The sequence below is a fragment of the Triticum aestivum genome, chromosome 6B, assembly GCF_018294505.1.
Source record: "Triticum aestivum cultivar Chinese Spring chromosome 6B, IWGSC CS RefSeq v2.1, whole genome shotgun sequence".
Taxonomy (NCBI): Eukaryota; Viridiplantae; Streptophyta; class Magnoliopsida; order Poales; family Poaceae; genus Triticum; species Triticum aestivum.
In genome coordinates, this window is record NC_057810.1 from 379,067,837 (window position 1) to 379,139,925 (window position 72,089).

Below are 72,089 nucleotides of genomic sequence, written 5' to 3' on the forward strand. Positions count from 1 at the left end.
ACGGCCATTTTGAAGGGGAACATCTAGTACAAGTTATCCTGACTAAAGTTGGTCTTCGGCTGCCAAAGGCACTGGCGATGACGCCGTCTTGGGCTCCACAGTGACCTCCATCCTGACGCTCTACTGGTCTTGGTCTCGTTGCACTGAAATGGTAACCTTTGCCTGATGCCTCGGTACTCCACGCCTGTGCTTGCCCCCTTTGCACCAAAGAGGAAACAACGACACTACGCGGGCTGGGGCCCGCCTGGTCTCGATCGTCACAGCTTGCGTCACGAGCACCTCGCGAGGTACCCCTGCCTTGATCTCTCCGCCTCCTCGCGAGCCTGCCCTGCGAGGCCGCTCCTGAGGAAGCCTCATTTCGTTCGCCCCGCGAGGCTTGGCCCCTCGCGCGGGTCTTGAGTCTTGCGCTAATGAAGATGGGCCGTACTGGGCCACCACTCGAGCCACGCCGCAGGCCGCACGCAAGCAAGTCTGGGGACCCCCGTTCCCAGAATGCCGACACAGCTTGCTTGGGAAGTTGGTCGAGGGTTGGACATCACTTAATGGTTCTGATAGTGATGCAGTGGCGAGAAACTTCACATCATTTATTGGAGAACGGACACATCATCCAACTGGTTGCCGTGGCCGGTATGACTACAATGTGTCTCAGAAGCTTCCTAACACACAAGATGAGCTAGATGGGGATGGTTTTGGTGGCGTTGATGCTGGTCTCGACAAGGATGGCGATGATGACATGGAGAATGTGCCGCATGACAGTGACCACGATGAACATCATGAAGATCATGTGAGGGGCAAGAGCGATAAGGCTGCACCAAAAGTTCCTCTACTGGAGGGAGGCATTGATTCAAATGTTGCAAGAGACACAGGGGTTTCGCTCTCAAAGAGGGGCAGGGCTCCAGAGGATGCTGGCCAAGGCAATGTTGGAAGAGGTGTAGGGCTGATCCCGTAGCTGCTAGGAGGAGGTTCGATGTTTACTTAGTGTTTTATTTGTTCTTCCTTTTTAACAGCCCTTCTTTTCGTCGTTCCTATGCGCGCCTTTATTTTTGTGTCTCACACTTGTTTATATTTTGCATTTTTTTTGCTCACTCTTTTTCCATTTGTTTTGTACGTGCAGTGAGGTGATAGCTGGTGGACGATCAGTTAAGCAGAAACAAGCTCCTACGCTAACCCGTGTTTCTGCCCGGTTGAACAAGGGGGCTCCCGCTGCCGGTGCCACCACCTCCACTAGGTTGTCTCCTCGCACATTGACATCCAACACCGGGGATCTTGTCGTGCTGGAAGACTTGAGGAAGACAACCAAGAAGTGGGTTCTCCCTATCTGTTTTTTATCTACCTTTTTTTGTGATTGAGCTATCTTCATTACGTCGTGATATGGAAATGCATCCTCTTTGAGCTCTTTTCATGGCAATTGCATGCGATGAGCTTGCCAAGTCATTTATTGGCTTGATGCTAATTTTGTTCGATGCATTCTAAATCATATACAACCTTTTAATTGTCCCATTTTTTGGTGGCAACTACTGTCTGCCTCTCATGGCAACTGTCTAACTTGACACATGGCTAATGATGCCTGTCCCACATGGCAACTGTTGTTTTATGATCTAAATTTGTTTCATGGCAACTCCTGCTTCTTCTGCATGGCAACTGCTTACTAGACGACATGGCAAATCTTATCCACTCATATGGCAACTGGTAGCTTCCACTTACTTCAACCGCTTTTTTTGCACTTCATTTGTGTTCATCCTTACCTTGTTTTCAAATGGCAGCTTTGGCATATCACTCATATTTCATTTTTATGATGACTACCATGGCAATTCATTTTTGTTCCTAGCGCTCACCTTTTTTGTTCTCTTCATGCGTTTTCTTGAATGGCCGTTTATCATTAGACACATTCCTTTTTTTGCAGGGTGAAGAAGACTACTACACGCTTGACCAGTCGTACTACCAGAGACCCACTTGAATGCATTCACTCCAAGTTGTCGACATCAGATGTTGCAGACATTCATGAGCCGCCAGTGGACCAATCTGCTATTGCACCGTCCACTGTTTCTGCTAGCTCTGATGCAAGGGGTCACGGAGATGTGCAGACTACAATGGCAGGCATCCGTACATATGAGAGTGATGAGTCTGTATTTGCCAGGATTGCTGAGATATTGCCTACCCTAGTGGCAATGAGAGATGTTGTTGTCACCCATGCCACCCGATCAGCAAGTGTTGAAGTGGACGCTCCTGAGGTCAACCTAAACAGGGAAGATTCCCGCTCATCTGATACGAATTCCAAGCGTGTGGCTGGTGGCATTTATGTGTCCACGAAACAAGGGGATGTGGCCACATTTCAGAATTAAATGCCATCCATAGTTGACTCTCATATCACAATGGCTCCAGCGGATGCTGGCCCAGAGGCTGCTACTATTACCGTTGTGCGACCTGGCCTGCCACCTAGGCGGCGTAGCCCCCGCAAGATTCCTGCACAGGTATCCAATGCACCACAGGTACTTAAGAGCAGCAGAGATGACTCTGGTTACGTGCCTGCTTCCACACTATTCCCACCGTCTGCCAAAAGCAATGTACTCGATAAGATGGAAGTCGGCAGTACAACAGATGCAGCTGGTAAGCCATGCGCTACTGAAGGAGGTGGACATTCAGAGCATACTTTGTCTTTTACCGCCATGGAGAACACCAACTTAAATCTGCGCACTTCCAAGCTCCCTATCAATGTTGGTGTCCCCTACAACCCAAACAGGAAGATAGGCAAGAAAGTTGTGGTAGAGATCGCTGATAGCACGCCCCGACCTACTAAAAAGCCTGGTGATCCTGCAGCAGACGAGGGAGACATGTTTTTAAATCTATCACCACTAGACTTTGTCAATCAATTTGTCTGCAATCTGGCTCGTAGACAGGAGAGGCACCCCATGGCTTTCACCCCACCGAGCTTTAGTCTAGGAATCGACATCACTCTGGATGTACAAGTGCACGATCCTATGCATGTTGCCTTTTCTTTCCGCCAGGCACGGTCCCAATGATGGCGCAGCCACTGACTGATGGCAAGAAGGCTGTCAAGTTTGCAGATCCCATAGTGCAAGGTAAATTTTTGGGGGGTTCTCAAATGTGATGGCAAATCTCATGGGATGCACATATATTTGTCATTGTTTGTTTCTGTAGAGGTTGATGCATGGCTACTATAGTTGATGACACATGGCAATTGCAGCTGTTGCCATATGGCAACTGCAGTGCACTGCACTTGGCAATTACAGTTGTTGCCATGTGGCAAGTGCAGTGCACTGCACATGGCAAATGCAGTTGTTGCCATGTGGCAAGTGCAGTGCACTGCACATGGCAAATGCATTTGTTTCCATGTGGCAAGTGCAGTGCATTGCACATGGCAACCATAATTTGTTGCCATGTGGCAAGTGTAGTGCACTGCACATGGCAACTGCAGATTGTTGTCTTGTGGTAGGTGAAGTGCCATGCACATGGCAACCGTGTTTTTACTTTCCACATGCCAAACTTTGTTTACGAACTACCAGATGACATTGATACTTTCTTACCAGTACTTTTCACTTCACATTTTGAACTTCATGCACAACATTTTGCTATCTCCAAGTCTCTTATGCCACTGTTTTATTCTACTAGCCACCCCTAAGGAGATTTCGTCGTCCCCTGAAGAAGCTTACCGTAGGGTTGAGAAGGATGCATTGAACAACAGGTCCTCACGGAATCGGGGCCAACCAAATTCTGATGTGCCTACTGAGGTAGTATCCGAGGATACCATCAGAAGTGCAACACATGGATCTGTGAGGCATGCCAGGGTAGTTCATGCACCACCAGTGGATAACTTTGAGCCCGATGTTAAGGCTACAAAGGAGCAGACCCAACTATGCGACATTCTCAAGCGATTTGGAAATGCAAGGTCGAACAGCAAGCACATGAAGGAGCTGAAAGCATAATGTCCACACCCACTACCGCTTACTTGCTTTTTGTGCTTTTGGCCATGCATTGTTTACTTTTTCAATTTTTATTTTTTAGTAGACATGATTCTTTCATGTTATATCATTTTCATACAGCTCATGTTTGGACAGAACCAAGATCATACAATGCGACGCGACATACGTTGACCTGGGCAATCTTGCTGAGTCTGTGAGGCCTACTGGTAAAATGTCGAAGAATGTAATTGCCTGTGGGATTGACTTCATCAACAACCATGTGGACATTTGTCCCAACAAGACGATCATGCATTGCAGCGTGACCTGCAAAATATGGGATGGTGACTTCCACCATAAAATCCTGAGGAAGCATTTTGCCACGCATGGTGATTTTAAGCTCATAATGAAGAAATATGTGAGTGTTTCTTCTTGTTGTACATCTTTTTTTCCATGCTATGTTTTTGTTGGCAATTATACTTCATATGTGGGTTACATACTCTTCATGATAGATGTTTCATGCGGCAACATCTGCCATGTACAATTAGCGTCAAAATTTTATTTCAACTTATGTGGCAATCTCACTATAAATATTGGGCAACTGTGTTTGGCCATGGATGGCAACTTCTTATATTTATACATGGCAAATGAACCTTTTTCCATGCGTGCACCTGGCCACCTTGATGGTTGCCTTTCTTATGTATCTCTTACTGCATGTGGCAATATTTATAAATATCATTTTTCCAACTACATCACTCTGTTTTGGATGTGAACACTATTTTCTACTGCCCTTTTTTTACTTTGCGGGTCATGATCCCCATGTTCCAGGAGCTTGCACTAGAAGACCCAGATGACAAGTGTGGTCACCACTACGCCATTTGCCTTGACCTGAAGAACCAACGTTTCGAGGTGCTTGATTCAATCCGTTCAGGAGCTGATGAAGACCTTACTACTCATGCTAAATTCTTTATCAACAACGTGAAGGAGACCTGGATCCGTCATTACGAAAACTCAAAGGTCCAGATCAGTCACTTTCCAATTGAGTACGTGACAACTAAGAAGCAAGGAAACGGGTAATTACAAACTTTTTTCGTGTGTTTCACCATCTTTTTCATGTCTTTTATCAATGTTTTATTATGTTTCTGTTTGCATGTGTTCACATGTTTTGCTTCGTTCTAGGCAAGATTGCGGGTTTTAAATGTTGGAATACCTTGCAAAGTGGGAAGGTCAACGGATCCCAGTGATCACAGCTGCAATGGTTGTGGAGCTCCGTAAAATATACACATGGAACTGGTTGATGGATGAAGATTTCAACAGGCGGGCCTCAGCATGAGAATTTATAGAGTCAGCTGTCAAATCCATGAACAAGAAGTACAAGTGATCGCGTGATTCTTCACACACATGCCTACCTTACATTCTGTGGCTGAGGAATGTAAGGTATCACTTTGTTCTTTGAAACTATGCCAATGTGCTATGTTATGACTGCATCATATTTGCTGTAGTATATAGTGGTGGCGTGTATGTTGTGTTGAATATTTGTAATATAAGTGTGGTCCTGAACCAGTTTAGGTGTGACAAGAACTACTATATGTTAACTATTAGTATGTGGTTGTGATTGTGAGTACCAATTTGAGAGTTTGAGTGTGTTTATGATGGCTGAAACACGACAAATATAGTTGATCACGCACGGTTGGTGCAAGTAATCACTTCATTTGTTTTTGGGTTTTTGCATTTGATAACTGTTTTGGTAAGCACGGTTGTTTCAGTAGCAGCTGTTATCTCTCGTGTTTTTTCACGTTGTCATTTCAACTAGTTCGTACAGGGTATGTATACAATTGAATATGTGTGAAACAAAAAATGCGTGGGATGAAAAATGGTAAACTACGCGAAGGCAGTTTTAGTAGCAACTACATGGTCGAGTCAGTACAGGCTGCATAGAAGATTTAGTAGCAACTACACGGCAATTTTAGTTGTGCATACATGGCATTTTTTCCAGTTTATATTGTCCACCGACATTCACTCTCGCATATTTTAAACCATGTTCATCTATGTTACAAAATTGTCATCAACACCCAAGTTACAATTCTCCACAGTTGCTTTATGGATTGCCCGCCCCTTTCTTTGCCTTCTTGTGCTTTGCTTGAATTTCCAACCCCGATTTGTATCTTATCTCTTTTGGACGCCCTTTTGTGATGGAGCGGGGTGGGTTCCTGACCTGAGTCTATGTGCTTGCTGTTCCAGAACCTACCTCCGAGTTTTCACAGGATGGACCCGTGGACGAAGGCACACTCAAGGTGTGGAGGAACCGATGCAAGGCTTCTTCAGCCTTCCTCTTCTTGATCTCATCAAGCTCTCTTTTCAGGGCCTTCATGTGCTTTTCTGCCACCCTGGTTGTCTCATCACTTTTGCATGCTTCATCTATTAGCTCAACATAGTTCTTTGACAATACATGTGCCTAACGGACTCCAAGGTTGCCTCTGGTCTGTCATCATGTACAACCAAAACTCCAGTTGATGTTTGTGGCCCCAATGCATCATCAGCGTCCTAAGTCCACCGCCATCGTATGAAATGGCGGGGAAATCGCATGACCGCATGCATGTCCATTACTTTGAGTATGTGGCGGCACACAATCCCATCTCGTTCGTATTTGCAGCATTGACAGTAGTATTCAGCTTCGGTTATTGAGGCCTTGACAAAGTAATTTCGTCCCTTGTCCGGGTCTTCAGGTTCTGAATCGGACATGCCCATGAGAGTACACACCTTGAAGGTTTGTTTGTCAACCTGGTAAGCTGTGTACATGCTGGCCCGCTTTATTTCTTTTTGGAATCTGCATGTTTTGTGCTTGTTAAATTATTATATCCTTTTTTAGCACCTTTTGTTGATGTATGTCACAACATAGCAAACGTATTGAAATCAAAGATGGCAAAGAAAGCTTTTATTTTCCCCATATTTTTTTGTGATGATTGTTTACCATATGGCAACTACGGAGTACTAACATGGCAAATGCATTGTATTTTCACATGGCAACTGCAGTTTATTTCACATGGCAACTGCATTGCATTTTCACATGGCAACTGCAGTTTAGTTCACATGGCAACTAGTGTCTTTCACAAAATCAGAATGTCAAAAGATGGCAACAACTTTCATGGTACTGCAACTGAATCGTGATGTTCTCAATGCATTTGCCATGTGAAAATAAAGCTTGCATTATCCATGGCAATTAAACTACATCCCACATGGCACCCATAGCACATTCAAAGTGGCAGTTATACTTTGTTTCACAACAAGCAGCAGCTAATATTTGTTTTTGCAACTACATAGTTTTTTCATTTTTGTTTTGCATTCAGGTGTTGACTACAGATGTCAGCTTCAAATCAGCAGATATGGCGAACGTATTTATTCACCTTTTTTATCATTTTTCAATGTTGAATGTAGATGGCAAATAAGATCGTAAGATCAATTGCTTACTTGTTAAATATCTTGTTGGTGTATATCTTGCTCATATGCCTCTCCATCAGTAAGTATGTTAGCAATTTAGGCTGCTTGAGTGCGGTGTTTGCTTCTTGCTATAGCTAAGATCCCAGTATTTTCTGTTGCAAAGCTGAATATTGCTTGGCAAACAGCAGGAATGAGTTGCCAGGGCTCACGTAATGCTTCAAAATAGCATTGAACACTTTGCTGCGTTGTGTAGTCTGCAGAAATGGAAAGAAGCACTGCATGAAGTAGGCCGGCACCCAGTACATTTGCTTCTCCCACAAGCTATTTAGTGTCTCATTGTCTTGGACTTGGTATGTTACAATCATAGTCGTCCAGCTCCGTTCAAACTCCTCCACCGTCAAGTTGTGGTCCACACACAACTCGAATGCCTTATGTAGCTCTGGATGGTCATTGAAGAATGGTCCTAGCGTCTCTTCAGACTTCTTAAGAATATGCCACCTAAAGTGCATGTGCACTGCCAACGGAAAGACCTCCTCTATGCCTGCATGCATGCTAAAATCCTGGTCCATTATTATGTTCATCAGAGCTAGTCCATCCATGCACTCCAAGAAGGTTTTGAACGGCCAAGTGTAACCATCGGTATCTTCATTCCGAACGAGACCACAACCAAACTGAAAGGACTGATTGTGGTTGTTTATTCCTATGAATGGAGCACAAGGCATCTTGTACATATTCGTGAGATATGTTGCGTCGAACGAAATGCAATCACGGAAATGTTTGTAGGCTCTTCTTACAGCACCATCTACCCAATACATGTTTCTGACACGGTCCTCATCGCCCAACCTTATTCTGTAGAAGAAATCACTATCTGCTTTTGCTTTCTCTTTGAAGTAGGCTATCATGTCTTCTATGTCAGCCAACCTGCTCTCTCTACGGTACTTTGCCTTTAGGTTTTTTATGTCTGCTGGTATGTAGGGCATGCTACTTAGGCTCCCATCTCTGATGTGGATCAGTGACAATATTTGGACCATTCTTGATGGACCAACATTACAATCATGTAGCAACCTTATGAATTTCTTCTCAATGGGACTGAATCCTCTATGGGCGCTCAAAAATTTTACTAGGTCAAACTTCTTTACGAGGTCATGGTTGTGTTCTTCGACATATTCGGTGACCATCCACCATGCTCCATTTGTGTTTACATTCAACCGGATAGGGCATCCCATTTTGAGAATGATGCCTCTCTTTCGTTCTGGCACGACAGGCACAACACCTTTTCCTTTCTTATTCTTCCGTGCCTTGTAGCACCTTATCTCACCTTTGTTGTACTCGTTAGCTTTTTTAATTTTCCTATGGTATTCTGTGTTCACCGCAAATCCATGGAACATCACATATCTCTGGTAGTACTCTTTGGCATCTTCAAAAGTACCAAATCTCTGTCCAAGATATGGTGGTTGAGGTATCATGATTTCTGATTGTCCATATTCTTCTTCCCCTTGCACTTCGTCATCAGTTCCATCATTTACTTCAGTATTGGTGGTTGTTTCATCTGCTTGAGTGTTGTTTGTGCTGGTGTGCACAGGTGTGCTTGTCGGCATTACTCCAATGATTGTCATTTCTGACACTGTTTCCGCATTGTTTGTGGCAGCATTGGTGACTTGCTCCTGGAATGCTCCTTCAGTGTGCTTTGAGGTTCCCGCAGCAGATGTTCCTTCTCCGTTGTTGATTGTAGTTGAAGCTCCTGCAAAAAATCAGGTACGTCTGTAAGCAATATTGCTCGAATGGCATATTCGTCGTAATGAAATGATAGCAGCTGCATCCGATTTGTTCATGGCAACTACATCTGAAACATTGTACACAACTACAGTTGTATAATTTTACATGTATAAAGTGCTAGAATGTGCATCTTTGAAATCATGGCAACTGTAACCTATCATTTTTTTGGCATGATATCATTCATATATGCAAGTCTTGAGCATCTGCATTTTGCCATGCATGGCAACTGCAGTTCTCTAGCCATGGCAGTTGTAGTTTACCTAATATGGCAGTTGTAGTTGCCAGGTCATGGCAACCAACATCTTAACATAAAAACTTTGATTCTAGATATGAGCCTACATGGCAAATGCAGATAATCACAAATGGAAAATACACACAGACCAGATGATCATAGATTGCTAATGGTCATATTCACTTGGTGGCATTTGCTACCCCCATTGTGACAAATGCACCGTTCCCGATGCTTTTGCACAAAGCAAATGCATGATGTTTTCTTGGTTCAGATATTTACCTTGTTGTGCCACATGTGCTAATTGAAGTTGGTGTGCCACTTCAATTTGGTGTGCTATATCTGCATTACCGACGGCCTGCAATGGTGAAGCTTGCCACGAGACATTTGCTGGTGTGGTTGCATCATAATAACTTGCGATCACGTGGAAGTTAACTTTGAAATCATGTCAAACATAGTCCACCTAGGAAGGCAACTATAGTTGACAAGCATTGACCAACTGTATTGGGTCAGGCATGGCAACTGTAGCTGTTAAAACATGGCATATGTAGTTATTCAATCATGGCAACTGTAATTGTTTAGTCATGGAAACTGCAGTTGTGGATACATGGCAACTGCAGTTGTTGAGACATGGCAACTACAGTTGTTGAGACATGACAATTGTATTTGTTGAGACATGGTAACTTCCCACACATTTGTCTACATGTGCCAAATACAGCCATGTAGGCTTGCCATTTGCACTTTCCATCATTTTTTTCATTTCTATCAACTACAAATTTAAGTTGCCATCTTTGTATTCATTTTCTCGTCGCACCATGCAAGCACCAATGTTATCTAGTTTCCTTTCCTGATACACTATCCGCAAAGTCATTTTCATATGTCTCACCTACGTACGACGTTGATGGCGGGTATCCGGTTGCCATCTGTCTCCATGTTCTGCATGATGGTCCTGTGTTTTTGCAAAATACTCATAAGTCTTGCCATCCTTGCAAGTTACATTCGCCAAATCGACATGATATTTTTCTTTATTTTCATTACCTTGATTTGCCACATTTGCTACTTGAAGTTGGTTTTGTTGCAGATATGCCCTAGAGGCAATCATGTATGATGATATTTCCTATGTGTTTATGAATAAAGATAATCCTTGGACATTATCAATGATGTGTATCAACAAGTACATGACTTGTTTGTGGGACTATGCATTGTATGATGACTGTCCTAAAAGGTCCTTAGTCGAAAGGGTTGTGTGGACGCGCAGCCGACTAGACTAGCATATGACACGGTCGATGGCTTGGTCTCACTAGCCATGGAGCATTGGATGCTAACCAAATAATATGGACTTGGAAAGGTCTGGTCGGATTCAACATAGTCGGATCCGAGTTGAGATAAGGTCCGAGTCAGACAGACCCAACTATGAGACGTAGCGATATGTCATTTGTGAGTCTCTAGTACAACATATGTTCTATGTCCTAAGACCTGAGCTGGCGCATGTACTCGGGATGGTGATAGACCTGCTTTGGGCCGACCAAACGCTACTCCATAACTGGGTAGTTACAAAGGTAGGTTTTAGGCTTGTCCAGACCCATGCTGCGACACATGGTCGAGCAAGATGGGATTTGCCCCTTCGATCAGGAGAGATATACTCTGAGCCCTCTCGTGTGATCCGACCAGGATAAGCATGGCCATGCGACAAGGATTATGAGATAATCCGGATAGTGGTCGGTATCACTGGAACGAGAAAGAGGTCGGGCTAGCACAAGGATGACAGACTCGCCTTGAGCCCGACAACATATATCGTGTGGCAAAGGGAACAGAAGTGTGACACGTTGTATAGGTTCGCCTAACCAGCTTCATAGTCTGCGTGGTGGTTAGCACGCCTTGCTAGAGGCCGCTACCAACCGTGCAGGTCGGAGGTGATCCGAACTGTGACCAAGCCGACATGAACCTAAGGGGTCGCGCGCTTAAGGGAAGGAACCTACGAGGTCGGTTCGTAGGACACTGGTCGAATGTGATCCGAACTAGACTAGGAACGTGACCGAGTAGACTTGTGGGCTTTAGGGTCCGTACGAGGCCCAAGTGTCCTGGACGGACGCCTATATAAAGTGGAGGTGAGGCACACTCAAGAGGTTGATTGCTTCGGTGCTGCGACTAGGGTTTGCATGTGTTGCGAATAGCCACCTCCAATCGCCACCGGTTGTGTGATCGGACCTAGCAGTCCGCCGCACGACGTTCCTCCTGCATGCGCGGATACCATTAGAGGCGGTGCACTTGCGCCGCTCCAGCGAACTTGTACATGGGATTGGACGACCGGCTGTTCGAGGGAGATCGGACGAGGAGGAGATGATCCATGCGGACGCGCTGCCCCAACTCTTCTTCCGCTGCATGGCACTGCGCGTCTAGTGGTAATGATCCATGATCCATCTCCTGTAGCATGTTCCTATTGTTCTGCGCGTAGGAAAATTTTAATTTGCAGTCGACGCACCCTACCGTAGAACCCAATAGGTTTCCTGTATATCTATCACCGATAGCCCCTCATGTTCCAACTTGCCATGGTACCCCCGCCTGTGTATTCGTGTCATAAGAACCTGCAAACAATGTCATTGTAATACATAAGTAGAATACCATTTTGAAGTCCACAAACATGTCAACTGTCCTTTTTTGATTATGCATCGTACCTAAGCTCGCGTACTGCTCTATTAGTGGCAGCAATGCTGTAGAAATGAGTTGATTGTACTCGGTTGCATCCCAAAATGGTGCTTGCGGCCTTCCAAAAAACCATGGATCAGCCATGTCTCATGTTGTTCTGCGCGTAGGAAAATTTTAATTTGCAGTCGACGCACCCTACCGTAGAACCCAACAGTGGTATCAGAGCCTCTGCTATAGGATTTGGATTCAGATGTATGCATATTAGATATGTGGAGGCGGCAGATGAGATCTGTTGTTGTTTATGAGATCGGCTATGTGCACGGTTGATGTGATCAACTGCACATGGGGATCGTTGATGCTATGTTTTCTGTCAATCGGAGTCGATGAGGTCATGACACAACCTACCCCTACCGGTCGGTATCCGCCATCGGGGTTAACAGTGAAACGTAAACCCGAATCGGACTCGCGATGAGCGATAAGATCAGTCAGATCAGAAAATTCGGCGTGATTGGAGTTCAGATGTGATCTGTGATTTCCAAAAACACCGTGTATTTCGTACCCGACACACAAACCGGTAGAATGCGATTCTATGCATAACTTTGTTTTGCAGGTTTGATGTGAATAGTATGGCTCATATGTATGTGATGCATGTGTGTAAATTATGCATGGCCTGTGTGTCATGTTTGTCAGCCGGCAGGAGCCAAAGTGATGTCATTATATTGTATAACGACATGTGTGTCGACTTGTGACTCTATGTAAAATTCATTACTAGTTGTAGTAGTTGGATAATAGATATTAGGTTGGTGGCTTGGCGTCCTGGCATGACAAACAAGATGGAGTTTGTACATGGTCATCGGAGTCGGAGCTGACCTGGAAGAACGTCCATGAAGGAGCCATACTATTTCACAATATATGTTTATTTGTGATTGTTATGCTTCTTTGTTTCTATGCATGTTAGAATGGTAGAAAGATCCCTCATGAATATCAAGTAAATTGCCGTCCCCGATGTTGCACCTTCGCACGTCAAGTACGTCTAGTAGTGGGCTCATAAAATTGGGGTGCTGCTGGGTGTCCTTGAACTGAAGGGTTCGTGTCGGACACGGACATGCACTACATCAGGTTAACTTGAAAAGGCTATCAAAACGGTTTTGGGCCTTGTGGCAAAGAAGGTTGGGAGCCGGGGTATGAGATACCTTCCCGACCAACAGGAGTCGTATAGAGATACGATTAGCAAGGAGTTGCTTACCGGATAGGTGTGTTGGCTAGCAGTGATGCTAAAGCTCACTAGTCGCATGCGCTAGTCGGATCCTGAATCACTAAGAGTTTGCCGAGGGATGTTGACTTCAGTTGGAGTATTTCTGTTTAGGCTTGAATTACTCTACATAAACACATTGCTTAGTGATTGCATATTTGCTGTTGTAGATCAATGGCACCACCTGCTCAACCCAACTTTGCATTGAAATCAATTCTGGAAAAGGATAAACTGAATGGAACAAACTTTACCACCTGGTATAGAAATCTGAGAATTGTTCTCAAGCATGATAAAAAGGAACATGTTCTAGAGGATCCACTTCCAAAGGAATCTGCCGATAATGCTAATGCCACAACTAAGAATGCCTACCATAAAATCATTGATGAATCAACGGAGATTAGCTGTCTGATGCTGGCTTGTATGGAGCCCGATTTGCAACAGCATTTCAAAAATTTTGAGGCTTACGATATGATCGCGAGTCTCAAGAGCATGTTCCAGACACAGGCTAGGACCGAAAGGTTCAACGTCTGGTGATCCTTGATGGATTGCAAGCTGAAGGAAGGTGATCCACTGAGCCCGCATGTGATCAAGATGATTGGATATGTGCAAGCTTTGGATCGTTTGGGCTTCCTGCTCTTGGATGAGCTGGCTACTGATGCTGTTCTGGGTTCTCTTCAGCCCAACTATGGGACGTTCATCTCGAACTATCATATGCATGGAATGGATAAGAAGCTCACTGAATTGCATGGGATGCTCAAAGTGGCAGAGCAAGATATTAAGAAAGGCACACATCAAGTGTTGATGGTGCGGAAATCGGCTAAGTTCAAGAAGAGTTGGTCCAAGAAAAAGTCTAAGGCAAAGGGCACGAAGACGGTAACCTCCACCACTACGCCAAAGTCTGGACCGGACTCGAAGACCCGTTTGCTATCACTGCAAGGAGACCGGTCACTGGAAGAGGAACTATAGCAAGTGGCTTGCAGAGCATGGCAAGAAGGCCGGGAATGCTGCTTCAGGCAAAGGTACACTTGTTGCATATGTTATAGACATTTACCTTGCTCACATACCTAGTAGCGCTTGGGTATTTGATACTGGATCGGTTGTTCATATTTGCAACTCGATGCAGGGGCTGTGTCGGGGGTTGGGTGCAACATATGCCAAAGGATGGCTTATCATGGTGGGAGCGAGTAGAACGTCGCCGGTGCCAGGAAACGGGATTAGGCGAAGGCATGCACGCCGGCGAATCTTACCCAGCTTCGGGGCTCTCCGGGGAGATAACACCCCTACTGCTGCTCTGCGGGGTCTCCGCATGTTCACTAAGGTGTAGTGACTACAAGGTTGCTCCTAGAGCTGTATTCTGGAGGTAGAAGGAGACAAGGCTAGCCCCCTTCTTCCTATATCATCGGGTCTAAGGCTAATGGGAGCAAACCCTTTGCATGGGTGCCCCGGGGGGTTTATATAGGCCTACCCCCCGGGGATACAATAGTAATCCAGCTGGACGCGGGTCCCAGCCGTCTGTCTCACAGGCCGTCGTCTTCTCCGCCGACTGATGGGGCCCGCCGACTTGCGGGCCCCGCCGGCGAGTCCGGCACTATAGCCGTGCTTCTGATGACGCAGGCTTGGTCATTGGGTCGTGGCAACAGTGCTTCTTCTGCTTCCTCCTTGGTGTACATGGTGACTCGCGGGGAGTCGAATTCTATGTCCGTCGGGATGATGGCTTCAGCACCGTAGACGAGGAAGAAAGGCGTGAATCCGGTTGACTTGTTTGGAGTCATGCGCAGACTCCAGAGGACGGCTAGCAGCTCCTTGAGCCAACAGCCGGCCGAGCGCTCCAGTGGTTCAACCAGGCGGGGCTTGATGCCGGATAGGATGAGGCCGTTTGCTCGCTCTACCTGGCCGTTTGACTGCGGATGGGCGACGGACGCTAAGTCCAGTCGGATGGCCTGTGTAGCGCAGAAACGGGCCAAGGCTCCTTTGGCAAAATTTGTGCCATTGTCGGTGATGATGCTATGTGGTATGCCGTACCGAGTCGTAATGTCGGCGATGAAGGTTACTGCAGTCGGACCATTCAATTTCTTGATGGGTTTTGCTTAAATCCACTTGGTGAACTTGTCGGTGAGGACGACGCCGGCTCCCAGGCCGGTGCGCATCTTGGAGCCATCGAAATGCATTCGCCAATGGGTGGAGTCAGGTGCTAGCGGCAGGTACTGGGTCTCGGCCCAGTCGACAAGGAAGTCGGCCAGTGCTTGTGACTTGATGGCGGTGCGGGGCTGGTAGTAGATGGTGTAGGGAGCCAAATCTATGGCCCACTTGGCTACTCGGCCTGAAGTATCATGGCTTCCAATGATCTCGGCCAGTGGAGCGGTGCAAACCACAGTGATTGGATGCTCTTGAAAGTAAGGCTTCAACTTCTTGGCGGCAAAATGCACGCCGTAGCACATCTTCTGGTAGTGGGGGTAGTTCTGCTTGGAGGTCGACAGTACCTCGCTCAGGTAATATACCGGTCTCTGGACAGGGAGCGCCTTGCCTTCCTCCTTGCGCTCAACTACGATAATTGTGCTGACTACCCGGCTGGTGGCGGCAATGTATAGGAGCATAGGCTCTTTGGGAGTCGGAGCCGCCAGCACAGGAGGAGTAGTCAACATCTTCTTCAGATCGAGAAATGCTTCATCCGCCTTGTGGTTCCACTCAAAAAAGGTGGTCTTCTTCATCAGTTGGTACAAAGGGAGAGCCTTCTTGCCCAGCCGACTGATGAATCGGCTGATGGAAGCCAGGCAGCCGGTGAACTTCTGCACATCTAACAGTCGGCAGGGGACTTCCATTCTCTCGATGGCTTTGATCTTTACAGGGTTGCACTCTATGCTGCGTTCAGAGACCAGGAAGCCAAGGAGCTGGCCAGCTGGCACTCCGAAGACGCACTTCTCCGGATTGAGCTTGATCTGGAATCGGCGCAGATTCTTGAAGGTTTCTTGGAGATCTTCCAACAATGTTCCCCGCTTTTCCATCTTCACTACCACATCATCCATGTAGACGTGGGCATTTCTGCCAAGTTGCTTGAGGAGACACTTCTGCATGCAACGCTAAAAGGTGGCGCCGGCATTCCTCAAGACGAACGTCATAGTCAGGTAGCAGAAGGCTCCAAATGGCGTGATGAAGGCAGTCTTCAGTCTGTCCGCTGGGTTCAGCTTGATCTGGTGATATCCTGAATATGCGTCTAAGAAGCTCAACAGCTCGCATCCAGCTGTGGAGTCTATCACCTGGTCAATTCTTGGCAGGGCAAATGGATCTTTGGGGCAGGCTTTGTTGAGGCTTCTGTAGTCGATACACATCCGCCACTGCTTGTTCTTCTTCAGCACTAGGACCGGGTTCGCCAGCCATTCTGGAAAGAACACCTCCATAATGAAGCCGGCCGCTAGGAGTCGGGCTATCTCTTACCCAACAACTCTTCTTTTCTCTTCTGACAGGCGGCCCAAGGGCTGCCTGACGGGCTTCACATCAGATCGGACATGTAGCTTGTGCTCGGCGAATTCCGTCGGTACACCTGGCATGTCTTTAGGGGACCATGCAAAGATGTCTCGATTCTCATGGAGGAAATCGACAAGCTCGCCTTCCTATTTGCTGTCTAGGTTTGCACCTATGACAGCGTGCCTCTCCGGGTGCTCTGGGTCCAAAGGTATCCTCTTTGTTTCTTTAGCCAGCTTGAACGAACCATCAGCTTCCGACTCCTTGGGGTCAGGCGACATCTCTAGCTGCTTGCCGGCCATCGCCACAACCCGGTCAAGGAGCCGCCTTTCAGCTGCGATCACCAGGGGCTCGGCCAACCGACTGCTCTCGGCCGCGCAGGCGGACGACTTCCTGTTGTCGCCAGCCACGGTCAGAATCCCCTTTGAACTCGGCATCTTCATCTTGAGGTAGGCATAGTGGGGGACCGCCATGAACTTGGCTAAGGCAGGTCGGCCAAGCAGCGCTTGGTATGGGCTTTCAAAGTCCACCACTTCAAACCAGACTGGCTCTCGGCGAAAATGATCTTTGTCTCCGAAGAGGATGTCTATCTGGATCTTGCCGATCGGGGAGCAGGAAAGGCCAGGTACAATGCCGTGGAAAACAGTTCGGCTGCTTTGAAGTTGTTTCTGCTTGATCCCTAATTTCTCCATGGTATCCTTGTACAGGATGTTGATGATGCTGCCTCCGTCTATCAACACTCGCGAGAAGCGAGCGGCCCGCCTATCAGTGGCCAAGGTTGCACTCAGAACCAAGGCGTAGGAGCCCGGATTCGGCATCACCTCTGGGTGATCTGCTCTGCTCCAACTGATAGGCTTCTAAATTCTGGAGTATCTGGTGCTACTGCATTTACTTCTTGATGCTGCAACCGTCTGCTGCGTCGATCATCAGCCATACTGGTGAACACCACATAAGCTCCATGTTCTTCGGGGTATTCATCTTGTACAGCGCCGACTGGCCTGGCCGCCGGCTGCTGGGGCGGCTGTGGAGGCGGCGGCCCAGCAGGCGGAGGAGGAAGGAGGTCGTCTCCTTTGGCCATTCTGGTGAGCCACTGGCATTTCTGGGTGGTATGGTTTAATGGTTTCGCACCACTGTGGAACTTGCAAGGACCATCCAGAGTCTGCTCGTAAGAGAAGGCTAGCAACCAGTTGGACTTGCCGCCTTTCTGCCGCTTCGTCGGAGGCTGCCCCTTAGGCTGTTGGTCTTCGACTGTCACGACCTGCCGACTGCTGGAAGTCGGCTGCGGGTGTCGGGGAAACTGATCCACGAACACCTATGGGACCGGCGAACCGAGCCCCTTTCGGTTCGCCGGGGGGCGGAGATCGCACGAAGAGCGGATCGAGGCGAAGCACACGAGCAGTTTACCTAGCTTCAGAGCTCTCCGGAGAGATAACACTCCTACTACTGCATGTCTGGGTGTATTGAGTTCTTGCTCGGGAGCGCTGAGTGCTACAGTACACACTAGCTGCTAACGAGACCGAGCGTGAGTGTCTTTCTGTCCTCGAACCCCCCTTCTACGTTGCGCATGGGCCTCCTTTTATATGCTCAAGGGGTCACTGATAGGTGGCAACATAGACAAGGGTAAAAATGGAAAAGGAATTGTGGTTGGTACAGCTACCTGTACAGTGTATCCTACCTAACCTTGGCGGCAGGGGACAAAGGCATTAAATGCCTGTCTGCGTCGCCCAAACAGTGCAGAAAGGGACCGTCAGGGACGCCACCGCTTGCCACGATGGCTATCTTGTCAGCGCCGCTTGCCACCGCGCACCACTGGCTGCACGGCCTCTCGCCACGTGCGCCTGAAAAGGCCCCAGGGCGACACGTTGGTGGATGTGCTGGAGCGTGGGTACAGAGTGGTAGTTTGCCGTGGCAAGCACCTTGCCGCGGTCGTTGTCTTGTCACGTCCGGAAGGTTGTCGCTCACCGGGCCTCGCCGGGATGCGTGGCGCGTCGCGGCAAGTTCCTTGAGATGCCTTGGTTGGCCTTCCCGGCAAGCTCCTCTTGCCGGGGCCTTGTCTCCTTGGCTTGAATACTTTGTTCTTGAATGGCTCCAAAGGAACCATGGAGGACCTTGGCGGTCACCCGGCAAGCCTTGCCGCGGGATGCTGCAACTGCCCGTGCACAAGTTTGGGATACTAGGGTACCCCTACTCTAGTACCCCGACAGGAGCCCCGGGCTTGGGCCACACACGGTGCCGAGCGCTGTTGGGCCAGGCCCAAAACAGGGCACAGGCACGCGCGGCCTGGGTTACGCCGTATCTCACTCCGTATCCACCACGCCCTCCTCGAATGGCACGCGTCGAATGCGGCGTCATGGGAGAGATCGTGGGTGGAGAGATGCTCGCCTCCGTTGGGCTGACGCTGGTCGACGCACCAAGCAGCAGCAGCGACGAGCCTGAGGAGGAGCGGCTGCTGCGGAAGCTGTTGTCACTTTACCGCGCCCGACAGGCCAAGCTGGAATCCTGAGAAACGCTTGTCACGAAGGCGGGAGTGGACATCGAGAAGCGCGCGGAGGAGCTCCGGGGTCTCAGGCAGGAAGCTCTCCGGTCCCTGGCAGAGGAGCGGGAGCAAGTCGCCGAGGAGCGGAAAGCCTTCCTCCTCGAGAAGGCTGAAGTTGAAGAGCAATAGCGGCTTGTTGCCGAAAAGCTATCTGCGCAGGAAGGTGAGTTGGCACAGCGCAAGGTCAACCTTGACAGCCACGAGAAGGAGCTTGCCGCGCGCGAGCAAACATTTGGCGGGGCTCTCAAGGAAGCAGAGGATGCTGCCGAGGCCGCCAAGAAGGAGCTGGAGACGAAGATGGCGCAGCTGGAGGCCGATCTCAAGGCGAGCGGCGAGGAGCTTGCTGCGCTGAAGCGTGAGCGCGAGAAGGACGCTGCCGCTCATGGCGAGCTGCAGGGTCGTCTCGCTGAGAGGAGCAAAGAGCTTAGCGCCGCCAAGGACTCCAACGCAGATCTTGAGTTGAAGCTGGTTACTTTGACTCAGACGCTGGACAGCGCCAGGGAGCGGGAGGTGGCCTTAACGGAGAAGATCAAGGCCGACGAGGCGCTGCTGGCGAGTGCTGCCGCCGCCCAGAACACTTTTAGGGAGAATGTGGAGCACTGGACGGAGGGTCTCGTGGATGTTGCCGCAGCCATCGACAGGGAGCTGGTGCAGCTGGGGCTGGAGGATCTCGGGTACTCCTCCGATGAGCACCTCCAACCCAGCGCCAAGCTCAGCTTGTTCTTCAAAGGCGTGGCGACGGCCCGCCAGTGACTTCGGGAGAAGATCCCAAAGCAGCTGGCCGACTTGTCGCGCAAGATCTGCGCGGGAGCTCTTCAAAAGGTGCTGGTGAAGGTGGCCTTCCGCAACCCAGGCCTCAACCTCACCAACGTCCTCAGGTCCCTGCCGCCGGATGCTGATCTGGAAGCGCTCAAGGCCCTTGTCGCACCCATTGTGGACAAGGTGAGCGGGATCAAGAGGGTTGAGCGCGATCGCGTAGATTAGGCCGCCCGTTTTCTCTTTTTCTTTGTCGCTGCTGGTCATGTCATGAGAACAATCTGTTAGAGCATCGACAAGCTATCTTGTAATATAATTCTATTTTGGGTAGAGATTGCTGTGTTATTTCCTTTACTTGATTCCTTCCTTTGTATGTTTTTGCCCTACGATTTTAGGGAACTTGCCGGCGCAGGCACCTTAGCCACGAGCGCTGAGTGCGGGACGTCAACAGCCTGCTGGCGGTGCCGCTACCGACAAGAAACCTTGTCGCAACTAGTCGCAGCTCACTTAAGTTGTTGAGTGGACTCGAAACAAAGTAAGGGCACAACTAGCTACGAGTTGGTTCCTCCGCGCACAGGTTTTCCATACAAAGCACGGTCGTTCGAGGAAGATAACTTAAAAATTAAAATTGATTGCTCAAACTTTAGCAACTTAGCTTTTCTGTCGTTTGCTTCCCGGTAAGGCGAAACTTCCTTGAACGACGCTTGGTCCACACCATTATCTTCTCCTTTCCCCCCGGCAAACTTGTGGGCAAGGGAACCTTCCTTTCTTTGAGAAAAAGAAAGAAGAGAAAATAAAGATATGGAGCCTTACGGCTCGTTATTGCTTACCGGGGGTAGGGGCAACACAAAGTGTCAGATAACGCATGCAAAAGAAGTAGAAAGCATGAAATTGACAAGATGTGCGGAGCACATGAGCTTTACTTATGCACGGGGTCTGGGCCCGGCTTCGTACAAAGGATTATATGCAACATCGGCAAGACTTGTACAAAAGGTGGTTGCCGAAACAGGTTCCGGCAACCGCGCCCTACGGGTAAAACTTACGAAGATGCTCAATGTTCCAAGAGTTGCTAACCGGAATGCCATCTTCGGTCTCAAGGCGGACAGCGCCAGGCCTAGTGACTCGTTTCACCCGGTAAGGGCCTTCCCACTTTGGCGTCAACTTATTGGAATTCTTGGCGGACTGAACGCGCCGAAGAACAAGGTCGCCTTCCTCGAAACTTCTGGCATTAACTTTGCGGCTATGGTAGCGGCGCAAAGCTTGCTGATATCGAGCAGCTCGTACAGCAGCCTGAAGACGGTCCTCCTCAAGGAGCAGCGCGTCATCTTGTTGCAGCTGCTCTTGCTCAAGCTCATCATAAGCGAGCACTCGAGGTGACCCGTATACGAGTTCCGTGGGGAGAACTGCCTCTGCTCCATAGACTAGAGCGTAAGGTGTCTGGCCAGTGGCTCGATTTGGCGTCATCCTGATTGACCAAAGAACCACCGACAGCTCCTCAATCCAGTTCTTTCCGCACTTGCGCAGCCTGTCGAAAGTCCTGGTCTTGAGCCCGCGCAGCACTTCAGCATTTGCCCTCTCCGCTTGACCGTTGCTTCTCGGATGAGCAACAAAAGCGAAGCAGACCTTGGCGCCAAGATCTTGGACGTACTGCATGAAGGTGCGGCTCGTAAATTGTGTGCCGTTGTCGGTGATGATCCTGTTAGGGATCCCGAAACGGCAAACAATCGACCTGAAGAACTTGACTGCTGACTGTGTTGTCACCTTACTCACTGGTTCCACTTCCGGCCACTTTGTGAACTTGTCGATTGCAACGTACAAGTACTCAAAGCCCCCGACAGCTCGGGGAAAGGGGCCGAGGATGTCGAGCCCCTAGACCGAAAATGGCCAGGATAAAGGGATCGTCTGGAGAGCTTGAGCTAGCTGGTGTATCTGCTTGGAATGGAACTGGCACGCTTCACACTTGGTTACTTGTGTAGTTGCATCCTGGAGGGCTGTTGGCCAAAAGAAACCTTGCCGGAACGCTTTGCCGACAAGTGTTCTTGCGCCAATGTGGTGACCACATATGCCTCCATGTATCTCTGCCAACAGCTTTTGTCCGTCTTCCCGGCGAATACACTTCAATTTCACACCGTTGAGTCTTCTTCTGTACAGTATGTTGTCGACAAACTTGTACATACTTGACTGCCGAGCTACTCTTTCCGCTTCTTCTTGCTCTTCGGGAAGTTCTCCTGTCTGAAGGAAACGGACAATCTGTTGTGCCCATGCTGGAGCTTGATGCTCGACAACAAGGACTAAAGGCACATCTGCTGCTGCGGGAACATCCGCTTCTACGGCGAGAACCTGCGGCTCAGCTGGAGCTTGACGTTCCCCGGCAAGCTTGCCGGAGCAAAACTTGTCGGGAGCGTCTGCTTCAACGGAACAAACCCTAGGGCTTGCCGGAGCAGACTGCTCCTCAGCACCCTTGGTGTTGATCTTGAGGACCTTCTTGGCGGCGGCTTCGGGGAGCTCTGCCGGAAAATAGTCACCAGAAATCAACTTCCTCTTCTTGCTCTGTCCAGTTGATGGCGTTACAGACGGTTGAGTCAGCTTGAGCACAAAGATCCCTGGTTCCACAGGTAACTTAAGTGCGGCGCACTTTGACAGGCCATCGGCAATGTCGTTCTGAGCTCTTGGAACATGTTCCATCTGTAGGCCGTCATAGTGCTCTTCTAGCTTTCTCACTTCATCAACGTAAGCTTCCATCAACGGACTCTGATAATTTTTGTTCATTTGGCGGACGACAAGCTGTGAGTCACCCCTGACAATGAGCTTCTTGATCCCAAGGTCTGCTGCGATCCTGAGACCGGCAAGCAAACCTTCATACTCTGCGGTATTGTTCGTTGCTTGCTCCTTGGGAAAGTGCATCTGGACTACGTACTTGAGGTGCTCTCCGGTGGGTGCAACAAGTAGCACGCCCGCACCGGCGCCTTGCAGCGAGAAGGCACCATCAAAGTACATCAGCCACTCTTTGCTTGCTTCCTTGACGGGGATGCTCATTTCTGGAATTTGTTCGTCTTGTGTTGGCGTCCACTCTGCTATGAACTCTGCCAATGCTCTGCTTTGGATAGTTGAAGTGCTCTCAAACTTGAGGCCAAAGCTTGATAGTTCCAGTGCCCACTCGACAATCCTGCCTGTTGCTTCTGGATTTTGCAGTATCCTCTTCAGCGGAAAACGAGTGACGACTGTGATCTCATGTGCTTGGAAGTAATGGCGCAGCTTTCTTGAGGCCATGAGAAGGCCGAAAAGCAATTTCTACACACCGGAGTACCTTGACCTAGCCCCCTGCAGAAGGGAACTGACAAAGTAAATTGGGCGCTGCACCATTTTCTTCAGCATCTCCTCATGCGCCTGCGCAGATCCATATTTGTCGGGACCAGAGCTTGTCAGTGAAGTCCCTTGCTTGTCGCTCGATGCATCTGCCGAGGTTGCTGGCTCATCATCCGCCTCCCTCTCCGCCACTAATGCAGCACTAAACACTTGATTGGTTGCCGCTATATACAGCAGCAACTTCTCTTGTGGCTTAGGTGCAACAAGTGTTGGAGTGGAGGACAGGTATATCTTCAAGTCCTGCAGCGCAGCCTCCGACTCCAGAGTCCATTTCATTGGACCTGCCTTTTTCAATATTTTGAAAAACGGCAGGGCGCGCTCAGCAGATCTAGAGATAAACCTGCTGAGAGCAGCCACGCAACCGGCAAGTCTTCGTACATCCTTGATGCGCTTTGGTGCTTCAATCTGCTCAATGGCCTTGATCTTGTCGGGATTGGCTTCAATTCCCAGCTGAGACACGAAGAACCCGAGAAGCTTGCCGGAGGGGACTCCAAACACACACTTCTCGGGGTTAAGCTTGAGGTTGATCTTGCGCAGATTTGCAAAGGTTTCGTCTAAATCTTGAATCAGAGTCGCCTTGTCCTTGCTCTTGACCACTATGTCATCCATGTAGGCTTCCACATTTCTGTGTATTTGTGGCTCAAAAGCGTCATGGACTACCCTTGCAAATGTTGAACCAGCATTCTTTAAACCGAAAGGCATCCGTATGAGACAGTATGTGCCACATGGAGTGATGAATGCGGTCTTCTCCTCATCCTCTTCTGCCATGAAGATTTGATGGTATCCTGAGTACGCATCAAGAAATGAAAGTAAGTCACATCCGGCCGTGGAGTCAACAATCTGGTCGATGCGCGGCAAGGGAAATGGGTCTTTGGGACAAGCTTTATTGACATCAGTAAAGTCGATACAAAGCCTCCATTTCCCGTTAGCCTTGCGCACGACTATAGGATTGGCCAACCATGTAGGATGGAGCACTCCTCTGACAAGGCCTGCTGCTTCCAATTTCTTGATTTCTTCTGCGATGAATTCTTGGCGCTCCACTGCCTGTTTCCTGACTTTCTGCTTGACGGGCCGCGCATGAGGACAGACGGCAAGGTGGTGCTCGATTACTTTCCTGGGAACACCGGGGATGTCAGACGGTTGCCACGCAAATACGTCGACGTTCGCCCGCAGGAAAGCAACGAGCGCACTTTCCTATTTAGGGTCGAGAGTGGCACTGATGGTAAAGGTACCACCAGTGCCATCCTCCTTGGCGGACACCTTCTTGGTCACTGGTGGAGCTACCATTGTCTTCTTACACTTGCCGGTGGAGCTCGATGGTGCGTCCTCGACGGTAGCGCAGCATTCCGAAGAGGTGCGCTTGCCGGAGTGGGCATCAGAACTCTTGTCGGACTTGGTCTTCTTCTTCGCCCCGGGAGCTTCAACGGCAAGTGACTTGCGATATGATGCAGCTGCTACTTCCCGGTAGATCTTGTCGGCGCAGATAAGAGCATCCTTCTTGTCGCTAGGGACAGAGATGACACTTATCGGGCCTGGCATCTTCAGCATGTTGTATGCATAGTGAGAGGCTGCCATGAATTTGGCGAGTGCTGGACGGCCGAGTATCCCATTGTAAGGCAATGGAAAGTCAGCAACGTCAAAAGTGACCCTCTCAGTCCTGAAGTTCAACTCGCTGCCAAATGTCACCGGCAACGTGATCTTTCCCTTCGGCTTGCTCCTTCCCGGATTGATTCCTTGGAATGTGCCGGTCTCTTCGAGCTCGCCATCAGGGATCTGGAGTTTCTGGAGTACCGCGGAGGAGATCAGGTTCAAGCCGGCCCCGCCGTCAACTAGCATCTTAGTGACCTTGAGGTTGCGGATAGTTGGTGAAACCAACATCGGCAAGCACCCGACCGCAGTTATGCGATCAAGGTGGTCCTCAATATCAAAGATGATAGGCGTGCTGGACCATTTCAGAGGCTTGCGTGACTCGACGGGTGGTTCTGCCGCATTGACTTCCCGCACCCACTGCTTGAGCTGGCGGTGTGAAGTATGCAGAGAAGCACCGCCGTCAACGCACAGGACCTCTGTGGCTTTCTGGAACTCCTGCTCATCGGTCTCGTCATCATCCATATCTTCATCGTCATCGTCATCTTCATCCTTGTCGCGGTCGCGGGGAGGTCTGTCTTCTTGCTGCTGCTTGGCCTTGCCGCGGCGTCCTCCTCGGCCGGGGCATTTCTTGCCAGCTCCTCTAGCACCTTCTTGGGCTTTCTCCTTGTCCCGTCGCTCGTATTCAGCCTTTTGCTACTCGACAAGCTGCTCGACCTTCTTGCAGCTCTGGAGGTCATGGCCCTTGGTGCGGTGGATCTTGCAGTACTGCTTGTTGGTGCCGTCCTGCTTGTCGGCGACTGCCACAGCCTGGTAATTGGTGCCCGCGGCAATTTCCTCGCCGGAGCTACCAGCTTTGGCTTTCTTGGCGCCACCTATGTTGCCGGACTGCTCAACGACTAGTACATCTTTGCCTTTCTTCTTCCTATTGTTCTGCCGCCGGTTTTTCTTTGCCGGGGCAGCCTCCTCACTATCAGATCCTCCTGCTTCTGTATTCTCTCTGGGGAGTTTCCTCCCTTCCTCAGTACGTGCACACTTGTCGGCCAGGGCATATAGCTCACTGACGTTTCTGATCTTGCACACCGCCATCTCCTCCCGCATCCTGCGGTTTCGCACGTTTTGATGGAACGCGCTGATTACCGCGGCAGGGTGGACATCTGGGATGTTGTGCTGTACGCGGCTGAATCTCTGAATGTACTTGCGCAGGGGCTCTCCTTCCTTCTGGGCGAGCAGATGAAGGTCGCTCTCTTGACCATGAGGCTTGTGGCCGCCTGTAAAGGCGCTGACAAACTGATGGCATAGGTCTACCTAGGAGGATATGGAGTTGTCCGGCAAGTGCATGAGCAAGGATCTGACATTGGGCTTGAGCACCAGCGGGAAGTAGTTGGCCAGGATCTTGTTGTCCCGCCCCCCGGCATCTTGCACCGTGATGGTGTAGATGCTGAGGAACTCCGATGGATGCGACTTGCCGTCGTACTTCTCTGGCACGTCTGGCTTGAAATTCTTCGTGCTGGGCCACTAGACTTGCGGCAGCTCACGAGTGAATGCAGGGCAACCTACCATGTACGGCAAGTCGCCTGGTTCCCCTGGTGCATGCATGTCGACAGAGGGCCCAGCGCGCTGGTCCGATTGACGCCGCGCTTCTTTTCGGTGCTCGATGCGAGTTCGAGCGTCTTCTTGCTGCCGTTCGCGAAGAACTTGGCGCTGATCGCGACGAGCTCGTGGATCTGATGATGCGGTGGAGTCGCTGTCGAGGTGGATCTGGCGAGTCAGCGATCTTGGCCTTCGGGGTGGGGAGTGCATGGTGGTTGCACCCCCACCGGTTTCGTCGCCATCGGCTCGTGCCTGGCAGTCCTGCCGCGGCAGCGATGTATCCGGCTGCCGCGGAGAGTCGCCGTTGGCGAAGCCGATGAGACTCTGAATGGTGGCCCTCCATTCATCGATCTTGTCTGCCATTGGAGGGTAATCCAGGAGCAGTTGAGCTCGCGCCAAAGCTTCTGCTGGAGTGGTGGGCAGTAGTGGCGAACGGCGCGAGGAGCGGGATATGCTCGGACTTTTAACTATGTTAGAAGGAGCAGTATCCCGTCCAGGCGACCGTGTCTCGCTCGTGCCAGCATGTTGGCGTGCATGCTGATCTTGAGCACCCCGAGATCCACCAGCTCGATCTTGGTCCAACAAACGTATGGTACTGCGAATACCATGACGTTGTCGGTCCTGCGCCTCTTGAGATGGGCGCGGTGCATGTACGGACGCCGAGGTCTGCGCAGCCTTGTCCTTGGACCTGGCAGCACCGTGGGCTCCCTCGTCGATGCCCGTTCTTCCGCCAGTGTCTACCCCACCACCCGTTTGCTCCGGTGGTGGTGGGGTCGACATAGACGGAATAGCTGCCGCTGAAGCCTTCTTCTTCGGTGGCATGTCGATGAAGAAGATGAAGATCTAGCTCGTGTGAACGCCGGATCAGGTTCACACAACCTCGACGCCCCCTACCTGGCGCGCCAAAGATGTCGGGGAAACTGATCCACGAACACCTATGGGACCGGCGGACCGAGCCCCTTTCGGTTCGGCGGGGGGCGGAGATCGCACGAAGAGCGGATCGAGGCGAAGCACACGAGCAGTTTACCCAGCTTCGGAGCTCTCCGGAGAGATAACACTCCTACTGCTGCATGTCTGAGTGTATTGAGTTCTTGCTCGGGAGCGCTGAGTGCTACAGTACACACTAGCTGCTAACGAGACCGAGCTGAGTGTCTTTCTGTCCTCGAACCCCCCTTCTACGTTGCGCATGGGCCTCCTTTTATATGCTCAAGGGGTCACCGACAGGTGGCAACGTAGACAAGGGTAAAAATGGAAAAGGAATTGTGGTTGGTACAGCTACCTGTACAGTGTATCCTACCTAACCCTGACGGCAGGGGACAAAGGCATTAAATGCCTGTCTGCGTCGCCCAAACAGTGCAGAAAGGGACCGTCAGGGACGCCACCGCTTGCCACGATGGCTATCTTGTCAGCGCCGCTTGCCACCGTTCACCGCTGGCTGCACGGCCTCTCGCCACGCGCGCCTGAAAAGGCCCCAGGGCGACACGTTGGTGGATGTGCTAGAGCGTGGGTACAGAGTGGTAGTTTGCCGCGGTCGTTGTCTTGTCGCGTCCGGAAGCTTGTCTCTCACCGGGCCTAGCCGGGACGCGTGGCGCGTCGCGGCAAGTTCCTTGAGATGCCTTGGTTGGCCTTCCCGGCAAGCTCCTCTTGCCGGGGCCTTGTCTCCTTGGCTTGAATACTTTGTTCTCAAATGGCTCCAAAGGAACCACGGAGGACCTTGGCGGTCACCCGGCAAGCCTTGCCGCGGGATGCTGCAACTGCCCGTGCACAAGTTTGGGATACTAGGGTACCCCTACTCTAGTACCCCGACAGCGGGGCCTTGCGCTTCTGATCATTCTGCTGCTGTCGCCGACTGGTATCTCCAGCCGGAGTTCTGGGAGCTTGGGGGGCCACTTTGCCAGTCGCACTAACTTGAATCTCTGTCTTCATGGAAGAGTCGGTGGTGGCATACTTGTCTGCAATGACCAGCAACTCGTCGAGGGTCTCGGGCTCGTCGCAGAGGAGCCGGTGCTTGAGGAGGGTGCCTTCTCTGCACCCGGCGGTGAAGTACTCGATAGCCTGCACCTCGTGCACGCCCTCGCAGGAGTTCCGAAGCTCGCCCCATCGCGTGAGGTAGTCGCGTGTCGACTCGTCTTGGCCTTGCACACACAAGGAGAGTTGTCGTGGCTTGGGAGGCCGCTTGTACGTGCTGGTGAAGTTGCGGATGAAAGCTTCGGTGAAGTCGACCCAACTGTTGATGTTGCGGGGCTTCAAACTGTTCAACCATGTCCGGGCCGTGCCTGGAGCATTAGCGGAACGTACTTCACGGCAACACGCTTGTTGTCGTTTGCTATTTTGACGGCTGTGGAGTAGTCAACCAGCCAATCTTCCGGCTTCACGGAGCCGGTGTACTTGGGGGTGTCTCGGGGGAGCGTGAACCCTTTGGGGAAGGGCTCATCTCGGATGCGGGGGGCAAAGCAGGGTGGACCCAGCTTGTCTTCTTCTTCCAGCGCAAGGGATCGGTGGAGTCGGTCGATCCAGAAGCGAGCGTCGTTCTCTCTAACTCCCTCTCGACGGCCGAGGCGGTCGCCAAGAGTCGGATGCTCGATAGGCGGCGGGGAGACTCGTCTTTCCCTTCGTGGAAGGGGAGGCAGGTGGTTACCCTGCCGCTCCACTGCTCTTGGGCGGCCGTCTTGGTCGCGCTCGATGGTGATGCGAGTCCGACTATGGTTGACAGCCGGATCCTTCTCTTTTCTTCCGCGGACTCCGCCAGTCGGCGTCCGAGACGTCGCGCCTTGATCTCGGTGGGGAGGTAAGTCGTCATTTTGTCGCTGCGGCGCCTCCGTGCGGCAGCCGGCTTCGTTCTGTGCGGCAGCCGCTTTGAGGAGTCGCTGGACTCGCTCGGTCATTAGGCGGCGCTCTTCGCCTTCGAAGTTGTCTAGCTCATCTGCTGCCGCCTGGGTGGCACGGATGTTCTCCGCAGGCGTGGCATATACGGGGCGATCGGCCGCGAACAGGTTGGCGACGGCCGCACCGCATTGTCGGACCGCGCCTAGGCGGCTAGGCCTAGTCGACGCTGGTGAGCCACCCACAGCGCGATCCATCTCATGTTGGTAGGCCTCCGACAAGCGTCTCATGCTTGCCAGCTTCTTCGCGCCTTCGACAAGCTGAAGGCGGCGTGCCTCCAGCGTCTCGGCGTCAGCGTCCTCCAGAATGGGTGCCGTCAGGTCTCGCAGAGCCGCGTCGAGTGGGTCCTGAGCTCCTTCGCCAGAGCGCTCGCCATGACTGATGACGAGCACTTCCGTGATGGCGCTTCCGCCGCTCACCTTGCGAGGGAGCGGCTTGTCATAGATCACCACGTTGGAGGGGAACGTGTCGAGCGACACGCCGTCGGAGTCGACCAGCATCGGGTCGGTGGAGCCTACGGACTCCAAGTCCACAGCGGGCTCGCCGGCGACGTGGAGATGGTCGAGGAGGCCCGCGAGGAGGCTTCCGGGGCCGCCCGTGCCCACATCGGATGCAGGCTCGTCGGAGATGCTAACCTCGCCGAGAAGGTCAGCGAGGCAGCTCGCCGCGCAGGCGTCATCGACGCTTTGCAGCGCGTCAGGGCAAGCGCCATCGGGCGTGCCGGGCTGGCTATGCTCACGGGGGAGGAAAAGGGTTCCCGTCCAAAGCAGGTCTCCGGACGACGGTGCACCTTGCCCCACGGTGGGCGCCAAATGTCGGGGGTTGGGTGCGACATATGCCAAAGGATGGCTTATCATGGTGGGAGCGAGTAGAACGTCTCCGGTGCCAGGAAACGGGATTAGGCGAAGGCATGCACGCCGGCGAATCTTACCCAGCTTCGGGGCTCTCCGGGGAGATAACACCCCTACTACTGCTCTGCGGGGTCTCCGCATGTTCACTAAGGCGTAGTGACTACAAGGTTGCTCCTAGAGCTGTATTCTGGAGGTAGAAGGAGACAAGGCTAGCCCTCTTCTTCCTATATCATCAGGTCTAAGGCTAATCGGAGTGAACCCTTTGCATGGGTGCCCCAGGGGGTTTATATAGGCCTACCCCCCGGGGATACAATAGTAATCCGGCTGGACGCGGGTGCCAACCGTCTGTCTCACAGGCCGTCGTCTTCTTCGCCGACTAATGGGGCCTGCCGACTTGCGGGCCCCGCCGGCGAGTCCGGCACTGTAGCTGTGCTTCTGATGACGCAGGCTTGGTCATTGGGTCGTGGCAACAATGCTGCTGTCTATCGGGCGATCACTATCGTTACTCCCCATCTTGTCTGGTTAATGGCGCGTGGGACCCGTGAGAGGGGCTGGCTGACTCCGGGGAGCCGACTCCCACGGGGCCGCCTTCGGAGCGTATCCGCCGTCTTCTAGCTCTCACTGACTGGCGGGTCTGCCGTCTCTGAGCCGTATAGGTAGGCCATCGTGGCCACAGTGCGCCCCGCACTATGGCCGAGGTCAGGTCTGGCATGGCTACAGTGCCGGGCCACGCCGGAGACCTCCGGCGGTACGGCACACTGTAGCCACGCCGGCTCCTCGCAAGCAGGAGGTGACGGCCACGCCGTGGTCGTACCCGTAATGAGTGTAGAGTCATGGGCCGACTCTCCATAGCCGGCTCCTCTGGAAGTCGCCGGCCATGAGTCGGCCCATCTGGGAGTCGTCATCTGAGACTCGGCTCATCTGGGAGTCGTCATCTGAGACTCGGTTCATCTGGGAGTCGTCATCTGAGACTCGGCTCATCTGGGAGTCGTCATCTGAGACTCGGTTCATCTGGGAGTCATCATCTGAGACTCGGCCCATCTGGGAGTCGTCATCTGAGACTCGGCTCATCTGGGAGTCGTCATCTGAGACTCGGTTCATCTGGGAGTCATCATCTGAGACTCGGCTTTGAGGGGCGTGGCCTGCCCCGATGTCTTGAAAGGTTCTGGGGCTCGGGTCAGCCTACCCGTGGCCCATTACTCCGACAGGATGGTAAGAACTAGGCGTGTGGCACAAGGAGAGATTGACATCAGGGTCGGCAACAAAGCAAGAGTTGTTGCGTTGGAGGTCGGCATGATGCAGCTCTAGCTTCCTTCCAGATTCATTATGGAATTGAATAATTGTTATTACATTCCTGCACTTAGTCGGAACATTATTTCTGCCTCATGTTTGACGAGTCAAGGTTATGAATTCAATTTAAAGGACAATGGTTGTTTGATATTTTTGAATGGTATGTTCCACGGCTATGCACCCATTGTTGATGGGCTATTTATATTGAATCTAGAACAGGAACAAGTCTATAACATGAATGTCAAAAGGCATAAGCCTAATGAGATAAATCCGACATACTTCTGGCATTGCCGGCTTGGACACATTAGTCTGAATCGCATGAAGAAGCTCCATGATGATGGGCTCCTAACTTCGTCCGACTTCGGGTCGTTCGAGACATGTGAATCATGCTTGCACGGCAAGATTACTAAGTCTCCTTTCGCAAAGAGTTGCGAGAGGACGTCCGAGCTATTGGAACTTGTACATAGTGATGTGTGTGGTTCAATGAGCACAACTGCCAGAGGTGGCTATCAGTACTTCGTGACTTTTACCGACGACTTGAGTAGATATGGATATATCTATTTGATGAGGCATAAGTCGGAAACTTTTGAAAAGTTCAAAGAGTTCCAGAATGAGGTTGAGAATCAGCTCGGCAAGACTATAAAGCTTCTACGATCTGATCGTGGAGGTGAGTACATGAGCCAGGAGTTTGATGATCATCTGAAAAGTCGAGGTATAGTACCTCAGCTCACACCTTCAGTTACGCCACAGAGAAACGGCGTGTCGGAATAGAGGAATAGGACCTTGTTGGACATGGTCCAGTCTATGATGAGCAAATCGGATTTACCCTTGTCATTCTGGGGATACGCTCTAGAAACTGTAGCTTTCACACTTAACAGGGTACCATCAAAATTAGTAGACAAGACACCACATGAGATGTGGACCGGGAAGAGTCCCAGTTTGTCTTCTCTAAAGATTTGGGGTTGTGAAGCATTTGTCAAGCGACTTATGTCAGACAAGCTTACACCCAAGTCGGATAAATGCATATTCGTGGGATATCCGAGGGAAACCTTGGGATATAGCTTCTACAACCGGGAAGAGAACAAAGTGTTTGTTGCTCGGAATAGGGTTTTCCTTGAGAAAGAGTTTCTCAATCGGGAGGCCAGTGGGAGGACGGTCCGACTCAAAGAAATTCGAGGACCACTCAGGGACGGCTCGGCTGGTGATGAGATCATACCGGAGTCAGTCAGGGAACCCGTAGTGGAAGCGGCACCAGAACCACGAAGGTGGGAAAGATTGCGCAGAGTGCGCGATGTATTGTTGCTAGAAAGTGACGAGCCGGCCACATATGTGGAAGCGATGGTGAGCCCAGATTCCGAGGCATGCTGGAGGCCATGAGATTCGAGTTAAAGTCCATGGATGAGAATTAAGTCTGGGACTTGGTTGATCCGCCACCTGGCATAACAGTCATTGGTTGCAAATGGGTCTTTAAGAAGAAAACCGATGTGGATGGAAATGTTCAGATCCACAAAGCTCGGCTTGTTGCTAAAGGTTATGGACGAGTTCAAGGAATTGACTACGACGAGACTTACTCACCGGTAGCGATGCTGAAATTGGTGAGGATGATACTAGCTATAACTGCATATTTCGATTACGAGATATGGCATATGGATGTCAAAACGGCTTTCCTTCACGGAAATTTAACCGAGGACGTGTATATGATACAGCCCGAGGGTTTTGTCGATCCGAGTAGCACTAGTAAGGTATGCAAGCTCAAGAGATCCATTTATGGGTTGAAGCAAGCATCTCGGAGTTGGAACATTCGTTTTGATGAGGTCGTCACTGGTGTCGGTTTCATCAAAAGCGAAGAGGACTCTTGTTTATACAAGAAGTTAAGTGGGAGCTCGATAGTGTTTTTGATCTTGTATGTGGACGACATACTGCTGATCGGGAACGATGTTTCGATGCTGAACTCAGTCAAGGAGTCATTGAATGGCAAGTTTTCGATGAAAGACCTTGGTGAGGCATGTTTGACACGAGAAAAATCTTAATTGTGCACTCCGGTAGAAGGGAAGGAGTATGGATTTCTCTCATGCGCCAGGGAAAAAGAAAAAAATGCGGGCATGCCAGTGTACCGTAGTACACAAAGAAAAGTGATACGGGAAACAAGTATTTCATTTATCTCTTTGGATGAACAAAATTACAAGATCCCATAAAAAATGGTTGCGCTCCGTGGCCTACTAGCGCGGCCTGCCTGACTATGGCGATGTGCGGTCTCCTAGTTCCCGGGGGCCCAAAAAGCTCCCGGTTAATTACTCCCGCGGGTTGCTCCGCGAGATACCTCCGATTAAGCTGTGTGGCCGTCTTCGTCGTCTTCGCTTCGCGTTCTCCATGCATGATGATGCTGGTGTGTGTGTGTGGTGTGGGCGGCGGCAAAGCCCGTGTCCTCGTTGGTACACGTGCCGCTCAAAACATGGCTTTGTGCTTGCCACGTTCGCCCTCACCGTCGCGCCTCATCGGTCTTGACAACGTTGATGTAGTCGGTGTTGAAGTTGCATGGTTCCTGCTCTGCTTAGACTTCTTGATGATGTAGCGGCTTCGCCGGGTATGCAAGGGGTTCGCCTCGCGGAAGTATTATTATGGAGACCGGCGTTGGTGTAAATCCAATGCTCGCTCGTATCGGCAATGCCGGTGTGGTTGGCGCCTCGTCTCTGCTGGACGCCGTGTTTACGGTGGTCCTCCAAGACAAGGGCGCCGCCTCACGGGGCCATTGAAAGTTAGTGTTGGCGAAGTCACGTTGCCTCCTCGCCATCACGCCTCATCTTCATGGGCCCTGGGTCATGGAGACTGTCATGTGGCACCATCTTCTCCTCCAGGTCACAGACAACACCGCATCGCGGCTCCGTGTTGCAGATAGCATCGAGGGTGTGTGTTATCTTCTTGGCTCCGTGTCGCGGGCTCCATCTTGACGAGGTAGACATTGGTGGTGATGTCCCGCGAGCTCCATGCCTCCATCGTCCTTCACGGCACGCGGCGACATCCTCGGGAGCTCCATGCCTCTGGTCCAGCTTGATGATGTTGACGTTGGTGGTGTCCTCCTTACGAGCTCCACGCCATGATTCTCTGTGGTACCGGGTGTTGGCGATGGGCGTCGTCTTGGCGAGCTCCGCGCTGCCATCCAAGGCGGCATCATTGCGAGCCTCCAAGCCTTTCTCCTCCATGGCGCCGACTTGATAAAGAAGAGGACGGGCGTCCTCCTAGCGAGCTCTGTCTCGCCATCCTCCGCAACACACGGCACCATCCCTGCGAGCTCCACGCCTTCGGGCTCCAGCTTGACGAAGTAGATGTCAGCGGCATCCTCAATGGGCGCCACACCTCCGTCCTCTAGCTCCAACATGACGAAGTGGATGGCCAGTATCACGCCCAATATGCGATACTATCCTAAAGAGACTCGAAGGTCCCACCAAGGATAGAACCGCATATTGAAACGCTTTGCAAGGTGGATATCATTACATCAACATTACATAATAGATGGGGATACATACATAAGGCATACAATGCCACACAAATACATCATCACAATACATAAGAGCATCATCCAACTACGGATGAAACACAAACACAAACTCAAACGACATCCACCCTGCTAGCCCAGGCTGCCGACCTGGAACATATCCCTGATCGAAGAAGCAGAAGAAGAACTCAACACAAGCAAGCATCGCTCTCGCGTCATGATCATCGCAAAACCTGTACCTGCAACTGTTGTTGTAGTAATCTGTGAGCCACGAGGACTCAGCAATCCCATTACCATGGGTATCAAGACTAGCAAAGCTTAAAGGGAAAGGAAGGGGTAAAGTGGTGAGGCTGCAGCAGCAACTAAGCATATATGGTGGCTAACATACGCAAATAAGAGCGAGAAGAGAGCAAGCGGAACGGTCGTGAAGCTAGCAATGATCAAGAAGTGATCCTGAACTCCTACTTACGTCAAACATAACCCAGAAACCGTGTTCACTTCCCGGACTCCGCCGAGAAGAGACCATCACGGCTACACACACGGTTGATGCATTTTAATTCGGATCTGGTGTCAAGTTATCTACAACCGGACATTAACAAATTCCCATCTGCCTATAACTGCAGGCACGGCTTTCGAAAGATTATACCCTGCAGGGGTGTCCCAACTTAGCCCATGACAAGCTCTCGCGATCAACAAAGGAATAGACCTTCTCCCAGGAAGACCCGATCAGACTCGGAATCCCGGTTTACAAGACATTTCGACAATGGTAAAACAAGACCAGCAAGACCGCCCGATGCACCGACAATCCCGATAGGAGCTGCACATATCTCATTCTCAGGGCAACACCGGATGAACACTACGTACAACTAAAACCATCCCTCGAGTTTCCCCGAGGTGGCGCTGCAAGTGGCTCTGGTTCGGACCAACACTTAGACAAGCACTGGCCCGGGGGGGGGGCTGTAATAAAGATGACCCTTGGGTTAATTACTCCCAAGGGAAATATAGGTGGTGGTGAGGCAAATGGTAAAACCAAGGTTGGGCCTTGCTGGAGGAGTTTTATTCAAAGCGAACTGTCAAGGGGGTCCCATAAATCACCCGACCGCGTAAGGAACGCAAAATCCGGGAACATAACACCGGTATGACGGAAACTAGGGCGGCAAGAGTGGAACAAAACACCAGGCATAAGGCCGAGCCTTCCACCCTTTACCAAGTATATAGATGCATTAATAATATAAGAGATATTGTGATATCCCAACCAAAATCCTGTCCACCATGGAGCAATCTTCAACTTCACCTGCAACTAACAACGCTATAAGAGGGCTGAGCAAAGCGGTAACATAGCCAATCAACGGTTTGCTAGGAAGGGTGTCAAAGGTTAGAGGTTCATGGCAATTTGGGAGGCTTGAGCAAAAGATAGGTAACGCAGCATAGCGATAGAACGAAGCAACTAGCATAGCAATGATAGTAGTGAGATCCAGGGTAGCGGTCATCTTGCCTGAAATCCCGCAAGGAAGAAGAACGAGTCCATGAAGAAGACGAACAGACGTAGTCGAACGAATCCTCACAATCGCAACATTACCGGAACTAAGAAGCAACACCGGAAAGAAACAAACAACATGGTAAATGCACAAGCATAAACATGGCATGATGCACAAACAAGTATGATGCATGTCCGGTTTAATGAGGCATGGCATGGCAAAGTGCAACAAACAATACTACAAATTAAGTGGAGCATGCAACATTGCAATTAAAACACCACATCAATTATTTAGTTCACTCCCGGTTTATGTACCCAACAATATTAAATGTTATTAGCATGGCAAGGGGGTGAAGCATAATGAAAGCCATCTATTTAGGCAAGTTTAAATGAGGCCGGAAACAACAAACAATAATTCCGGAAAATCCCCATATGCATATTTTAGATTCGGTACTGTTCTGCCCTAAACACAATTTTATTGTTGTTAAACAGGAAAATAAAGTGTACCATGTTAAACTAGGCATTTTTCCACCCCATTTACATATAAAGTTTATTTAAAACCGAGCTACGGTTGTTTAGTTATGAATTAAATCATTTTAACATGGCATATTAGCAAATTAATGCAAACATCAATTTAAACATTTTAAACATGGATGAAAATGGCATATTATTAATCTACACAAAATTCTAAGCATTTTACATATATAAATTATTTTAACCGATGCACGGTTTATTATTATTAAATGCATGAAGTTAAAGGGGGTTTCTGCAAATCTGTTAATTCTACGGATAATGTTAAAATCGCTGGACCGGAAAAAAAATAGCAACGGGCCGAAACTGAGGCTGGCCCATCAATGCACAGGGGCGGGGTTGCTCACCAGGCCTCATGGGCCGGCTCGGAGGAGGGGCTGGCAGGCCATGGGGGAAGATGGGCCAGGGGCGCTGGCCCACGCGCTGGTCAACGGGAGCAAATCGGCGAGGGGCTCGCTGGGCCTGGAGGCCGCTGGCCCGCGGGGCCTGGAGGAGTCGTGCTCCTCCCGTGCCCGCACGAAGAAGGCTGAGGCGGCGGCGACGGCGCATGCCGCCGAGGGCGCAGCAATGGCAGGAAGGTCGAGGGGCGCTGGGGACGACCGGATCCGGTCGCTCCGGACCCGTTCCGGCCGGATCCGACGGCAACTCGCGACGGGGCGGCGGCGAAGAAACTCCGGCGGCGGCGGCTCCTGCGGAGTACAGAGAGAGAGGAAAAACATGAGAGAGAGCCAGAGGGAGAGGGGCGACGGGGAGACGCCCTGGCTGGGGAGGCACGATGAGGCAGAGTGAGGAGGAGGCCGGGGCGATGGAGGCTGGTGACGGCGACGAGGGCTCGGGGTCGAGGGGCTCCTCCCGTCGATCCCGATCGGGAGCGGGAGGCCCGGGGCACCCGGGCCCTCGTGGGCTGTGGCGGCGCGGTCTCGGGTCGGGCGGGCCAGATCGGGACCCCGGCGGGCCGCACGGTGGAGAGGTGGCTACGGGGCGACGAGGGAACACGTGGCAGCGCCTGGGTGGCTGCGGCGACGCTGGAGGGCGAGGTGGCACGCGGGGAGTGGCTGAAGGGCGTGGCGGCGGCGCGGCCAAGTGGCGGAGGTGGAGTGGGGCGGCGCTGAATCCGAGGAGGGGGGTGAAGGTTGCGGCAGGAGGATGATTGGGGGGGCACGGATTTCAAGGAGGAGGGAGGAGAAGGCTCAAAAATGACAAGGGGGGCTGCTATATATAGCAGTTTTGCTAGGGTTTGGTTTTTGGAGCCCCCCGATCTCGATCGGGCGGTTCCGGATGCGAGGGGGTTAGGTAGGAGGGTAGATGGGCTGTGTAGAAGGGTTGGGCTGAGAGGAGAGAGATGACGTGCGGCCCAGCAACTGTTTCGGAGGCCGAAACGTCCGACGAAGATACCGACAAGGGTACCGCTATATGTTTAACGGTTGGGCTAACAAACGTACTCCGAATGCGACGAAACTTGACAGGCGGCCTGTCTACACTATAATAAGACTGCATGACAAGTTGCAACCCATTTCGAGAACATTTTTATGCCACTTATAAAATAATATTTCGGAGGTGCCGCGGGCGCGTGCTAGTGTGGTCAGGCTCAGAATGGACAACGGAGAGAACCGGCGGAACACGAACGGATGCAAGTTTTAAGAAAATGATGCCGATGCAATGCGCATGATGACATGAGATGAGATGCATAACAAGAACAAAATGCAAAACAACAGATAAAACCCAACCACGAAGGAAATATCATATAGCATCTCCGGAAAAGGCAAGAGTTGGAGCTACGAATATGGAAAGTTGTATCTGGGGCGTTACAACACTCCACCACTACGAGAGGATCTCGTCCCGAGATCTAGGATGGCACTGGAGGGAAAACAGAAAGGAAGAGAAGAGGTAAAACTAAGTTGCTTCTTCGACCAATGAGTGAAACCACGAACCTTGAGAGGTTGAGCAATTAGAGATGAACGAGATTGCAAACAATCCGTTAGAAAAGAGGAACAAGGAACATTACGATAACTTGAAGGTTGCAAAGACATGAATCAAGAGTTTAATTGACAAGATAGGGTTCAAACCACTCCGGTTACAACAAGATGAGAGAGGAAGAATTCGGGCAGCACTCCGGTTGAACATGGAAGGAATAGAACATGAACTTGACAAGATGAGAGGATACTTGATGAAATCAACAACACACTGCCTCCGGAACTATTGAAAAAATGGCACATGGGGTAAGAAGGATTTCAGACAGCACTCCGGTTGAAAAGAGATGCAAAACTTGATAAGATGAAAGAGCTTGAAGAGATGACACAACACTCCGGTTAAATGGAGAAGCAAGGAGAAGAACATGATCTTGCCAAAGCAAGATGATGAGTGAAAAGAGCAACATCACAATGCCTCCGGAACGAAAGAATAGAAGCTAGATTGTTGGGATAAAGGGGCGGAGAAGAAAATGACAATTTCTGCCACAAATGAACTAGGAAAGCACCCTTCCAAGAAGGTTATAACAGAGTTGTTGGAAAATCAACAACGAAAAGAATAAGCTTGTAGTGGGCTTATGGAAACATCTCAACACTTGAGGTGAAATTCTGCCACTAACGAAAAACAATTGCTTGCTTGAGATCAACTAAGAGATGAACACTTCTTCCACAAAGATGATAAAGAGATAACTTGGATCATTGATAAGCACCACAAATAGCAACATTCCCAATGGAAGGCTTTAGGTGAAATATGACACAAGATAACTCCAATGGAGGGATTGATGGATTCAAAATACCTCATTCTTGACAACATGTGAATCATGAAACACGAACCCAAATTGTCAAGACTGACATAACACCACCTCAAGAGATAAGGTAGAAAGAATTGCACTTTGGAATGCAAGATGAAGAATACTTGAGCTCCTCAAAACAAGACATGTGTTTAGCACCATGTTTAATTTTGAGTATAGCTTGGCGGATCATCACCTCGAGAGAAATCTTGAAGAACAATTGAAGAATGAAAAGAATCCTTGATGAACCATCATGTAGAGCCTCCATGAAGAACTCCGGTAATAGAAGGATGATAGAAAGGAAGAGAAGTTGAAAACACAAGGTGACGCCTTGCAATGATTTAGATGGAGCTTCGCGATGATAATGCAGAAAACTTGGAACTCCGGAAAAGAAAAGATGAAGCATCTCGAACCGGGAAATGTGACATGATGAACAACTCTGGAAAGAAGAAACGAGATCACTCGGATGAAACAATAATAAGAATTATGGTATGTGTATCCTTCACCAATTTAAATTGATGACAAACAACGGATTTGGCATACTACTTATTCTCGTAAAAAGGATCAAGATAGATATGGCGCAAACTTGAGAAGGTCTTGATGGAACCACCGGTGGGATTGAAACAACGAAAGAATGGATGAGTTGATACGATAACGAAGAAAGTGAAATCTTGAACGAACCACCGTAAGAATTGAAAATGAAAGAAGTAAAGGGGTGAATCACCTGTAAGAATTAGAGAACGAATGAAGATACTTGAGGGAATTTTATACAAGAGAACGAAGAGATCACGAGCTGGTTAGAGGGTACTTGAGCAGTGCACTGGTAAGATTTGGAGAACAAGAGTTGAAGGTTGAGAATGAGGAATTATGACATGATGGACTTCAGAGGAAAGAAATGGAAACAACTCATGAAATGCTCCGGATGGGTGAAAAGAATTCTCACAATCAAAACAATTATGAGAGGATGGCATCAAGCTAGAACCACGAATCTTGAAGAGAATGGACCAAGATTTGGAGGAAAAACTCTTCCTCGGTCTTCAAACATTGAGAAAGACGATGAGAAACACCACCATGAGTTGTTGAGACACTCCGGAATAAAAATTAGAAAGGTTGAACCAACGACGAAAGAATTTGAAAGATCTTGGAGAAAGACATTTGACTGGTGATAATTCATTCTTACGTCAAACTTGGAAATGAATTTGAGAATCACTCCTGATAATTAGAAGAGTCAGGTAAGATCCTGGGAAAAGACCTGTGGGTTAGGGCCCACTCAAGAGAAACACCATTGAAATGATTGAAAGGGGGATTGCACCGGTTGAATTAAATGACTTGAATGAGATAACAACCACGAAATATCTTGAACGGATTGAGAATGGAAACACAAGTCTTCCAAGATATCTTCAGCACTCCAGAACAAATGAATAGCGAGGAAGTGAAAGATTAAGAGGTGCACCAGTATGAAAAAGCATTTGACACGAGGAAAAGAATATGATCAACACTGAAAGCTTGAATTAACACCACCGGAGAAGAAAATAACAAAGAATGACGAACTTGAAACTGTTGAGCATCTTCATGGGAAATCACCGGATAAGAACATTGACGGGAAAAGAATGGAGAAACTTCACATCCATAAGATGGATACTTGATTAACATATATGAGTCCTTGCAGAAAAAGGGTCGGAGGGCGGGAAAACAAAGACAACTTGGGACGGATGAAACAAACACCATTGAGAAAACTTAGAGTTGATCTTGCGGATGGGGAGAATGATGGGTTCATCTCGAAGAGAAGCGCACCGGTTGGAAAAGAATTGACATGACAATCTCGATGATCAAAAGGATTAGCACTCCCATAGAAATATGAGAACACCGTTTAGGAAAGGTATGGAATCAACACTTGACTTTGAAGCAACTCGAATACCATAAATAAAACAAAACAAAGGATTTGGCTTGCAGAATAAGCCGGAACAAACATATGATAGAGATTTCGTCCGAAGTTTTCGTGGTGGGGCCCACACGGGCTCGATTGTACAGCACCATCATGTACAAGGCAGTGCACATGACATACGAAGTGTCCCCGAACCAGCATAGCCAAGGGTTCTTTAAGACACAACGAGACCACTGTAAAAACGACCGTGGAAAGGCGGACCACTAGACGTCAAACCCCAATCTCATATCATGCATCTGTCGAAAAGATATTCTAGGAGCTACTTGAATTCCCACCTATAAAACTCCCGAAACTTTCTGGTTATGCAATCTGGTGTTGGGGATACAGGGGAAGCAATATATCTCACCCAAACTAACAATACCTACATCCAAGTTGTATCCATCCGTCAACACATAACCAAGAAACCTTCGGAAATCGTGTACCTCAACCTTCGAAAAGCATCCGTTATACGAGTTATGGCAATACTCCCGAACTCCCCAGTACTGGGTGACGTCGAGGTTATCTCACCAACAACTGCATAAAAGAGGTTTTCGATGTCGGCAAAACTCAGGTATTCCAGAACTGCAACGATAAAATTGTGACGACAACACCTCGGAGCTCAACTCCCCGGGTCGATGCCACATAATAGACAGGAGGCACCAAGAACAATGTTCTCGTCACAAAACCATCGGAACGATTCCAAGATACCCGTGTGATCCTAAAATAAATTTAGTGAAATTTGAGGAGAGGAAAGACAAAACATCTACGTTAGGAGACCTCACCAGAGCGACGTAGGGGCTGAGGAGTAAAAAGAATCCTACTCTCCGATATATATAATCCTAAGACTCAAAATAGTTTTTTTTCTAGACTCAACAACGGCCAACAATCAAGGGGGCTCCTATGGTCAGTCGAGGCTCTGATTACCAACTTGTCATGCCCAATATGCGATACTATCCTAAAGAGACTCGAAGGTCCCACCAAGGATAGAACCGCATATTGAAACGCTTTGCAAGGTGGATATCATTACATCAACATTACATAATAGATGGGGATACATACATAAGGCATACAATGCCACACGAATACATCATCACAATACATAAGAGCATCATCCAACTACGGATGAAACACAAACACAAACTCAAACGACATCCACCCTGCTAGCCCAGGCTACCGACCTGGAACCTATCTCTGATCGAAGAAGCAGAAGAAGAACTCAACGCAAGCAAGCATCGCTCTCGCGTCATGATCATCGCATAACCTGTACCTGCAACTGTTGTTGTAGTAATCTGTGAGCCACGAGGACTCAGCAATCCCATTACCATGGGTATCAAGACTAGCAAAGCTTAAAGGGAAAGGAAGGGGTAAAGTGGTGAGGCTGCAGCAGCGACTAAGCATATATGGTGGCTAACATACGCAAATAAGAGCGAGAAGAGAGCAAGGGAACGGTCGTGAAGCTAGCAATGATCAAGAAGTGATCCTGAACTCCTACTTACGTCAAACATAACCCAGAAACCGTGTTCACTTCCCGGACTCCGCCGAGAAGAGACCATCACGGCTACACACGCGGTTGATGCGTTTTAATTCGGATCTGGTGTCAAGTTATCTACAACCGGACATTAACAAATTCCCATCTGCCTATAACCGCAGGCACGGCTTTCGAAAGATTATACCCTGCAAGGGGTGTCCCAACTTAGCCCATGACAAGCTCTCGCGATCAACGAAGGAATAGACCTTCTCCCAGGAAGACCCGATCAGACTCGGAATCCCGGTTTACAAGACATTTCGACAATGGTAAAACAAAACCAGCAAGACCGCCCGATGCGCCGACAATCCCGATAGGAGCTGCACATATCTCGTTCTCAGGGCAACACCAGATGAACACTACGTACAACTAAAACCAGCCCTCGAGTTTCCCCGAGGTGGCGCTGCAAGTGGCTCTGGTTCGGACCAACACTTAGACAAGCACTGGCCCGGGGGGGCTGTAATAAAGATGACCCTTGGGTTAATTACTCCCAAGGGAAATATAGGTGGTGGTGAGGCAAATGGTAAAACCAAGGTTGGGCCTTGCTGGAGGAGTTTTATTCAAAGCAAACTGTCAAGGGGGTCCCATAAATCACCCGACTGCGTAAGGAACGCAAAATCCGGGAACATAACACCGGTATGACGGAAACAAGGGCGGCAAGAGTGGAACAAAACACCAGGTATAAGGCTGAGCCTTCCACCCTTTACCAAGTATATAGATGCATTAATAATATAAGAGATATTGTGATATCCCAACCAAAATCCTGTCCACCATGGAGCAATCTTCAACTTCACCTGCAACTAACAACGCTATAAGAGGAGCTGAGCAAAGCGGTAACATGGCCAATCAATGGTTTGCTAGGAAGGGTGTCAAAGGTTAGAGGTTCATGGCAATTTGGGAAGGCTTGATGAGCAAAAGATAGGTAACGCAGCATAGTGATAGAACAAAGCAACTAGCATGGCAATGATAGTAGTGAGATCTAGGGTAGCGGTCATCTTGCCTCAGATCCCGCAAGGAAAAAGAACGAGTCCATGAAGAAGACGAACAGACGTAGTCGAACAAATCCTCACAATCGCAACATTACCGGAACTAAGAAGCAACACCGGAAAGAAACAAACAACATGGTAAATGCACAAGCATAAACATGGCATGATGCAAAAACAAGTATGATGCATGTCCGGTTTAATGAGGCATGGCATGGCAAAGTGCACAAACAATCCTACAAATTAAGTGGAGCTCAACATGCAAAACACCACATCAATTATTTAGTTCACTCCCGGTTATGTACCCAACAATATTAAATGTTATTCGCATGGCAAGGGGGTGAAGCATAAGAAAGCCATCTATTTAGGCAAGTTTAAATGAGGCCGGAAACAACAAACAATAATTCCGGAAAATCCCCATATGCATATTTTAGATTCGGTACTGTTCTGCCCTAAACACAATTTTATTGTTCTTAAACAGGAAAATAAAGTGTACCATGTTAAACTAGGCATTTTTCCACCCCATTTACGTATAAAGTTTATTTAAAACCGAGCTACGGTTATTTAGTTATGAAATAAATCATTTTAACATGGCATATTAGCAAATTAATGCAAACATCAATTTAAACATTTTAAACATGGATGAAAATGGCATATTATTAATCTACACAAAATTCTAAGCATTTTACATATATAAATTATTTTAATCCGATGCACAGTTTATTAGTTATTAAATGCATGAAGTTAAAGGGGGTTTCTGCAAATCTGTTAATTCTACGGATAATGTCAAAATCGCTGGACAGGAAAAAAATAGCAACGGGCCGAAACTGAGGCTGACCCATCAATGCACAGGGGCGGGGCTGCTCTCCAGGCCTCATGGGCCGGCTCGGAGGAGGGGCTGGCAGGCCACGGGGGAAGATGGGCCAAGGGCGCTGGCCCATGCGCTGGTCAACGGGAGCGAACCGGCGAGGGGCTCGCTGGGCCTGGAGGCCGCTGGCCCGCGGGGCCTGGAGGAGTCGTGCTCCTCCGTGCCCGCACGAAGAAGGCTGAGGCGGCGGCGACGGCGCACGCCGCCGAGGGCGCAGCAACGGCAGGAAGGTCGAGGGGCGCTGGGGACGACCGGATCCGGTCGCTCCGGACCCATTCCGGCCGGATCCGACGGCAACTCACGATGGGGCGGCGACAAAGAAACTCCGGTGGCGGCGGCGGCGGCGGAGTACAGAGAGAGGGAAAATGTGAGACAGAGCCAGAGGGAGAGGGGCGACGGGGAGGCGCCCTAGCTGGGGAGGCACGACGAGGCAGAGGGAGGAGGAGGCCGGGGCGATGGAGGCTGGTGACGACGACGAGGGCTCGGGGTCGAGGGGCTCCTCCCCTCGATCCCGATCGGGAGCGGGAGGCGCGGGGCACCCGGGCCCTCGCGGGCTGCGGCGGCGCGGTCTCGGGCCGGGCGGGCCAGATCGGGACCCCGGCGGGCCGTGCGGTGGAGAGGTGGCTGCGGGGCGACGAGGGAACACGTGGCAGCGCCTGGGTGGCTGCGGCGACGCTGGAGGGCGAGGTGGCACGCAGGAAGTGGCTGAAGGGCGTGGCGGCGGCACGGCCAAGTGGCGGAGGTGGAGTGGGGCGGCGCTGAATCTGAGGAGGGGGTGGAGGCTGCGGCTGGAGGATGATTGGGGGGCACGGATTTCGAGGAGGAGGGAGGAGAAGGCTCAAAAATGACAAGGGGGGCTGCTATATATAGCAGTTTTGCTAGGGTTTGGTTTTTGGAGCCCTCCGATCTCGATCGGGCGGTTCCGGACGCGAGGGGGGTTAGGTAGGAGGGTAGATGGGCTGTGTAGAAGGGTTGGGCTGAGAGGAGAGAGATGGTGTGTAGCCCGGCAACTGTTTCGGAGGCCGAAACGTCCGACGAATATACCGACAAGGGTACCGCTATATGTTTAACGGTTGGGCTAACAAACGGACTCCGAATGCGACGAAACTTGACAGGCGGCCTGTCTACACTATAATAAGACCGCATGACAAGTTGCAACGCATTCCGAGAACATTTTTATGCCACTTATAAAATAATATTTCGGAGGTGCCGCGGGCGCGTGCGAGTGTGGTCGGGCTCAGAACGGACAATGGAGAGAACTGGCGGAACACGAATGGATGCAAGTTTTAAGAAAACGATGCCGATGCAATGCGCATGATGACATGAGATGAGATGCATAACAAGAACAAAATGCAAAACAACAGATAAAACCCAACCACAATGGAAATATCATATAGCATCTCCGGAAAAGGCAAGAGTTGCAGCTACGAATATGGAAAGTTGTATCCAGGGCGTTACACTAGTGTCCTTCTTGTGAGCTCCCAGGCATGATCCTTGCGGCACCAGGTTGATGATGTTGACATTGGTGTCATCTTGGCGAACTCCGTGGCGCCATCCACCGTGGTACGGCGGCGGCATCCTCCCGAGCCTCCACGCCTTCATCCTCCATGGCGCCGGCTTGATGAGGTTGACACTGGCGTCATCTTGGCGAACTCCGTGCCGCGATCCACCGCAGCACATCGGCGGCATCCTCGCGAGCTCCACGTCACGATCCTTGCGGCACCTGGTTGATGATGTTGACATTAGGCGTCGTCTTGGCGAGCTCCACGCCACCATCCTCCATGGCGTCGGCTTGATGACAAAGTTGAGGGCATCATCTGGGCGAGCTCCACGCCTCCGTCCTCTATGGCGCCGGCTTGACGAAGTAGATGGCGATCGGCCTCCCAGCAGGCTCGATGCCTCCTCCTTGCTATGTGCGTCCATGGGTGAGTGTGCGGCCATGTGTGAGAGTGCCACATCGGCCGTAGCTTTGTCCGCCGCATCCGGGTGCGTGAGACCTACACACATAGAACAAGAACAAGATTATTTTACCGCCGTAAATCCTCCTGTGGGCGCGTTCATCTGCTCGCCACTGCTCTTCTTCCATGTGAGGGTGTCGTCGCCGTGTTCCCTTGGCGCACGCGCCACTGCATGGGCACGCTCTCCGATCTCCTCGATGCTGCTGCTAGGGGCGCATCTCCTCGTCTTCTCTGGGCATGCGGGAGCCTATGGGAGGTGTTGTTGCCTCGCCGGCTGCCTCTTCTTAGTGTGTTGCGTGCCTTCTGTCTCCCTCGCAAGCTGTGTTCTTGTGTGAGGTCCTCCGTCCGTGATACGTGTGCTTGCTCCCTGCATACACAAAAGAGATATAGATGTACATCGCATCCACTACCGCCGTTGTCCGGCGAGCATGCCGCCGCCGTGGGCGCGGCCTTTCTGTTGTTCTCGACGCTGCCGCCACGGCGCGTCTTCTGCCTCCCTGGTGTATTGTTCTTCTCACGTAGCACTGAAAACATAGTAACAAAATAAAATTAGTCTCATGTCCTCGGCATCGCCGTAGCCGGCTTCTTCCTCTTGCGCTTCGTGTGTTATCAAATGTGCGGCCACGGGCGCGCCGTCACCTCCTGCGATGTGTTTGTCCTGGTGTGCGCCTCGTCTCCGCTGGCTACGTGGGTGAGTTTAATTGCGGTGCCCCTTGCTCGACGCAGCCGGCTCAGCGCGTCTCCATCATCTCTGTCTCTCTCCTCTGCTGCATACGTGAGGCCTCCCCTCCTTGCCCCGGTTGCGTGGGTTCTCTTGTATTTATATAGGCAGGAGGCAGAACCCTTGGCCACCACACATCGGTGCAAACTTTCCAATATTTGGGCTGCTAGTTGCTAATCACATCTGAAGATTTCCATCTTTCAATCTTCCTTTTCAATACTTTTCTTCTTGCCCTACACGCATGCACAAATAAAAGGAAAGATCATCTCGTACACAAAGATTTATGGGTATATACTGTCCGACCGGTTTCTTTCCAAACGTGCCGCACAAGAACATGCTGCCCTTTTTTTCCTTCGTGTACGCATCGAGATCAAAATCCATTTGAATCAATACATTTAGGCATGTTTGGATAGTGCGGGTACTCAGGCATATATGTGCGTGCTCGCGGGCCGGCCGCAGATACTCCAATATGTATATGTACGGTCTATACATAGGAGTGGGTATTCGGCGACATATGGATGCGAACTTGCCGGTATATAAGTATAAGAATACGTAAGTACATACTTATCTAAGCTAGCTAAGCCGCCTATGTATGTGTGGCCAGAAAAGTGTGCATGCACACATATTAGTTGCACCAAGATTTCATGCATATCCCTATGCAAGCATGACAAGTACGTGCCTGCATGTGCCATGCAAAAGTATTTTGCCATTGTATTATGACTCATCTTTCTTGTCAGGACCCCGACTCAATGCCACATCGATCTAGCATGTAACACCTCATATTTCTTTGCGGCCTCACGCACGGTATTCCCACGGGTGTCGCCTTACCTTAGCCCGGGACCGTTTGCGCCTTTTGGCACACGTATATGACAGTGTCGCTAGCATCCATATGACAAGGAGCCCGGGATGACATGGCTAGTCGTAAACCCAAAGTGGCACAAACTTATAGGGACAGGCATCCATGACCCAGCATCGAACGTGTCGGTCATCAGCGAGTGAATCCAGGTTGTAGCACTGGGCTAGCAGGACTCCGGTGAACCGGGCTGTAGCGGGCTAACAGGACTCCGGAATTCATCGCGTGACATTTCCCCGAAGGGACAGACACAGGAACGAAGAAGGACACATGCCGGCCAGCCTAAGTGTTCCGGAGCAGTAGCAAGCTACCATGGCTCGGTGGAAGCACTAGGAGACATTTCCCGATAAGAGAGGCTACTAAAGATAAACAACTAGATAGTCAGATCCCACACATACCAAGCATTCCAATAACATACACACAATATGCTCGATATGTGCAAACACAACATGGCATCACAACATGACTCTACGACTCAAGTATTTATTCAATAGGCTCCGAGGAGCGAGATATTACAGACAGGGGTCTCATGACCCAACGTTCAGAGCATACAAATCGAAGCACAAGCGGAAGCTATCATGTCTGAGTACAGACATCTATAAATGAAAAAGGCTTGAAAGCCTGACTATCTACCAGATACTGCCGAGGGCACAAGATCGTAGCTGAGGTAACAAGCTAAACGTCGAAGTCCACGCGGAACTACTAGCGAGACCGAAGTCTCTCTGCAAAAACATAAAATAGGCAAACGTGAGTACAAATGTACCCAGCAAGACTTACATCAGGACTAACTACATGTGCATCATTATCAACAAAGGGGATGGTGGGGTTTAACTGCAGCAAGCCAGCTTTGACTCGGTGGCTATCCTGAACTACGACTGCAAGTAACTCTTTTGAGGTGGCGCACACGAGTCCACATATTCACCATATCAGTACACCACTATGGATCCGCTCCCGTCTCCCTACGAGAACGCCATCCATAGCACTCACGCTTATCTTGCGTATTTTAGAGTATCCACTTTCACTTGTCTATGAACTGATATAAGCAACCCAGAAGTCCTTTTCCGCGGACACGGCTATTCGAATAGAAGATGTTAACCCTGCAGGGGTGTACTTCTTCACACACGCTCTCACCACTTACCGCCGTTTACACGACATGTACTCGGCAACCTTCAAGCGGAAGCCCAACGTGGGTGTCGGCCACGGCCTGCCTAAACACTCAAGTCTCTAGTCCAGGTTTATCGCCTATTCGGGTTCCATCCATAAGGAGATCCGGCCGGAGTTTCGCTCACAGCCCCAAACGATGTGAACAGGGTTCCCGAGACACCAAACGGGCGCCCGGTACACCGTGCCACGTGCCTACCGCATCACAGCCCACCCCTCCGGTCAGCGCTGCCCACGGCCTCCAGCATACTACAAACACCAGACACTACTTGCAACTCCTGGACAAAGGACAAGGGTGATCAAGAAGCCGAGAGGGTCCATTGGTTTCGGGCCCAATGCGTGGTAGTAGCTGAATCATGGATCACAAACACAGAACTCAGTTCCTGAGGACGGCTGCAATGAGACAACCCACCATGTACTCCTACATGGCCTCTCACCGCTACCTTTACCAAATCGTATTCACACACTTAGCTCACACACAGTAGGACATGTTCACACACCTCTGATTCATCCCCGATGAATCAGACCTGACTCAACTCTAAGCAGTAGCAGGCATGACAAACAAGCATGAATGAGTAGGCACAACAGGGCTCAAACAACTCCTACTCATGCTAGTGGGTTTCATCTATTTACTGTGGCAATGACAGGTCATGCAAAGGATAAAGGGGTTCAGCTACCGCAGCAAGTAACAGATGAATCGTTGTTGTCCTAATGCAGTAAAAGAGAGCAGGAGCGAGAGAGTAGGATTGTATCGGAATGAACAAGGGGGTTTTGCTTGCCTGGCACTTCTGAAGATAGCATTGAGTCTTCATCAGTGTCAATGATCACAACGTCGGAACATCGTCTACCGGGAGGGAACAGATACCGGCAACAAAGAAGAAATACAATCAATGCAATGCACAATATGATGCATGCTCATGACATGGCAATATGAATGTGTTTTGAGCTAATGCAACTAGCAACAGATTAAATGAGGTTGGTTTGAATACAAGATTCAAATTCAAACTCCATATGTGATTATTCAAATGCCATTTAATTGATTTGTGCTATACAGCAGCTATAAGTTGTTCTAACATGCATGAAAATGGTACAGATGGATTCCTTGAATTTTTCTGATAATTTTTCATATATAAATTATTTAATTTGGAGTTACGGTTGAATTTCTATGAATTTTAGAAGTTTTAGGCATTTTCTGGAATTTCCTGAATATAATAAATCCAGTAAATGATTTAACTGCGTCAGCCTGACGCCAGCATGACGTCAGCGAGTCAACGGCCAGGTCCAGGTCAAACCTGACGTGCGGGGTTCACACGTCAGTGACACAGGATCTAATCCCGGTCAAACCCAGCCGCTGACTGGGGTTTGACCAGGGGTGGGGCCCACTGTCAGTGGCTGTAGGCTGCTTAACTAGCTGGGTTAGCTCCTAATGACGGAGCCACGTCAGCTCCCGCTGGAGTTTCGCCGGCGGTGACCTCGAACCGCGGCGGAGTTCGCTCGGAACTCACCAGAGTCGACGGATCGATGCGCCAGGGGCACCAGAGGATAGCCTGTGCCCGTGCGCATCTAGGGGGACCAACGGGAGGTGCGGGGGTTGCCGGAGTTCGCCGGAGTGGAACCCGCGGCGGCTGCCGGAGTTCGGGTCTCAGCGGTTTCGGCACTAGAGTGCACGGGAGGGGAAACGGGTGGTGGACTTGGCCTTCTGGGGAGCTCCTGAGCACGGGCCTGAGGTCGGACGCGAGCTACGCTAGCTAGAGCGACGGCGGCAGCATGGCCGGCGGCGGTGGGGTTTCGGCCTTGGTAGATAACCTAGCTACGGCGCGCGGACGACGAAACAGAGAGGGGGAAACGGACGGAGAGCTCACGTAGACCCTGTAGAGGTGGACGGCGAGCTTGAGGGAGGCCGGACGGGGACGGATTTGACGGCGGCGACCCGCGGTGGCCGAGGAGGGGAACGGCGAAGCTGGCAGCATCCAGGGCTTCCGGCGCCTTCCATCTTGGTGAGGAGGAAGAGGGGGATGGGGCGGAGCTTCTTGGCGCTTAGGCGAGGCATGGGGTGGCCGGTGGCCACGGTGGTTGCGAGCGACGTCGGCGGCGGCTCTCGGTCATGGGGGGAAGCAGAGGAGCGAGGGGGAGGGAGGTCCAGAGAGCGAGGGAGAAGTGAGAGGGGGTCGGGGAGGCGCGTGGCGTCACCGGGGCGTCGAGGAGGAGCCAGGCAGGCTGGGAGGAAGGAGGTGGAGGCTCCGGGCGCGCTGGCGTCGACACGCCTCTGCCTACTGGCAGAGGTGGAAGAAGACCAAGGCGCCCCTGGTGGGCTGGGCTGATTCTGCTGGGCCACCAGGTGAGTGGGCCTCAGGTAAGCGTCAGGTAAGTCCTTCTCTCTCTCTCTTTTATTTCTATTTAATTCTGTTTTCTATTTTCTGTAGTTTGTTTTGATTTAGTTTTAGACACTAAATCATTTTTATTGCTTCTGATAATTATGGTAAGGACTAGTAGGATTATTCCAAAGCCCTTCATCAAAGATCAGAATTACTGGACATATATTAATTAATTAAGAAATATATATCCAATGCAAATAGTTATTTATTTAATTCAAAGGCCCAAAATAATTAACTCAGAGATACCGAAAATATTGTTTTGAGTTTTACCTCTTTGCAATATTTTCAGAGACTAAGAGGAACATTTTCTTGGACTTCTTTGAGAAGATTTTAATGTTGATCATTTTTAGAAGGTTTCTGAGGCTTTGAAAATCCCTCAATTCAAATTTCATTTGAATTAAAACATGATGCTCACATGAGGTCTAGCTTAGTGCATAATAGGACCAGGGATGTGACAACTCACCCCCACTAAACAAAAATCTTGTCCCGAGATTCAAGTGTAGAGTAAGACGAAGGGGAACGCAACCTAACACAATCTTCACGATCCAGGTTGCCCTTCATAAGAACATTGATTCGTTCATCATCATTGACTCGAAGTCTTGCCTTGAGAACTCCAACTATCATGACAACGAGAGGAAAGGAAAGACCCTAAAAGAATTGTTCTTCCCGAATGTCGAACAACTCAGGATTAATTCACGGAATGAGACATAGCAACATCTCTCGAGCTGAGAGACGAAGCACACATCCATAGGAATGGAGTGAAGCAGATGACAAAGGTTCACTAGGTAGACAACAATTTCACACTTAAAAAGGTGGTAAACGATTGTCAACGTAGCGAGGAGTTGAATTGCCATGATACCATAACGATGCACCTTAGGGAAGGTGACTCGTGGAAATATCCCCTTAAGTGGCAAAAAGAATTACCTTTGATTCAAAGATCATTGAAACTCTTTAAACCAGCCTAAGGCAATTCTCGAGTGATCGTTTGGAGGGGTTCGATAGAAAGGCATACCCGGATTTGGATGATATGGACAACCTTGTTGAAGACAACGTCATAGATGATTTTGTTTATCATCGGAAATGGATGAGACCCATGGTAGAACCACTTTTGAAAATGATCCTGTTCAGTAATTACTGAGAAGGGTAATCTGGAGTAGGGTAGCACAATGGCGGTGCAAGCCGGGAACAAAATGCAAATGATGGGAATGATTCTAGTAGCTGGGGAGAGGCTCAACAATAGAGAGTTATTCCACTATTGGAATGGGTATAGCGTAACCGAGGAAATCTGGGGCAATCCCAGTTAGTGTCGCTGATAACATGTAGCGCTTGTGCGTGCTCTCAAGAACTTGAGCATTTCCACAATCATCAAGGTTTTACCAATATCCGTGTCAAGGATCCTGGCAACACAACTTGCTACCACGATGAATGATGATGGATGATGCAGATGCAAAGGAAGATAACACTTTCTTAGATTTCACCCTTGGCGAGGCCAAGGGGACGAAATCTGGATGATCGACTGAGAGACATTTAGCACTCCGCTTCTAATGTTCTCCTTGATGTGCTAGTGTAACCCATTCATAGAAATGGTTTGATATCTAGAACATCAAGTAAAAGGTCGGACTTCGGAACACAAAAATCATAAGGCACAACTAGGAAGTAAATCCTACGAAGTCCTTATGGGAAGGTGGCCAACTTCTTCAATCAAGATACTACAATGATAGGTCTTCCGGCTGGGTGTGTTGGCCATGACATCCACTTTACCAGTTATCGAGGGACCAGTATTATAGTTCTTGGGAAATGTTCCAACCATCATATCTGCCTGAGATTCAGATCTGGTTGGTGTCAGGATATTCTAGACTCATCGAGTCTAGGAAGAAAAATGAAAGTTTGCAACACAAATCGACGAGATGACGCTGCGAGATTCTCGGGGAATGAACTACGATAGTAAGCTCCAAAACATGAGCTGGTTCTGCTACAACCATGTGAACACGTTGTCCAAGACAAACATGACCACAAAGTAGTCTTATAATAAAACACTACCGAGTTCAGGAGGGGGAACCATCAACGAGGGTATTGAAGTCCCTACATAAGTCCGGATTAGCTCTTATGAAGGAACTCCTTCTCCTTGAACAAATCAATCAGTGGCTTGGTGTGCTCGGGACACCTATGGAATGAAGGTTGCAAGTCTTCAGACCACATAATACTTCGCACGTGTGCATGACTGAATTGGGATGATTCCAGAGGAAGCAAAACTAACTTTCTCGAATCCACGGCGGCAACTTGCATCAGATGCACATGAATTAAAGGAAGTCACTACCTTCATCCAAACATATGCTTCATGAGCTAGCATGAACAAATGCTTTCAAAAGTTTCCAACACTAGCTTAATGTTCAACAAAATCATGGAGGAGATAAGGATGTTGTCAATGGGCTCAACAACAATTCATCTGGGTTTCCTTTTTAAAAGGAATTCCATAGTTAAGTGAACACGGTGATAGCATTGGTCAGACCCAGGAATATAACGGTGTATGCTCGAGGAAAACCCACGAGTAAGACAACATTACGAGCATCGTTGGTTCTGATTTGATTTGACGATAGCCCATACTCAATCAAAGGTTTGGGTAAGATAATAGATCCAGCAACTGATCACAGGGACCAATCGATGAAGATATCATCTTTCTTCAACACACACTACACAAGAATATCCCTTTGGAACGAACTAAGTCAGGCAAGCTTTTATCTTCCAACTCTCCAAGTTGTTGTCTAGCTTAACCAACTAGCTCAGGGATATCTAACACCGATTCTTGGAGAGAAGGTGGTTCACAAGAAACCAACTTGATCACGAGCTCAACATAACAGTCAGGGGACAACCTGGTAATACTTCCGAGAAGATATTCGGAAAATCACGAACCATCGGTATGTTACTAAGCTCGAGAACAATCTCTCTTTTGAGGGCAAGACGATATGATCAAATGAGTGAGGACTTGACAAGATCCTAACTCATCAATTGAAGGGTGCACCGAAATAAGGACTAGGTAGCACGATCAGTCTTAGAAGGATGATTCAAAAACCAACACGCTAAGAATGAAATTATTATCCTTTAACTACCAAGCAACGAGGTTGCTGGGAGTATTGATTTCACACATCACAATTCATTTGTCGGTATTCCGGTTGCATCAACACGAGGACCGAGGAAGGACTAATGATGGTGAGAAGTATCACTACCAAGAGTTCATAGGATGGTGTGCAATTCCTATAACAATCCCGATATAAAAGATGGTAATACTCCAAGGTAGAACAGAGCAGAAGCAAGATTAGCAATTTGATCTGCGGAGTACGACTTCTTTGACCCAATCCTGGATATGGAAGAGGTACTGGAGTTTGTTTCTCCTAGTCATTCCGCGATAGAATGGCTTGACGGACCACAAGAGTAATAGGCATCGATAAACGAATGCACGCATACTCTTGACTATCAATTGATAGACGAAGGTCAGTAGACAACTAAAAAGGGACAACTCAAAGGAACATATAACTTCCTGAGTTGTGGAGGCATAGATTAGTATGTCGAACCAAGTTCAACATAATTCTTCCGGATAACCCATGCAGAAAGGTTGAGCTGGCAGAGTCACAACATAGCATGGAGAACTCATCGAGAGCACTCTTGTTGTCATCTTTTGGTTCAGAAGAACTCCTGCCAAGAATGGTTCATGGTAATTGGAAGAAGGATGTACCACGAACCTTGAGGACTATCGCAAAGGTTACTAATATCCTAAAGGAACTAGCAACACTATCAACATGAAGTAAGTAGAGTGAATCTCGGGTTCAAGAACCCAGGAATAGAATACCTACTACTAAGTAGCATCACGAGATGCTTTCGAGAATGATGGCCAGAATCTTCACACTGGGAACACAAAACGTTGCTAGATACTAGGTGACTCCCTAAACACCTAGGGTCATAATAGTAACTCCAACATATATGTCGAGGCAATAAATTACCTCAACGCACTGGTTAGTGTGCTTATTCTGACCATAAGGGACATCGGGAACGGAAAGAAAGGATTTGCAAGTGCATCAGACTATTTAGAAATCTGGGATGACTCGGACAGCATAACGGCTGTAAATGCTCAAAAAAGATTTGAGACATTCACAAAACTGGTGGCATAACCACTCAGAAGCACAATATCAAGGTTTCGAGATCAACAGTTAACATACGGAAGTAATAGGAACTGAAACGAGGCTTAAGTCCAACAATCTTATAAGTCTATAGATTAGTAACACGTGATCCTGATAGAAAGAGGAGAAAGCCTAGTTCCTTAACCCCGTAGGAAAGATAAGATGACTCAGATCAGAAGGGCATAAGGTATAAGGAGTAAAAAGAGCCTTACGTTCCATCCCACAATCAATTCCCTTATATAACTAAAGAATTTCTAGACTCAACTTCGACCACTTTGGCTTGGTAATCCTACAGGCAGTCAAGCTCTGATACCAACGCTGTCAGGACCCCGACTCAATCCCACATCGATCTAGCATGTAACACCTCATATCACTTTGCGGCCTCACGCACGGTATTCCCACGGGTGTCGCCTTACCTTAGCCCGGGACCGTTTGCTCCTTTTGGCACACGTATATGACAGTGTCGCTAGCATCCATATGACAAGGAGCCCGGGCTGACATGGCTAGTCGTAAACCCAAAGTGGCACAAACTTACAGGGACAGGCATCCATGACCCAGCATCGAACGTGTCGGTCATCAGCGAGTGAATCTAGGTTGTAGCACTGGGCTAGCAGGACTCCGGTGAACCGGGCTGTAGCGGGCTAACAGGACTCCGGAATTCATCGCGTGACATTTCCCCGAAGGGACAGACACAGGAACAAAGAAGGACACATGCCGGCCAGCCTAAGTGTTCCGGAGCAGTAGCAAGCTACCATGGCTCAGTGGAAGCACTAGGAGACATTTCCCGGTAAGAGAGGCTACTAAAGATAAACAACTAGATAGTCAGATCCCACACATACCAAGCATTCCAATAACATACACACAATATGCTCGATATGTGCAAACACAACATGGCATCACAACATGACTCTACGACTCAAGTATTTATTCAATAGGCTCCGAGGAGCGAGATATTACAGACAGGGGTCTCATGACCCAACGTTCAGAGCATACAAATCGAAGCACAAGCGGAAGCTATCATGTCTGAGTACAGACATCTATAAATGAAAAAGGCTTGAAAGCCTGACTATCTACCAGATACTGCCGAGGGCACAAGATCGTAGCTGAGGTAACAAGCTAAACGTCGAAGTCCACGCGGAACTACTAGCGAGACCGAAGTCTCTCTGCAAAAACATAAAATAGGCAAACGTGAGTACAAATGTACCCAGCAAGACTTACATCAGGACTAACTACATATGCATCATTATCAACAAAGGGGATGGTGGGGTTTAACTGCAGCAAGCCAGCTTTGACTCAGTGGCTATCCTAAACTACGACTGCAAGTAACTCTTTTGAGGTGGCGCACACGAGTCCACATATTCACCATATCAATACACCACTATGGATCCGCTCCCGTCTCCCTACGAGAATGCCATCCATAGCACTCACGCTTATCTTGCGTATTTTAGAGTATCCACTTTCACTTGTCTATGAACTGATATAAGCAACCCAGAAGTCCTTTTCCGTAGACACGGCTATTCGAATAGATGATGTTAACCCTGCAGGGGTGTACTTCTTCACACACGCTCTCATCACTTACCGCCGTTTACACGACATGTACTCGGCAACCTTCAAGCGGAAGCCCAACGTGGGTGTCGGCCACGGCCTGCCTAAACACTCAAGTCTCTAGTCCAGGTTTATCGCCTATTCGGGTTCCATCCATGAGGAGATCCGGCCGGAGTTTCGCTCACAGCCCCAAACGATGTGAACAGGGTTCCCGAGACACCAAACGGGCGCCCGGTACACCGTGCCACATGCCTACCGCATCACAGCCCACCCCTCCGGTCAGCGCTGCCCACGGCCTCCAGCATACTACAAACACCAGAAACTACTTGCAACTCCTGGACAAAGGACAAGGGTGATCAAGAAGCCGAGAGGGTCCATTGGTTTCGGGCCCAATGCGTGGTAGTAGCTGAATCATGGATCACAAACACAGAACTCAGTTCCTGAGGACGGCTGCAATGAGACAACCCACCATGTACTCCTACATGGCCTCTCACCGCTACCTTTACCAAATCGTATTCACACACTTAGCTCACACACAGTAGGACATGTTCACACACCTCTGATTCATCCCCGATGAACCAGACCTGACTCAACTCTAAGAAGTAGCAGGCATGACAAACAAGCATGAATGAGTAGGCACAACAGGGCTCAAACAACTCCTACTCATGCTAGTGGGTTTCATCTATTTACTGTGGCAATGACAGGTCATGCAAAGGATAAAGGGGTTCAGCTACCGCAGCAAGTAACAGATGAACCGTTGTTGTCTTAATGCAGTAAAAGAGAGCAGGAGCGAGAGAGTAGGATTGTATCGGAATGAACAAGGGGGTTTTGCTTGCCTGGCACTTCTGAAGATAGCATTGAGTCTTCATCAGTGTCAATGATCACAACGTCGGAACATCGTCTACCGGGAGGGAACAGATACCGGCAACAAAGAAGAAATACAATCAATGCAATGCACAATATGATGCATGCTCATGACATGGCAATATGAATGTGTTTTGAGCTAATGCAACTAGCAACAGATTAAATGAGGTTGGTTTGAATACAAGATTCAAATTCAAACTCCATATGTGATTATTCAAATGCTATTTAATTGATTTGTGCTATACAGCAGCTATAAGTTGTTCTAACATGCATGAAAATGGTACAGATGGATTCCTTGAATTTTTCTGATAATTTTTCATATATAAATTATTTAATTTGGAGTTACGGTTGAATTTCTATGAATTTTAGAAGTTTTAGGCATTTTCTGGAATTTCCTGAATATAATAAATCCAGTAAATGATTTAACTGCGTCAGCCTGACGCCAGCATGACGTCAGCGAGTCAACGGCCAGGTCCAGGTCAAACCTGACGTGCGGGGTCCACACGTCAGTGACACAGGATCTAATCCCAGTCAAACCCAGCGCTGACTGGGGTTTGACCAGGGGTGGGGCCCACTGTCAGTGGCTGTAGGTTGCTTAACTAGCTGGGTTAGCTCCTAATGACGGAGCCACGTCAGCTCCCGCCGGAGTTTCGCCGGCGGTGACCTCGAACCACGGCGGAGTTTGCTCGGAACTCGCCAGAGTCGACGGATCGACGCGCCAGGGGCACCAGAGGATAGCCCGTGCCCGTGCGCATCTAGGGGGACCAACGGGAGGTGCGGGGGTCGCCGGAGTTCGCCGAAGTGGAACCCGCGGCGGCTGCCGGAGTTCGGGTCTCAGCGGTTTCGGCACTAGGGTGCACGGGAGGGGAAACGGGTGGTGGACTTGGCCTTCTGGGGAGCTCCTGAGCACGGGCCTGAGGTCGGACGCGAGCTACGCTAGCTAGAGCGACGGCGGCGGCATGGCCGGCGGCGGTGGGGTTTCGGCCTTGGTAGATAACCTAGCTACGGCGCGCGAACGACGAAACAGAGAGGGGGAAACGGACGGAGAGCTCACGTAGACCCTGTAGAGGTGGACGGCGAGCTTGAGGGAGGCCGGACGGGGACGGATTTGACGGCGGCGACCCGCGGTGGCCGAGGAGGGGAACGGCGAAGCTGGCAGCATCCAGGGCTTCCGGCGCCTTCCGTCTTGGTGAGGAGGAAGAGGGGGACGGGGCGGAGCTTCTTGGCGCTTAGGCGAGGCGTGGGGTGGCCGGTGGCCACGGTGGTTGCGAGCGACGTCGGCGGCGGCTCTCGGTCATGGGGGGCAAGCAGAGGAGCGAGGGGGAGGGAGGTCCAGAGAGCGAGGGAGAAGTGAGAGGGGGTCGGGGAGGCGCGTGGCATCACCGGGGCGTCGAGGAGGAGCCAGGCAGGCTGGGAGGGAGGAGGTGGAGGCTCCGGGCGCGCTGGCGTCGACACGCCTCTGCCTACTGGCAGAGGTGGAAGAAGACCAAGGCGCCCCTGGTGGGCTGGGCTGATTCTGCTGGGCCACCAGGTGAGTGGGCCTCAGGTAAGCGTCAGGTAAGTCCTTCTCTCTCTCTCTTTTATTTCTATTTAATTCTGTTTTCTATTTTCTGTAGTTTGTTTTGATTTAGTTTTAGACACTAAATCATTTTTATTGCTTCTGATAATTATGGTAAGGACTAGTAGGATTATTCCAAAGCCCTTCATCAAAGATCAGAATTATTGGACATATATTAATTAATTAAGAAATATATATCCAATGCAAATAGTTATTTATTTAATTCAAAGGCCCAAAATAATTAACTCAGAGATACCGAAAATATTGTTTTGGGTTTTACCTCTTTGCAATATTTTCAGAGACTAAGAGGAACATTTTCTTGGACTTCTTTGAGAAGATTTTAATGTTGATCATTTTTGAAGGTTTCTGAGGCTTTGAAAATCCCTCAATTCAAATTTCATTTGAATTAAAACATGATGCTCACATGAGGTCTAGCTTAGTGCATAACAGGACCAGGGATGTGACATTTGTTTATATAGCCTGTATCAAAACTCATTAGAATTTTTATTATTTTATGCAACAGTGCACAAAAACTCGTCGAACAAATGCCCCCTCGTCGAGTTGAGGTTGAGTGCGAAGCAAATCGAGCTTGACTCGACGATTTTTTTTACTTGGCGCATAGTTCATATGCAGCCTGGAGAACAAATTCAGAGATGATATCTCCATGACGACCTGTGCATCATTTCGAAGATGATTGGTTAATAATGATGTAATTGAGTGTAGGCATGTCCATCCACACTTGTGTTCTCTAAGGAGCTCGTTGGATCGTATAACACGCACGATGCCAACCAACGAAGGAACCATATCCCGTCTTCATTCCATGGCGAAACATCATGCCTTATCCTAAAAACAAAAGATAAAATTTTACCAATCTTGTCGCGACCATCTAGTTGCTGCGGTGCCGGCTGACTTGATTGGAGGGTTTCACAGATTCATGCTGGCCGCACTGGCGCATTGCACTGCTCCCATGATCTCCTTGTGTTGATGTAGGCGAGGCATCGCTAGACCGTTGATAACTCCCCTTCGTTGAGTGAACCGTCACACCATCCATGGTGTGAAAATTTTGGTGGTGCGTCGGGACATCATCTGCCTTACGAACAATTGAGGGATTGACGTTGCCCCCATGCTTCATTATTATTGGAGACAGGGTTGCGGAGATGAATTGGCTCCACTTTCATGACTGTACAGATTTTATCTTCCAACGCCCATCGTACATGTCAGTGTAGAAGATTGGTTGCCAGGATGTCGTCGATGTTGTCATGGATGCATCGGTGTCGCTGCACCCCAAACGCCCATGTTGTAGGTTGATGTAGATGTTTCACACCGGGATGTGTCCCACGACATCATGAAGGGTCTCACCATGGCTGCAAAGATATTGGGGAGACACAAAAAGAAGCACCAAACGAAACAAAGCACGTAAAAAAGTTTTTTTTTAATGTTGGCTTTCCCATTATACACCAGCTATAGGCGTGAAATCCGAGAAGGCTACCGAAGGACCTTGTCATTGGGAAACGTCGAAAGACCTTGAAAATTGCAACTCAACAACTTAAATAGGCTTCGGTGTACGTGTATGAAGACGCCGTGTTTCGGGATGCTTCCGAGAGGCAACGGAAATTCATACTGTAGCCGATCCTCATACTCAGGGGCCCCATAGCTCAATATGCCCCCTGCACAAGCCCCATGCACCCAGAGACTTGGGTATGGTAGGTGAGGGAGTCCTGGACTAGGGGGTGTCCGGATAGCCGAACTATCATCATTGGCCGGACTCCTGGACTATGAAGATACAAGATTGAAGACTCCGTCCCGTGTCCGGATGGGACTTTCCTTGGCGTGGAAGGCAATCTTGGCGATACGGATATGTAGATCTCCTACCATTGTAACCGACTCCGTGTAACCCTAGCCCTCTCCGGTGTCTATATAAACCGAAGGGTTTTAGTCCGTAGGACGAACAACAATCATACCATAGGCTAGCTTCTAGGGTTTAGCCTCTTTGATCTCGTGGTAGATCTACTCTTTTACTACCCATATCATCAATATTAATCAAGCAGGAGTAGGGTTTTACCTCCATCGACAGGGCCCGAACCTGGGTAAAACCATCATGTCCCTTGTCTCCTGTTACCATCCGCCTAGACGCACAGTTCGGGACCCCCTACCCGAGATCCGCCGGTTTTGACACCGACATTGGTGCTTTCATTGAGGGTTCCTCTGTGTCATCACCTTTAGGCCCGATGGCTCCTTCGATCATCAACAGTGACGCGGTCCAGGGTGAGACTTTTCTCCCCGGACAGATCTTCGTATTCGGCGGCTTTGCACTGCGGGCCAACTCGCTTGGCCATCTGGAGCAGATTGAAAGCTACGCCCCTGGCCATCAGGTCAGATTTGGAAGTTTGAACTATACGGCTAACGTCTGCGGAGACTTGATCTTCGATGGGTTTAAGCCACAGCCAAGCGCGCCGCACTGTCACGATGGGCATGATCTAGCTCTGCTGCCGGACAGTGCCCTGGAGGCCGCACAAGTGTCCGCTCCGACCCTTAGCTCGGAGCCGACTGCGCCGATCGAGGACGGGTGGCTGGAGACCGCCTCGGGGGCTGCTACCTCTACGGCGATAGAGCCGAATACCAACCATGTCCTTTGTGAAGCTCGTGACTCCAAGGTGCCGGACTCCTCTCCGGACTCCGAACCTTCTGCGCCCCTACCAATCGAATCCGATTGGGCGCCGATCATGGAGTTCACCACTGCGGACATCTTTCAGCACTCGCCCTTTGGCGACATCCTGAATTCGCTAAAGTGTCTCTCTTTATCAGGAGAGCCCTGGCCGGATTATGGTCAGGACGGTTGGGATGTAGACGACAAAGAAATTCAAAGCCCACCCACCACCCACTTTGTAGCCACTGTCGAGGACTTAACCGACATGCTAGACTTCGACTCCGAAGACATCGACGGTATGGACGACGATGCAGGAGACGACCAAGAACCAGCGCCTACAGGGCACTGGAAGGCCACCTCGTCATACGACATTTACATGGTGGACACCCCAAAGGATGGGAGTGGCGATGGAACAATGGAGGATGACCCCTCCAAAAAACAGCCTAAGCGCCGGCGTCAGCGGCGCCGCTCTAAATCCCGCCACAGCAAAAATGGAGATTCTGGCACCGGAGACAATAACACCCCGGACAGTGCCGAAGACAACCCCCTCCAGCAAGATTCAGCACAGGAGGATGGAGAAGCCAGCCCTCATGAGAGAGCGGCAGACAGAGAGGTAGAGGATGATAATTATATGCCTCCCTCCGAAGATGAGGCAAGCCTCGACGATGACGAATTTGTCGTGCCTGAGGATCCCGTCGAACAAGAGCATTTCGAACACAGGCTTATGGCCATGGTAAGCAGCCTCAAGAAAAAGCAGCAACAGCTTAGAGCTGACCAAGACTTGCTAGCCGACAGATGGACTGAAGTCCTTGCGGCCAAAGAGTATGAACTCGAACGCCCCTCCAAGAGCTACCCAAAACACAGGCTGCTACCCTGATTAGAGGAGGAAGCACCTAAACCTACATCACCAGCGCATAATACGGCCGACCAGCCACCTCGTGGCCGCGATAGAGAGGCCTCTCGGCCCTACACTCAAGCCGCACCCCGGCGCTGCTCAAAAACCAAGGCGCGGGAAAATGCGCTAGACCTGCGGGATATACTCGAGGGAAAGGCAAGGCAAACAAGATCAATCTACGGATCACGTGGGCTCCCTACGATACGTGATGACAACTGTCACGCCGGATACAGCAATTCCGGCCGGGCCGAACATAGTAGACAAAGCTCATTTGAGCTGCGTCGTGATATAGCCCAATACAGAGGCGCCGCACACCCACTATGCTTCACAGACGAAGTAATGGATCATCAAATCCCCGAGGGTTTCAAACCCGTAAACATTGAATCATATGAAGGCACAACAGATCCTGCGGTTTGGATCGAGGACTATCTCCTTCACATCCACATGGCCCGCGGTGATGATCTACACGCCATCAAATACCTCCCACTCAAGCTTAAAGGACCAGCGCGACATTGGCTTAATAGCTTGCCAGCAGAGTCAATCAGTTGTTGGGAAGACCTGGAAGCCGCATTCCTCGACAACTTCCAGGGCACTTATGTGTGACCACCAGACGCTGATGACCTAAGCCACATAATTCAGCAGCCAGAAGAATCGGCCAGACAATTCTGGACACGGTTCCTAACCAAGAAAAATCAAATCATCGACTGTCCGGATGCAGAGGCCCTTGCAACCTTCAAACACAACATCCGCGATGAGTGGCTTGCCCGGCACCAAGGACAGGAAAAGCCGAAATCCATGGCAGCCCTCACACCACTCATGACCCGCTTCTGCGCAGGAGAGGATAGCTGGCTAGCTCGTAGTAACAACATGACCAAGAGCCCTGGCAATTCGGATACCAAGGACACCAACGGCAGGTCGCATCGCAACAAGCACAAGCGCCGCATTAATGGCGATAATACAGAGGATACGGTAGTCAATGCTGAATTTAGAGGCTCTAAACCCGGTCAGCAGAAAAAGCCATTCAAAAGAAATACTCCGGGCCCATCCAATTTGGACCGAATACTCGATCGCTCGTGCCACATACATGGCACCCCCGAAAAGCCAGCCAATCACACCAACAAGGATTGTTGGGTGTTCAAGCAGGCAGGCAAGTTAATTGCCGAAAACAATGACAAGGGGCTGCATAGCGATGACGAGGAGGAGACCCTGCCGCCAAACAATAGAGGACAGAAGGGTTTCCCCCACAAGTGCGGACGGTGAACATGATATACGAAACCCACATACCCAAAAGGGAGCGGAAGCGTGCACTCAGGGACGTATATGCGATGGAGCCAGTCACCCCAAAGTTCAATCCGTGGTCCTCCTGCCCGATCACTTTTGATCGAAGGGACCACCCCACTAGCATCCGCCATGGCGGATTCACCGCATTTGTTCTAGACCCAATCGTCGACGGATTTCACCTCACTAGAGTCCTGATGGACGGCGGCAGCAGCCTGAACCTGCTTTATCAGGATACAGTGTGCAAGATGGGCATAGACCTCTCAAGGATTAAACCCACAAAGACGACCTTCAAAGGCGTCATACCAGGTGTAGAGGCCAACTGTACAGGCTCAGTTACACTTGAAGTGGTCTTCGGATCCCCGGATAACTTCCGAAGCGAGGAGTTAATCTTCGACATAGTCCCGTTCCGCAGCGGCTATCATGCACTGCTCGGACGAACCGCATTTGCAAAGTTCAATGCGGTGCCGCACTACGCATACCTCAAGCTCAAGATGCCAGGCCCTCGAGGAGTCATTACGGTCAACGGAAACACCGAACGCTCTCTCCGAACGGAGGAGCATACAGCGGCTCTCGCGGCGGAAGTACAAAGCAGCCTCTTAAGGCAATTCTCGAGTCCGGCTGTTAAGCGGCTGGACACCGTCAAGCGCGCCTGGAGTAACCTACAACAAGACCGCTTGGCATGTTCCGAGCATGCGTAGCAATGCGGCCCCAACCCCAGCCCTCACGAAATCGCGAGACCAGTACCACGCGTACATAACTATGCTCTGGAGATACCATGGGCATGGGGGTAGGGGCACGACCACGACATGCCCGGAGAGCGGCTCAACCGCACCAGGGGCTCCCAATTGTGTCATTCTTTTTTTTTGCAGGACTCCGTTTTCCAGAAGCCCTGTCCGGCAGTAGAATTGCTGAACTCACGATGCAACAGCCAGGGAAGCAGAAAAGCTACGTCGAGTGTCCAGGTGGTCTCTATTACGAGCAGTATACCTGTTTTACATACCATCCCGCAGCCTACCCCTGGAGGGGGACATGGTACATAGTCCCATCCCTTGCTTATCGCACTATTTGCATTGTTATGCTTTCATTGCAGTATTTTTTGAATAAACAATGCATCGCTTTTTGCCTATTATTGCATTCCCTTTTTTATCCATATATGTTCACTTATGACATGTTGCATCCGTACGCTTTGGTACGGCAAAATACACCAGGGGCTCAAGTTCCCCAAAATATGGTGTGATAAGTCCGAACACTTTCACAAGTGCGGCACCCCGAACTTATAGCATTATATGCATCGGCTCCGAATCATGTCTTGGGTCAATAGTTGGGTTTGCCCGGCTCCCATGTTTTGGTACCTTACGTTCCGTTATATCGGCTAAGGTAGCGCTGGGAGAACCACTGCGATTGTGCCCCAGTTGAGCTGTGTTGAGCACCTCAGTGGAGAAAGCTAAAACTGACCGTCATGATAGGGAGAGAGTCGGTCGCTGTTCGTGTTGGAAATATGCCCTAGAGGCAATAATAAAAGGATTATTATTATATTTCCTTGTTCATGATAATTGTCTTTATTCATGCTATAACTGTATTATCCGGAAATCGTAATACACGTGTGAATACATAGACCATAATATGTCCCTAGTAAGCCTCTAGTTGACTAGCTCATTGATCAACAGATAGTCATGGTTTCCTGACTATGGACATTAGATGTCGTTGATAACGGAATCACATCATTAGGAGAATGATGTGATGGACAAGACCCAATCCTAAGCATAGCACAAGATCGTGTAGTTCGTTTGCTAGAGCTTTTCCAATGTCAAGTATCTTTTCCTTAGACCATGAGGTCGTGTAACTCCCGGATACCGTAGGAGTGCTTTGGGTGTACCAAACGTCACAACGTAACTGGGTGACTATAAAGGTGCACTACAGGTATCTCCGAAAGTGTCTGTTGGGTTGACACGGATCGAGACTGGGATTTGTCACTCTGTATGACGAAGAGGTATCTCTGGGCCCACTCGGTAATGCATCATCATAATGAGCTCAAAGTGACCAAGTGTTTGGTCACGGGATCATGCATTGCGGTACGAGTAAAGTGACTTGCCGGTAACGAGACTGAACGAGGTATTGGGATATCGACGATCGAGTCTCGGGCAAGTAACGTACCAATTGACAAAGGGAATTGTATACGGGGTTGATTGAATCCTCGACATCGTGGTTCATACGATGACATCATCGAGGAGCATGTGGGAGCCAACATGGGGATCCAGATCCCGCTGTTGGTTATTGACCGGAGAGCCGTCTCAGTCATGTCTGCGTGTCTCCCGAACCCGTAGGGTCTACACACTTAAGGTTCGGTGACGCTAGGGTTATTAGGAAGACTTGTATGTGATTACCAAATGTTGTTCGGAGTCCCGGATGAGATCCCGGACGTCACGAGGAGTTCTGGAATAGTCCGGAGGTGAAGATTTATATATGGGAAGTTGTCATACGGTCACCGGAAAGTTTCGGGGGCATATCGGTATTGTACCGGGGCCACTGGAGGGGTTCCGGGGGTCCACCGGGAGGGGCCACCTCTCCCAGAGGGCCTCATGGGCCGTAGGGGGCAGGGAACCAGCCCCTGGGGGGCTGGGCGCCCCCCCCCTTGGGCCCATGCGCCTAGGGTTGGGGGGGAAACCCTAGTGGGGGCACCCCCCTTGCTTGGGGGGGGGGGGGGGGCAAGCCCCCTCCCTTGGCCGCCCCCCTCCCCCCCCCCTCTAGATCTCATCTAGAGGGGGACGGCCCCCTTCCCCCTTCCCCTATAAATAGAGGGGCGAGGGGAGGGCTGCATATGACATCCAAGGCGCAGCCCCTCCCCTCCCCAACACCTCTCCTCCTCCGTTAAAGAGCTTGGTGAAGCCCTGTCGGAGTACTGCCTCTCCACCACCACCATGCCGTCATGCTGCTGCTGGAGCCTTCTTCCTCAACCTCTCCTTCCCCCTTGCTGGATCAAGAAGGAGGAGACGTCATCCGCTCCGTACGTGTGTTGAACGCGGAGGTGCTGTCCGTTCAGCACTTGGTCATCGGTGATTTGGATCACGGCGAGTACGACTCCATCATCCCCGTTCTCTTGAACGCTTCCACTCACGATCTACAAGGGTATGTAGATGCACTCCTATCACTCGTTGCTTAGATGAACTCATAGATGGATCTTGGTGAAATCGTAGGAAAAATTTTAATTTTCTGCAACGTTCCCCAACAGTGGCATCATAAGCTAGGTCTATGCGTAGTTCTCTATTGCACGAGTAGAACACAATTTTGTTGTGGGCGTAGATGTTGTCAACTTTCTTGCCACTACTAGTCTTATTTTTCTTCAGCGGTATTGTGGGATGAAGCGGCCTGGACCGACCTTACACGTACGCTTACGTGAGACATGTTCCACCGACTGACATGCACTAGTTGCATAAGGTGGCTAGCGGGTGTCTGTCTCTCCCACTTTAGTTGGAGCGGATTCGATGAAAAGGGTCCTTATGAAGGGTAAATAGAAGTTGACAAATCACGTTGTGGCTTAAACGTAGGTAAGAAAACGTTCTTGCTAGATCACCTATAGAAGCCACGTAAAAACTTGCAACAACAATTAGAGGACGTCTAACTTGTTTTTGCAGCAAGTGTCTTGTGATGTGATATGGCCAAAGTTGTGATGAATGATGAATGATATATTGTGATGTATGAGATCATGTTCTTGTAATAGGAATCACGACTTGCATGTCGATGAGTATGACAACCGGCAGGAGCCATAGGAGTTGTCTTTATTTTTTTGTATGACCTGCGTGTCATTGAAGAACGCCATGTAAATTACTTTACTTTATTGCTAAACGCGTTAGCCATAGAAGTAGAAGTAGTCGTTGGCGTGACAACTTCATGAAGACACGATGATGGAGATCATGGTGTCATGCCGGTGATGAAGATGATCATGGAGCCCCGAAGATGGAGATCAAAGGAGCTATATGATATTGGCCATATCATGTCACTATTATATAATTGCATGTGATGTTTATTATGTTTATGCATCTTGTTTACTTAGAACGACGGTAGTAAATAAGATGATCCCTTATAACAATTTCAAGAAAGTGTTCTCCCCTAACTGTGCGCCGTTGCTAAAGTTCGTCGTTTCGAAGCACCACATGATGATCGGGTGTGATAGATTCTTACGTTCACATACAATGGGTGTAAGACAGTTTTACACATGCAAAAACACTTAGGGTTAACTTGACGAGCCTAGCATGTACAGACATGGCCTCAGAACACAGAGACCGAAAGGTCGAACATGAGTCGTATGGAAGATACGATCAACATGGAGATGTTCACCGATGATGACTAGTCCGTCTCACGTGATGATCGGACACGGCCTAGTTGACTCGGATCGTGTAACACTTAGATGACTAGAGGGATGTCTAATCTGAGTGGGAGTTCATTAAATAATTTGATTAGATGAACTTAATTATCATGAACTTTAGTCTAAAACCTTTGCAAATATGCCTTGTAGATCTAATGGCCAACGCTCATGTCAACATGAACTTCAACGCGTTCCTAGAGAAAACCAAGCTGAAAGATGATGGCAGCAACTATACGGACTGGGTCCGGAACCTGAGGATCATCCTCATAGCTGCCAAGAAAGCATATGTCCTAGATGGACCGCTAGGTGAAGCACCCATCCCAGAGAACCAAGACATTATGAACGCTTGGCAGTCACGTGCTGATGATTACTCCCTCGTTCAGTGCGGCATGCTTTACAGCTTAGAACCGGGGCTCCAAAAGCGTTTTGAGCAACACAGAGCATATGAGATGTTCGAGGAGCTGAAAATGGTTTTCCAAGCTCATGCTCGGGTCGAGAGATATGAAGACTCCGACAAGTTCTACAGTTGTAAGATGGAGGAAAATAGTTCTGTCAGTGAGCACAAACTCAAAATGTCTAGGTTGCACAACCACCTGTCCCAGCTGGACATTAACCTCCCGGATGAGGCGGTCATTGACAGAATCCTTCAGTCGCTCCCACCGAGCTACAAGAGCTTTGTGATGAACTACAATATGCAGGGGATGGTGAAAACTATTCCTGAAGTATTTTCAATGCTGAAGTCAGCAGAGGTAGAAATCAAGAAAGAACATCAAGTGTTGATGGTCAATAAAACCACCAAGTTCAAGAAGGGCAAGGGTAAGAAGAACTTCAAGAAGGACGGCAAGGATGTTGCCGCGCCCGGTAAGCCAGTTGCCGGGAAGAAGTCAAAGAATGAACCCAAGCCTGAGACTGAGTGCTTTTATTGCAAAGGGAAGGGCCACTGGAAGCGGAACTGCCCCAAATACTTAGCGGACAAGAAGGCCGGCAACACTAAAGGTATATTTGATATACATGTAATTAATGTGTACCTTACCAGTACTCGTAGTAACTCCTGGGTATTTGATACCGGTGCCGTTGCTCATATTTGTAACTCACAGCAGGAGCTGCGAAATAAGCGGAGACTGGCGAAGGACGAGGTGACGATGCGCGTCGGGAATGGTTCCAAGGTCGATGTGATCGCCGTCTGCACGCTACCTCTACATTTACCTACGGGGTTAGTTTTAAACCTTAATAATTGTTATTTGGTGCCAAGTTTGAGCATGAACATTGTATCTGGATCTCGTTTGATACAAGATGGCTACTCATTTAAATCCGAGAATAATGGTTGTTCTATTTATATGAGAGATGTGTTTTATGGTCATGCCCCGATGGTCAATGGTTTATTCTTGATGAATCTCGAATGTAATGTTACACATATTCATAGTGTGAATACCAAAAGATGTAAAGTTGATAACGATAGTCCCACATACTTGTGGCACTGCCGCCTTGGTCACATTGGTGTCAAGCGCATGAAGAAGCTCCATGCTGATGGACTTTTAGAGTCTCTTGATTATGAATCATTTGACACATGCGAACCATGCCTCATGGGCAAAATGACCAAGACTCCGTTCTCCGGGACAATGGAGCGAGCAACCAACTTATTGGAAATCATACATACCGATGTGTGCGGTCCAATGAGCGTTGAGGCTCGCGGAGGATATCGTTATGTTCTCACTCTCACTGATGACTTGAGTAGATATGGGTATGTCTACTTAATGAAACACAAGTCTGAGACCTTTGAAAAGCTTAAGGAATTTTAGAATGAGGTAGAGAATCAACGTGACCGAAAGATAAAGTTCCTACGATCAGATCGTGGAGGAGAATATTTAAGTCACGAACTTGGTACGCACATAAGGAAATGTGGAATCGTTTCACAACTCACGCCGCCTGGAACACCTCAGCGTAACGGTGTGTCCAAACGTCGTAATCGCACTCTATTGGATATGGTGCGGTCTATGATGTCTCTTACCGATTTACCGCTATCATTTTGGGGATACGCTCTAGAGACGGCTACATTCACTTTAAATAGGGCACCGTCTAAATCCATTGAGACGACACCGTATGAATTATGGTTTGGGAAGAAACCTAAGCTGTCGTTTGTAAAAGTTTGGGGATGCGATGCTTATGTCAAGAAACTTCAACCTGAAAAGCTCGAACCCAAGTCAGAAAAATGCGTCTTCATAGGATACCCTAAGGAAACCATTGGGTGTACCTTCTACTTAAGATCCGAGGGAAAGATCTTTGTTGCCAAGAACGGATCCTTTCTGGAAAAAGATTTTCTCTCGAAAGAAGTAAGTGGGAGGAAAGTAGAACTCGATGAGGTACTACCTCTTGAACAGGAAAGTAGTGCAGCTCAGGAAAATGTTCCTGTGATGCCTACACCAACTGGAGAGGAAAATAATGATGATGATCAAGGTACTTCGGATCAAGTTGCTACTGAACTTCATAGGTCCACAAGGACACGTTCCGCACCAGAGTGGTATGGCAACCCTGTCTTGGAAATCATGTTGTTAGACAAC